Consider the following 72,089-nt stretch of genomic DNA (forward strand, 5'->3'; position numbering starts at 1 on the left):
GATACTCTCACTTTCTGGGAGGGGCATTAACAGACTTTGTGTCTTCAGGTGTGCTGCCCCTTAGAGCTGCTCAGGTCAGAGAATGGATAGGGAGAACCTGGGGAGTATAGACACTCCTTGGAGCACCACTGCCAGAACATGTTTCCCAAGCCAGTGGGGAAGAAAGGAAAGAATGGGGGAGTCTGGCAGTAGTGCAGCAGGTTAAGCACAGGTGGTACAAAGCTCAAGGATTAGTGTCAGGATCCCTGTTCCAGCCCCCAGCTCCCCACCTGCTGGGGAGTCCCTTCCCAGGTGGTGAAGCAGGTCTGCAGGAGTCTATCTTTCCCTCCCCCTCTGTCTTCCCCTCCTCTCTCCATTTCTCTCTGTCCTATCTAACAACGATGATATCAACAACAATAGTAACTACACCAATAAAAAACAAGGACAACAAAAGGGAAAATAAATGAATAAATAAAATTGTTAAAAAAGTAAAGAATGCACAGGAAATGGGAGTGGCAACAGGTATGGGCATGGCTTAGAAAGAGGGTGGAGGCGGGGCTTGGGAGTTGATAAGGCTCTGTTACAGGCCCTTTCTAGCTCTGCTAACAAGGGGCCCTCAACGTATCAGTAACTTACTCCCACACTCATTTCTCGATCTCTCTCTCTCTCTCTTTCTTTCTCTCTCTCTCTTTCTCTCCACACATGTACTCTAAAATGTCTGTTCTCAATTTTCCTGAATAAAGCTTGAAATTTCAGGAGTTGGGCAGTAGCACAGTGGGTTAAGGACACGTGACGCCAACTGCAAGGTCCAGCGTAAGGATCTCAGTTCCAGTCCCGGTTCCCCATCTGCACGGGAGTCACTTCACAAGCAGTGAAGCAGGTCTGCAGGTGTCTCTCCCCCCCCCTGTCTTCCCCTCCTCTCCCCATTTCTCTCTGTCCTATCCAACAATAATTACATCAATAAAAAATACAACAATAAAACAACAAGGGCAATAAAAGGGAATAAAAATATAAATATTTTTTTAAAAAAGCTTGAAATTTCTAATTCTTGGTTGAGTTTATGTGTGACAAATCTACACTCATGTAGGTAACAAACTTGGCTATACTCCACCATCACTGAGTAGCAGTGGAAAGGCCAGAAGTGATTAATTGTTTGAAATAGGTGAAAAAAAAACCAGTGATAAGGAGTATGTCATGGACCTACATATTGTAATCTTAATAGATTGTAACCACCATTAATCACAAATGAAAAGGGGAAATAAAGCCTGCAGTATTGATAACACAGTGAACCAAGCTACTCAGTGAGGTCTGTGCTACATCTTATTATTATTAAGCATAAAACAGAGTGGATAGTACATTCTACTTATGGAAGAATAACTGAGTCACATTTAATAATCATTGCTTTTGCACTGCAAGTTCCAGAGGCAGAGTGTGGTTGGATGTATGTGCTATACACAGATTGTTCCTATAGCCACTGGAGTGAGGAGGGTAGGGGCTGAGAACAGGACTGGAGACTAGACAGCCTAAGCTTCAGTCCTCATTAAACCTAAAAATATTATTTCTCGAGAATTCCATTTGAAAGAGGGGGGAAACTAAAGAGCATGTATCACAAGGGTTAGGGTAAAAATAAACTTGTTATGTAGATGAATTATCTGCAAGCATTTAAAATAATTTCATTGTAATGTTGGGTTAAATAAGAACAACTAGCACAATTCTAAATAATATATTGATAAATTAAAAGACCAGAACCTGATGAGCCAGGTCGTGGTGCACCTGGTTGAGCACACATATTACAGTGCTCCAAGACCCAGGTTCAAACCTTTAGTCCATAACTACAGTAGGGAAGCTTCACGAGTGGTGAAGAAGAACTGCAGGTGTCTGTCTCTCTCCTCTATGGCCCTCTCCCATCTCAATTTCTTTCTGTTTCTAATAATGAAATTTAAAAAAAAGACTAAACAGAACATGATGTATAAATGATGAATATATGATGACCTGACTTAGACTATGAAAGCTTCATTATTTTAAGAAGACTCAGGAAGCCATTAACAGCTCAAAATGGCCTGAAAATACCTAATAGAGAATGTAAAGGAAAAAAAGACGTTTGTATATACTGTGTGTAGGCTTACCTGCTGGAGCTGTGTCAGCAGAGGATCCCTGAGGAAAAACTCTTGTGGTTGTGACAATGCCCACCGAGGAAGCAGTAGTGCCCAGCAGGGTAGAAGAGAATCCAGTGGTGCCCATGGGTACACCAAGGAGGTTGAAGTGGAATCAGATCCTATGACAGATGAGCCTGTGGATTCAGATCCTTCCTTAGACTGGCTTGAAGTCTGAGAGACAACAGAAGATGGTCCAGTGGTGCCAGAGCCCTGGGATGATGGAGCCGTGGTCTGGCGCCCTGCTCCTTCTGTTCCAGCCCCACTGCTACTGCCTGCTGAGCCAGGCCGGGTGGTCCTGGAGTCTTGCACGGATTACCCTGTGGTTCCTGCCTCCATGACAGATAGCCCAGTGGTTCCAGTCTGCACTGCAGCTGGTTGAGAGGTGCCAGGTCGATGGATAGATGAGCTTGTGGACTGACATCCTTACTGAGGCTTGCCTGAGGTCCCAGAGCTTTCTGCAGGTGGCCCTGTTTTTCCAGAGTCATTAGGTGCTGGTCCAGTGGTGCCAGAGCCCTGGGATGATGGAGCCTTGGTGTGTTGCCCTGCCATAGATGATCCAGACACAGTGGAGCCACTGGCACTGCCTGGAGAGCCTGGTCAAGTGGTCCTAGAGCCCTGATTGGACTCTCCTGCTGTGGTGCCCTCTTCTGTGCCTGTGGTCTCTTTCTCAGTTGGTGGAATGGGTGCTGTGGGAGCCCCTGTTCCTCCTGGTTAAGAAACAATGATGTCAATGCATTGGAATCCTCTGAGCAGGTAATATTCCCACTCCTGGTCAGTACCAATGGCTGGGGGTACTGACACAGGTGTCACAATAAGTTCCATGAAGCTTTCTTTTCTTTGTCACGAGGCCAGGTGGTGGTGCACCTGGTTGGGCACATGTATAACAATGTGCAAGGACCCAGTTTGAGCCCCCAGTCCCCACCTGCAGGGGGAGAGCTTTGGGAGTGGTGAAGCAGTGCTGCAGGTGTCTCTCTGTCTCTCTCCCTCTCTATCACCCCCTTCCCTCTTGACTTCTGGTTGTCTCTACCCAATAAATAAAGATTAAAAGGGCAAAGGGTAGATAGCATAACGGTTATGCAATCACTCTCATGCCTGAGGCTCCAATGACCCAAGTTCAATCCCCCGCCCCACTGTAAGCAAGAGCTGAATAATGCTCTGGTAAAAATTACATTAAAGAAATAAAATAAAAGGAAGAAAATTCACTATTAATAAATAAACGCATTTTTAAATTAAAAAAAAATATTAACTATCTGTAACTCTGATGTTTGACTCCTTCCATGAGGGCTTTGGGGTTTGTGCAGAAAATGACCTAAGAATAAACAAATATTTCTTGGAGCATCAAAAAAGTGCATAGTAAGAGAAGACTATCATAAGTAAGGCCAACACATTCTTGGTGTCTCTCCTACCTTGAAAGTAATTTGTACCTTGACAATTGTTCCTGATGTATGTTCAACTAAAAACATCTTTGATCTTCTTGTTCCTTTACATGTGGTTTTATCCATAAAATCTTTGCTGGAGTTCTGATCAGTGATACACTGGATAGTCTCCCATCTCGAGGTATCTGGGAACATCCCTCCAGACTTCCTCAGGCTAGCTATTTGTATGGGTGGGAACTCAGGGTCCTGGCATATGGCTAAGGTTCTCCATCTGAGTAGTAGCCATTGCTTCTTGCATTTAATAAGCAAAGTAAAACTTTGAAAGTCTGTGTTTGCATGGGACTACCTAGTTCGTTTCCAGATGGCACATATTCTAACAAAATTACAGATATTAAATACAGGCAAGGGCCTACATGTACCTAGTATAAGCAAGGGACAATTATATACCTCAAAGTAAAAGTGCTTAATAAATAGCCCTTTATGATAGACTTAGATAGCATAAGCCTGGTATTCTAGTAGAATGTCCTAAAGAAGGCATCATAAATTCTCCAATCACATATTTATTATTTAGGCTTATTATTATTTACACCATCCTCTCCTACCCCTTACTTCACTTCTCTCAATCACTTTATGTAGTTGAGTATCAAATAACTCAAAAAGAATTTAAGTACGATATAGTCTTCCATCTTTTTAAATCTCTTCTGACAGAGCATCAGCATTATTGTTACCCTTAGGTTAATTTTAGAAGAGACACTATACAACTGGCCAAGAGATATACAGGCAAAAATTACACATCAAGTAAAGGACAAGTACTGTCCCTATGACAACCATTATTAGAATCATTAAAAAACGAGGGGGAGATAGCATAATGGTTACGTAATCAGACTCTATGCCTGAGGCTCCAATGACCAAAGATCAACCCCCCATACCACCATAAGCCAAAACTGAGCACTGCTCTGGTATTAAAAAAAAAATCATTAATCAAGTAACTGAAGAAAAACTTGAGGCTAACTAACACCTCACTAAAATCCTAGGTCTATTTCCTCCCCAAAATGAGGCCCTATTCCATAAATCCAATACTGGTTTGGATACAACAAATTACACTCAACATGGGGAGAAAGTCTAATCTTATCAGATAAAGGGACTACAAATAAGGGCAAGAGACTAGCTCACTTATCTATGACCTTTTTGGCCACCATTAGGCCATGTTATCATCACCTGGAGTCCTAGACAGGGAATCCTTGAATACCCCATAGATTCTCCCCTAGACCTCTCTCTATTATCACTGGTCATATCTATTAGGAACAACATCATAAGCCCTTCTGTGGGCTTCTCAGGACCATACCTTCACTATGAACTACTCTCCAAAGGGAGGCTGGATTATCCTATTCTGCCACTCAAAGAAGACTGATTCTGAAGTGAGTGTATCCTAGAATGTTCTCAGATGTGATTATCAACTGTGAGCTAAGCCTGACAGGGACTTGGAGGTTGCAGAGGCTCTAGTGCTAAACATGAATAGATATGAGCCCCAGGTTAGCTCACTGAGGTAAACAGTTAATTGCATTTATATATTTTTTGTTAAATTTGCAAGCAACTCTCTACCCTAATCCTGATTTCTAGTACTACTCTCAACTCTGACACCATCTTTTCAGACAATATTGTTAGTCCACCTCCATGTTAGCTAATAAGCTCAAGCAAAGATTACTAAGACATAAGTTCCTAGGAACACTCCTAAAATAGACTTCCTAGCTCCCTTCTATCCTAAGCTCTGTACTTTCATCTGCATTATATTTACTTTAGGGTTCCTGTTAACTAAACATTTTGTCCTGTTTTCCATCTTACTGCCTTTCAGCCACCAAATTGCAGGTGCTACTGTGATTCCATCCTGACATCCCTGGGAAGATGATCTCACCAATGCTTCCCAGAACTTCACCTCTCCAGAGCCCTACTCTACTAGAACAGTCCAGGGGTAGAGACTGACCAACCAACACCTGCCGAGATAGCCTGAGGGTGCTTCTTCCGGAGCTATTGCTCTCTGGCTTGGAGAGATCTCAACTGGAGCCGATCTAGGCTGCTGCGTGGGAGAGGGATCAGGAACTCTTGCCACACTAACTTCGCAGGAGATACACTCTGGAACTCTCGGAGCCGGAAAACAATTTCCAAGTATCTTTAATCAGAAGAGCAGCTGTTTTTATACTCTCCAAGTAGGGTGGAAACAGGATATGACATAGAGAGGGTGGAGCGAAAAGTGACTGGTGGAAGATCAGGGTGTGACAAGGAGAGACCTTCTAAGTGGTAATAGGTGTAGGGCTGACCTAGAAAGGAAGTGAAGGTAGGACCACAAAAATAATGGAGAAAAATATATATACATAGATAAAGATAGATCTTAGATAGACAGACAGACAGGCAGATGGTAAGGAGTAGAATCAGCCCATATCGGTAACTTTGGGAGACTGCAGTTTTCATTGCAGGGAATGGGACACAGACCTCTGGTGGTTGAAACAGTATGAAATTATACCCCTATTATCATACAATTTTGTAAATAAGTATTAAGATGACAATAAAAAAAAGTCAGGATTTGGCGGTGGTGCACCTAGTTTAGCGCACATATTACTAAGCACAAGGCCCACGCAAGAATCAATGTCCTGGCAGTCGGGCTGTAGCGCAGTGGGTTAAACACAGGTGGTGCAAAGCCCAAGGACCTGCATAAGGATTCCAGTTCAAGCCCCCAGTTCCCTACCTTCAGGGGAGTCACTTCAAGGCAGTAAAACAGGTCTGCAGGTATCTCTCTCTCTCCCTCTCTGTCTTCCCCTCCTCTCTCCATTTCTCTCTGTCCTATCCAACAAGAATGACAATAATAATAACTACAACAATAAAACAACAAGGGCAACAAAAGGGAATAAATAAATTAATTAAACTAAATTAAAGAATCCAGTTTCTAGCCCCCACTCTCCACCTGCAGGGGGGAATGCTTCACAAGTGGCAAGGCAGGTCTACAGGTGTCAATCTTTCTCCCTTTCTATATCCCCTAACCTCTCAATTTTTCTCACTCCTATTAAATAAAATGGGGGAGGGAATCTGTGTTTAGGGAAAAGGAGCTTTCCCATGTGTCTGTATCATCTCTTTGTCATAAATGACACGTTTACTGCTGGGATTCAGTGCCTGTACCACAAATCCCCACTGTGGATGTGCCTTGGTGAGAAAGGAGTAAGAGGACCAGAGGTAGTCTGAGCACTAACTACTGTGCCAGGGCTGTGGGGCTGTTCACCCATTCACCATGGAATTAAGTGCCTTATGTATCTTGGGACTGAAAGTCTGGAGCTTTAATTCTAGTTCCATCTCTCTCTCCAGCCTGACACACTCTCTATTCTTTTGCAATTATCTTCTGGATATTTCTGAATGAATCCTGTTATGGTTGGCTTTTCTACCACAGCCTCTGTTTAGATGCTTAAAATAACTAGGTTCAACACTCAAAGTGATCTGATACAGTGCTAAACCCATCCACATGGAGGTCTAAAGATACAACTTACTATCCACAGGCACTACTATATGTATCATTTCATTAAAAAAAAAATACACACACCATGACGCCAACCTCACTTCCCTGGGCAGACAACTCTACCAATGTGTCCTGGAGCCCCAAATCCCCATATCCCTGTTCCACCAGGGAAAGAGAGAGACAGGCTGGGAGTATGGATCCACCTGTCAATGCCCATGTCCAGCAGACAAGCAATTACAGAAGCCAGACGTTCCACCTTCTGCACCCCAAAATGATCCTGGGCCCATACTCCAAGAGGAATAAAGAATAGGAAAACTTCCAAGAGAGGGGGTAGTTTGGAGATATCTGGTGTTGGGAATTGTGTGTGGAATTGTACCCCTCTTATCCAATGGACTTGACCTTCATAATTAAATCATTTTAAAAGGGAGAAAAATACACATAACATTGAGATTCACAGCTACAACATCCTTCTTATCTTACACACCTTCCAATGGCCATAGGCTCCCTGAATTACAGTTCATTTAAAAAACTCTGTTTTCCAGTTTTAAGCACTTACTTAAGGAGAAAGACATCCTCTGGCAAAGCAACTCATCTCTCACACAAGCAGTGCTGGATTAGAAGACCTCACACATCCAAGTTCAGTGTCACAAAGGCAAGCCTGAGGCTCTTCTTGCTGAGTTACTGCCAAGGCACAAGGACAACCCCACCCTAACCCCCTTTCAGCTGACCCCTTCACACTGTCCTCAGGATGTCAGTTGTCTCTTCTCACACCATCCAGTTGCATGCCTTGCTGCCTCTGCATTTGCTGCCTATGACTTCTGAGGGATAGCTCTTGCCCAAATGCCCAAATCCACCTCAGTCCTCAACCATCCACCTCAGTGTTCTTGTCGCCAAAAAGGAACCCACTGCCAGCAGCTTCTCTCCTCAAGGTGTAAGCTTTCTACTTTTCACAACACCTCAGTGCACATCTGCCACACGGCTGAGAGGTTTCCTCCCCTAGCAGACTAAGGTCCTGCTTTCATGGGGTCAAATCTGGGAAAACAGCAGTCCCTGCAGGGTTCTGGCAGGTTCACTGACCTCGCCAGTCACTGGAACGAATACTTAGGAGACAGCATTTCAAGTGCATGAATGAGCACCACCACATCTGCAAACTGGACAAAGCCAGGTTGTCTCTACCAGGCAGGGAGAAGCCTGTCTGCCTACCTTGTCTGCAGCATCTTCTCTGGGCTTGCTTCTCCCCAGCGCTGAGCTGGCCTGGCTAAGGATGCACTTCTGTCTCGAGGCCCTGCTGAACATGGTCACTGCGGGCTGTGGATTGAGGGAAAAGTTGTCTCTGGGTGAGGATGAGCATGAGATGGGAGTGTGACCCACGCCAAGGGCAGTGGCAAATCTGCTCTGAGCCCGAGGGGCAGGACAGGGACAGGGGCTGCAGTTCTCCATTACCCTCACGTGGAGAAGGGCCCATTTCCACCCAGCGCCCTGAATTTTATTAGGTGCGCTCTTCCTGCATAGTAGGAATAATGATGTTTAAGTGCAAGGACTCCAGGATTTTCTCTAAAGGCATTTATTTATTTTAACACCAGGATTACCACTAGGACTTGGTAACTGCATGAATGACGAATCCACAGCTGCTAGTGGTCTTATTTAAAAAAAATTATATTTACTTATTTATTTTCAATTTTGTTGCCCTACTAGTGGTCATTTTTGTTTTATTTTTGATATATATAGAGAGAAATTGAAAAAGGTGAGATGAAAACTCAACAAAAAGAACACAATAAAATGTGGTCAGAATATACAAGTAGGTGACTCTCTAGAGATACCCCTGGCCCACAGACATAGGCAGAAATGCTCCAGTTCACTCATCATCAGAAATGTGCAAATCAAAACCACTTTGAGATACCCCATCACACCTTTGATATGGACTCCATAAGTAAAACAACAGAAGGTAAGTGTTAGAGAGGATGTGGAGAGAGGGGAACTCTACTGCACTGCCTGTGGGATGCAAACTGGTGAACTAAGTATGGAGAATCCTTAAACAAATAAAAAAGGAAATACCACATGACACAGCAATTCCACTCTTAGGTATATACCCCAAAGACAGAAAAGCACTGGTTCAGAGGGATATGTGCACCCCCATGTTCACAGCTGCTTTAGTCACAATAGCAAAGACCTGGAAACAACCAAAATGTCCTTTTGACAGATGCCTAGATTAAAAAAAAGAGTATCATGCAGTAATCAAAAAGGATATCCTTGTGTCCCTTGGGATAAAGTGGCTGAAACTGGAGAAGATGATGCTAAGTGAAGCAAGTTAGGAGTAAGGACAACTACAGAATGGTTTCACTCATACATGGGATATTGAGTCTAAATGTGTGGGGAAAAAACAAACTGTAAACCTATTTCTAAGACTGTGTGAGCACTCTAGTGGTTTATCTATGGGTGTGGGGATGGGGACACAGACTGAATGTTTGCTAAGAAGAGGCTTCAATAACCCCACTAACTCCTGCCCAACTAGACACCCTCCCCCACCACCAGTGGATTCTCTCTTGTGGAGGCTAAACTTTCTTTCCCAGGCACAGCTCTGCTGAAAGACAATAATAACTAAGGCAAACAGACCTTGAGCAGTGGGTCCAAGTCCCACCCCTTAACCTTGCAGCCTCTGCTTCTGGGATGACTCCTTTTGTTCTCCAGCCTGTGCCCTGATATAAGGCTGTACCGCCCCTTTGTCTTGTGCCAGACTTATGAGAAAGACCTGAGACCCTGGTTCAAGCATAAATAAAAGGCTCCTTTCCTCCTCCACCCACCTCGACTTCAGTTATCTTGATTATTAATAGTGTTCCTCAGAAACCTCACTCTAGTTCAATCCACAGACCTACAGCACAACTCTACTTTCATGGGGGACATGGCCCAGGGAGGGGCTGGGCTCCGGGATGGGTGGCCGTGATGGCACCCTTGATGCAGCCCACAGAGCTGCAGCCTCACGGCTAATGATGTCTCTGCCTGTGTGCACTGTAACAAGGACCACTTGAGAAACCTCAGACATGGCCACACTGAGCATGTTCTGCTCTTTCCTCTCCTTCCCTGCTGCTGGACAACTCTGTCCTCAGACAGCCTCCCACTGGGTCCTGAAGTGTCCAGGCATAACACCCATGGGAGGAGAGGTAGGAGCCCAGCAATGCCCAGGGGGACTGATGGCCACATGCCTCTGAAGCTCCAGTTACCATTCCTTCTACAAGGAACATATCTGAGCCAGAAACTAACTAGGACAGAACTGTCTGTGGGATTGAAAGTTGTTGGCCTGTTGGTCTCAGTGTTCAGAAGCAAGGGTGAGCCGCCACAGAAGACCTACTATGAGATTCCGGCCTCTGGATTTGGGAAACAGGATTAAGGCTGGTGTTTTAATTCAAACACTAGGGTGCAGCCCTCTTCATATTTGCCAGGGCCTGGAAGAATGGGTTCAATCTCTGTGAAGGGCTTTGCCTTTATAAAGCTGGAGGCCTATAGAGGAACTGGTCTGACACCAGGACAGCAAGACATGAATCCAACTTGGCTAGTCTAGAGCCAGGTTTGCAACCTCTCTGGGGACAGGGTCATCAGGCATCATTATTAGAGCTGATTATGACTCAGGAATCTCACAGGCCTTCTCCATGTTTCTCTCCCTCTCTCTATTACACCACACACACACACACACACACACACACACACACACACACACCATGCATAAAAATATTGACTTTTCTGTCCAGATACTATGTATTCATTTTCTCATTACTATATTTGTGATAACCAAGAGTACATTTTGCTTAAAGGAAAATATTTCTTTGAAAGGAAAGAGAAGAAAGAAATAATGAAGGCAAAGGGGTATAAACTAGTCCTTTCAGTTCCTTTGACACTCAGATACTTAATGCACACACAAAAAAAGCGGTGTCTAGAATTTAAATAATAGTACCAGATAAACAAAAAGATAATATACCTGAGATACCTTTCCTTCCTAGAAAAACTGAAATAACCCGTTTTAGTGAATCTAATATATTGTCTTGATAATGACTTATAATATTACTTATTTCTAAATGTATAGAGATTGTTCATGCAGTACAAGCACAAGTGTGTTATATAGAGGGATATAAGTAGATCTGTAAATTTTTGTACATCTGTTTTCATTCACTTCTATTATTACTGTCTTAGAATATATTGAGGAAGACTGAGAGCCTAAGGGAAGGAAAAAGAGAGTGGTAATAAAAAGGAGAGAAAATGCTGGAAGACTGACCTTAAAAGAAGACTCAAACTGTGTACAATGATGCTGGATATGTTGCTGGATGGATCGGGGATGTTTTTAGATTTCTCTATTGTCTCAGGCAATCCAGGAAGTGATGCAGTAAGTGTATGTATTAGGCATGGACCCTATTCTGAGACTGGGATGAGGTAGGATTCAAATTCCCATTTGAAAGAAACTCTCTGTTTCATCCCACAGTGCCTAACCATGAATACCTGCTTCAGAACCAGGTTATTTTGAAAGAAGACAGGGATTTTTTTCCCTCCTCCTGGGTTATTGCTGGGCTCGGTGCCTGCAGCATGAATCCAGCGCTCCTGGAGGCCATTTATTTTTTCCCCCTTTCTTACACTTGTTGTAGCTATTATTATTGCCCTTGTTGACGCAATTTGTTGTTGGATAGGACAGAGAGAAATGGAGAGAGGAGGGGAAGACAGAGAAGGGGAGAGAAAGATAGACACCTGCAGACCTGCTTCACCGCCTGTGAAGCGACTCCCCTGCAGGTGGGGAGCCGGGGGCTCGAACCGGGATCCTTACGCCGGTCCCTGCGCTTGCGCCACCTGCGCTTAACCCACTGCACCACCGCCCGACTCCCGACAGGGATGTTTTTGACCAGTTTCTTTTTGTTTTTAATTTCTTAGTAGCCATTTTCTCCATACCATTCTAATACTCTCCCATCAATAATTATATATTGAGAAACTGTATTAGCTTGCTTTGTAGTATGACCAGACTAGGATGTCTAGTTAAATAATTTTATTATTCTGACTTTTTTTATTTTTTAACCACCAGTGTTATTGCTGGGGCTCATGCTTGCACTATGATTCCATTGTTCTCCGCAGTCACTTTTTCCTTTTCTAATTTGCCACGCCAGAGAGATACAGACATGGGGAGAGAAGGATAAAGGCAGACATCAGCAGCACTGCTCCACCACTTGGGAGGTGTTCTCCACTCCCTTCCCCACCCAGGAATAGGGTCCAGGGACTTAAAACAAGGTCCTGCCCCTGGCTCCTTGTGTGTGCTACCAGGTGCACCACTGCCAGGCCCCTGGTGACTCTTAAAACAAATACTGTCCATTAAAAGGCAGAAGTCTGGCAGACAGTATGTGACAAGACTCAGTGCCCTCTCTGCTTTCTGTCTTTGCTCATAGAGGCATCCTTGATGTAGGACTGTATGTAAAGGAAACATTTCCATGGTGAGGTACATCATTCGCCTCCTGGACGTAAGACTGGTTGGGCTTTCTTCCTTCTCTCCTTCTATAATGCTCTCAACTAGAAAGTGGGCCTGGTGGCCTCCTGGCTCTCCACCTCCTCTCAGCACACAGGTCATCAAAGAATGTCCACAACTCATTTGCCAATGAATTCATTCTTTCAAAAATGGTTTTATGAGGATAACATTGCCTTTGTGTATGTACACACACACACACACACACACACACACACACACACACTTAGGCTCCTGGAAATAGTGTGTCTGTGACAGCATCCATGTGGATATCCTACAGTGATATTTACTGTTTAGAATTATATAATTAGATGACGATGACCACTGCATGAAATAGGGGCAAGGCTTGTGCAATCTCTATTATTTCCAATAACAGCCTGGAAGTCTATAGTCATCTCTAAAGAAAAAGATTAAAAGACTCAAAGCTGTAGGTGCGACTGGCTTCAGAGGGTAACTCTGTCAACTCTCAGTTATGACACTGACCTTTGACCACTGACATCACAGCCCAGGTTCCTTGGCTACAGCGGAATCTTCAGTCTCGGAGACTGAGCTGAACAGTGCGCACAGTGCTGTGCCCAGCTTTCTCTTTCGCATCAAGGAGTGAAGAGTAGAGGATGTCTGTGTCTATCAGAAAGTCTTCGAGGCTTTCAGGGTGTCTGGGCTGGCTGCCCTGCTTAAGGTATAGTCTGTTCACATGGCCTGTGTGACCAGCAGAGGAGGAGGAGGGTGGTCCCAGGACGTGCTCTGTGTGATGCCCACGGACAGAATACTCAGCTTCAGCCATAGTTATCAACAGTTAATTGTGCTCATGAGATTCCCTTCTGCTGATGCCAGAGAGCAGGCTTGAACTGTTAGCATCTGAGTCCTGTGGGCTTACTATGGGCACAGTCAAGGAATAGCTTAGTACTTCCTTGAGTTGAGAAACATTTGAATGTTTGGTTTATTCTCGGCTGATCATGGGATTCCTGCTCCCCTCAACCCCAAAGTGATGACTGACTTAAAGAAGATTAGAGTCAGTTTTCCAGAATCCTGTTATCTAAGTGTGTATGTTAACCTGAGACCACAATGGAATGACTTCTTCACACTCTTGGATCTATGCAATCTGACCCCTATAGGTCACACATAGATCTGTTTAAAATTATTTTTATTAGAAAGGAATAGAGAGAGAACAAAAAATAAGAAAAAAGAAGCAGAGAGAAATGCAAAGGGGGAGAGGAATGGGTAGAGAGAGAGGCAGAGTCACTGAGGCAAAAACTGCAAATGATACTTGGGGTTGATTATGCTCCACAACACTCTAGACACTGTGCTGCCTTCAGGCCTTGGCCCTGTGTCCCTGAATTGGTTCTTTGAAACATTTCTCATCCTCTCTCCTTTGACCTCTTAGTGTCCCCTTACATTTTTTTATCCTTATATTTTGGGGTCAGTGTTAATTCACTACAGTGTGATTTGTTGACATGGGGTGTCTGCACAATACTCTCACCCCAACTCAGGTCCTCTCCCGGCACCAAGCACCAGGGCCCCTATACCCTCACTCCCCCTCACTCCCTCTCAGTGTCTCCTTTCTACCAGGTCCTGAGACTCTGCTACTTCCTTGTCCCCTGACACTGAAATGACAGGCCCTGTGCCCTGTCCTTTAAGCTTCCCTCCATTACCACCAAGCCCTGAGTGACCTCAACTCTCACAGGAGCTCTGTCTAGCTCAAGACTCCTGAATTGGGTTGCTGAGCCCTTCTTGGGAACTAGACTCCTCTGTAATGCTCTGTGAGTGCTGACATCAGCAGGAGCCCCTGTGTTCCACCTGCCAGTGACAAACTGCCTTGTGGGTCTGCTGTGTTGCAGCTCTTCTGTGGAGGAGGGAAGTCCAGAAGAGAAGAACCTAGTGTTGCCTCATAGCCATATCCAGTTCTTCGGCTCCGGCAAATTCCAGAAGGGTCGGAGGTGGCAGAAAAGGCAACTGATCTTATATTCCAAGGTTTTGCTCATCTCCAACACAAAGTATGTACCTGCTCAACCTGAAGTTGGTGTAATGCACCAAAGTAAAAAACTCTGGGGTGGAGGAGTGGGGGGGAATACAGGTCCTGGAAAAGGATGGCAGAGGACCTAGTGGGGGTTGTATTATTATGGGGAACTCTCAGGGAAAACTGAGAAATATTATATATGTACAAACTATTGTAGTTACTGTTGACTATACAGCATTAATCCCCCAATAAAAAATGACTAAAAGCAAGAAACACACCCACCATCTCCTTAGGAGAAACCCAGATGCTCGCAGATCGCTGGGATAGAAGCTTACAGTGCTGTGCTCTATTCCCTCTCCAGGTACAAGAGTCACTTCAGAATCAAGTACTTGGTGCCCCTGATGGACATGAGGGTGGAACCAGCATGAAGAAAGCCGCGAGAGCCCACACATCACTGGTCCTGGGCTGGGCTGAGCGCAGCTTCGTGGTCTCTTTTCAGTAAGACTGCAGCCAGGCCCTGCCTGTCTCCTCATGACTCTTAGGGGTAGCACAGCTCCATCTGGGGGTCTATTAGCCACATGTGCTCTGACCCCCACAAGGACAGCTCTGTGCTCTCCATTGTCCTCCAATGGCTCTGATTCAGGCAAACACATGTAGCTGCTAAGATCTCTGCAAGTAGGGACCCGGGGATTGAAACCAGGTCCTTGTGCATGGTAGCATGTGCAGTTAACCATCCGCACCACCAACTGATCCCAAACCCAATTTCTCCTCCATTTAGAAGATTTCCTCGTCATCCCAGCAAACTGTTAAAGAGCAGGGCCCCTCAGCACCCAGTGACCAGGACAGGCCTCCTGGATCACACAGTCCCACCAATAACAATCAATGATGCTGTTTATATTGGCCGGCATTATAATATGTTTGTTTGAATTTTGTGCATTTTAACTTTTTTTCTCCCCTTCTCTTTGATTTCAGGTCAGTTGAGAAGATGGAGCAATGGTACAACAAGCTTTATGAGTATGTCCTTATTTCATGTATTTCAAATCTTAAAGTTCTCAGAATTCAGAGTCCTAGCAGTCAATGCCCATCGCTCTTGTCCCCCTTCTCTCCACGCTGTGATGGGAGCTAACATCACCCTGCACCATGTATTAAATGGCCCTGACTTAAGGGCAGATTTCTTCATGGGCTGGTTCTCAAAGGAAATATACCTGCCAGCCCTACAGCCCAGGGAGGTTCTGGCCTGGACGCCAGGCAGGAAAGCTGCCAGGAGGATGGGATCTGCAGCCCTGGTCTCAGAGACCTGACACCATAGACATGTTTTCTTGGATCTGTCTCATTCTCTGGAAATACATTTGCATACTGTTTCTCTCATTAGATCTTGCATATATCTTCAAAAAGTTGCTATGTTGAAAAAGCATTGAAAAATTCTGAAATGATTAGCCAAAACACAAGTTCATTTGAAAATAGTTTAACAGATCATTTTTCCTTCTCTCTTTTGGGTCACTGTGGAATCCATTAGAAAAATTTACACTGCCGTTCTTGACTACCTGGACACCATCCTAGAGGAGGCAGAAGGCAACTGTGTGAGTGTTTCTAACACTGGAACTCACATCCCATGTTCCTGCTTTACATAGAAAGTGCTCTAGAGATGACGGAAGAATCCAACACTTACCATCCAGAAAGATGTGTTTTCCTACTTACAGACATCTCTATAGACACAAAAAAAGGGAGTCGAAACTGTATGCAACATTCTCTTGCATATACAGAGTGGTTTGCATTGCTCCTTGTGGATTATTTCCCCCTGGAATGGGTGACTCTACTAATTAAAGAGAAAATAACAAGCTCAGTTTTCTTTATGCTACTGGATCAAAAGAAAGCTAGGAGGGACCAGGCAGTGGTGTATCTGGTAGAGTGCACATGTTACCATGCAAGATGACCTGGGTTCAAGTCTCTGAGTCCTACTTGTGGCAGGGGGAGCTTCATGAGTGGTGAGGCAGTACTGCAGGTGTCTCTCTACGTCTATGCCCCTTTCTCCCCCTTCTGCTTCCCCTTTATCAAATAATATGAAAAAAGAAGACAATGACAGCCAGGAGCTGTGGAGTCATGATGCAGCCACCAAGCCCAGTGGCAAAAGAAAGTACACTGAGTATCATTTGTTTTCTGGAATTGCAGTACAATAGCTAAGATATTTACTATGGGGAAACTAAGACACTCTCTTACCCACAATTTCAGTAGTGACTGAATAATGGTTAATAAGCTTATACAACTATAGGGGTAGAGTTCCATGCTCATCATCTCCAATTTGTAAATGTACTTCTTTCATTAAGTTAGAATCTTTCAGTCATGTGACCTTGGATATTTTTTCTTTCCCATCTTAAATCTTTCCCCATTTTCAGGTATGGACACCATCTTCTTCCCTTGGAGTTCTTTTGTTTGTTTTACTATTGATAAATACAGAAAGAAATTGAGTGGGATGGGGAGATAGAAAAGGAAAGACACAGAGTCACCTAGAGCACTGCTTAACTACTCATGAAGTTTTCCCCTTACAGGTGGGGCCTAAGTGTTGAATGTGGGTCCTTGTCCATGGTAATGTGTGTGCTTAATTAGGTATACTGCCTTGCCTGGCCCTGAGGAGGGTTCTTTCTTCCTTTCTCTCTTTCTTTCTTTTTTCTAGAGCACTGATCAGCTTTGACTTATGGCTTATAGTGGTCTGGGGGATTGAACCAGGGACTTTGGAGCCTCAGGCATGACAGTCTCTTTGCAAAAACATTATGCTAAGAGGTCCCACTATGTTATTCTCATGAGATCCCACTTACAGATATACTACACCTATGGATTCTGTCTGCATGTCCCTTGGATACATGTCCCTTGTGTGCTCTTTTTACAATTCTTTATTGCATTAGGATGGGATCATTTTTAATGATCTATCACAAACCAATTCCTCCTTAATTTCTCATCTTCATTAACAGCTTAGTATGTCAATAAGGCTTTCTGGCAGGGCAGTGGCACCCAATCCTGGCTTCTGAACTTGGTAAGGCGTGTGCCGAACTAGCAGCACAACTGCCTAACCCTCTTTTTTTTATTTCTTCTTTTGCATAATTTGAAAACTGCATCATATCAGGGTTGGCCTTTACTCTGCAGCATTGACGCCATTTTCCTGCTTCTTCATACACCAGCCAATGCTTCTCACGTGGAGGGGGCAGTTCAAAGCATTTGATTAGATAGTTGACATTTTAAATTAAAAAGTATTTAATCAGCTGGGAGTTCCCTGTGTGTATATACCGAGTCTAGAAAGCAAGCAGGAAGAAATCCACATATCCTTGTCAACACACTTCTAAACATGCACTGAAAATCCAAGGATTCACTAAAATCTACAGTGTTGACTCAAAACTGTTGTTTTTGACGGGTTATGTTGTTTTCGCCGGGCTGGCTTCACGGGCCGGTAACAGACGACCTGGGACTCGTGGCTGGGTTGTAGGCAGTATCTCTTTATTCATGCAGGACGCAGCACAATCTAAGACGAGCTAAGTTAAACTCAAAGTACAGTACTCTAAAACTCACAATGCTGTCTTTATATATACTTGCCAAGTAGGGTGGAAACAGGATGTGACATAAAGAGGGGGGAGAGAAAAGTGACTGGTGAAAATCAGAGTGTGACAAAGAGGGGATCAGGGTGTGACAAGGAGGGGGGTGGAGCAAAAACCTATCATGAAACAGTGGGGATTGAACCAATGCCCTGGAGGGAGGTGCTTGTTAACAGCAGTTATGTAAATAGAATGAAGTGGTTATGTAAATAGAATAGTGTTAAGCAGGGGGGATTTAAGCCAAATGAATCAGAAGGGGTCTCATGCATACCAACACAAAACCACAGTCACTCCCAGGGGTCAAGTAGCTTTGTTACTGGACACAGGGCTCTATCTCTCTCTAGGGAAACAGAGCTGCTGGGAAATATGTTGTTCCACTGCTCACTCCATAGGCTTATTGTGACCCTGACTTCTTTCTCTCCCAGGAGTTTGAGGAACCTGATCAGGGGTCTGTGAGTTCCAGGATGGAAGAAACCACAGAGCCACCTGCAGGTGAGTGTCAGGGCAATCTACAAAGAGGCTGACTGGAGTGAGACATTAACTGCAAAGGCTCAGGGAAAATGGTTTCCAGCTTAGCTTCAATACCTTCTGACAGGGAAAAGTGCAGGCAATAGGCCTCCATGCATTCAGCAGACACTGACCAACTCACTGCTCTGTAACAGGCTCTAATGACAGCCCTTGCTTCTTTACTTCTCTGTGGCAGACAGGGCTGCTCTATAGAGGTCTTCCTCATGAGGAATTCATTGCATTCTAGGCATAGGAATGTATAAGAGAATCTTCCTCTTTACTTTGTCAACTCTTCTCTTGGGCACATGCTAGGGCAGGGTCTCCTGTCAGACTCATGGACACAGAAACACAGCCTTCTTTGCACAGATGGTCCAAAGAAGGCCCTTCTGTCATCTTCTACAGTGAGGTGAATCTCTTCATGGTCATCCTGGACCTAGATTCAGTTTCTCTCCATGTAGGTGGCAAACATCTGAATGAACACGAAGTGGGCCAAATGCCAGCCACGGAGGGGCTTCCATTAGAAGCACATGACTCCTGCAGCCTCGAATGTGGAGACCAGCAGGGGAGAGGGGACCTGCTGGGTTCCTGCATATGCCTCCTGCCATGTCATATCTCCTTCATGAAACAAGCTCATGACACTGAAAATCAATCTCAAGGAGGGAGTGGGGGGCAGGATTGGCAAGGACCCAGTAGCCCCAGAGAAAGCCATGCACGTCTCCCCGGAAGACACTGCTTCCTTGCCATACTCTAGCTAAATCCTGTGGTCATGATGGGCTCATCCCAACCACCTCAGCCTAAACATATGCTTGGATTTCTCTCCATACAGATGGTGAATACCACCATGACAATGGAATGGCTCCACTGCCTGTAACTGAGGACCAGTCAAAGGAACAGGAAGTCTCTGGCTTGGATTCCAGCTGCCAGGAGTCCTTCCTGTTGGAGCAGCTATTTGAAGACACCCCAGGTTAGTTCCTCCTCAAGCCCAGATCCCAGGTCAGGACCAGCAAAGGAGAGGGAAATTGAACACTTTGCTGCAAGTGCCACCTCTCTGGAAATTTCTCCCCTCCTGAAAACAAGCTCATGACACTGAAAACCAGCCTAACGGGGGAAATGGGACCAGAATATACATCAGAATAGTGACCTAGCATAAATTCTACTTCCAAGTTTCTAGAAACATCTTATTTCTCAAAAAAAAAAAAAAAAAAAAAAAAGACAAGGCCAGTTAACACACCTTCAAATCAATAAAAAGTAGGGAGTCCAGGTCTCCTTTCTCAAATCCTCAAAGATTTTCCTGCTGATATGCAGGAATCATCTCCTACACTAAAGACTCGATTTGCTTTCTTCATCCGTCCCTCTACAAAGGTTTCAGTTAGGAAGTAGACCCTCTGCCCCTTGGTTCTCTATGTCCTTCATCCTCTCACTGACTCAGCTCCCTAGGGCCCCTCCTTTGTCCATTGCTAATCCCACTACTATGTTCACAGGTCTCTGCACTGGGGGTGACTCTACCAGGACCCTGGGCATCTCTGTTGACAGATGCCACCACAAGAGCATCTTGGTGGCTGTGGACCAGAGGGATGACACTGTCTCCACCCTCCATGATGTGGAAAGCATCAGGCAGAGCTCCGTGTTCAATTATCTGCACGGGGGCCCCTCATGGCCACCTTTGCTGGACCTCACTGCCTCTGAGCTCATAATTGAATACTTGATGGGTTGTGGGGACAGGGCCACCCACAAGCTGTCACTCTACAACTATGCCCTGAGCCACCCCATCATCCCTGTGAACCTGGCAGTGGAGGACATCATGGACTGTGCCACTGCTCCAACAGAAAGAGAAGGCCACCAGCACTCAGTTCTCCTGCATCATGTCCGTGCTTTGTACTGGCAACCACAAAGAGCTTAACAAGGAAGACACGGAGAAGTGAGGCCCTCCATCCTGGTCCCCTTCCTGCTAGATGTAGGTGCCTCCTTCCTGACTGATGCCAGTGGTTAAAAGGTGACCAGGCTCCTGGACACACCTCATCTACACCATGAGTCTGGATGAACCTAGGCCATGTGAGATTAATTCGAGCAACTAGTCTGTGTGAGACACAAGGTGTTCTGGCTGATTAAAACAGGAGAAGAGAATCACATCCCAACAATGGCAGGACTTTACTCATTCTCCTGGTGGCAGCACAGTCTGGGTGGAGACTGCAGATTTTTGCTGTATAGAGAGGAAAGGTTTCTACTATATGCTGACTAGGCTTTAATATATTTAATTCTTTTCATAATAATTCAATTTACCTAATTGCTAGACACAGAAATTAAGACAGGAGGGAGAGACAGAGGGGGAGAGACACCTACAGCTCTGCTTTTCAGCTCCTGAAGCCTCCCCCTTGAAGGTGGGAACTGGGGCGAGAACCCATGTCCTTGCTCACTGTGGCATGTGTGCTCACCAGGTGGGCACCACTTAGACCCTTCATGTATTTATCTCCTTGGAGAAATTCACTCTTTGGCTTACTTCTTCAGGAATCAAGAGGTAGCTAGTATATGAGATTCTGATTTGACTAAAACAGTTCTCTGTGTTTCATTTCAGGCATGAAAAGAAGACAGCCTCCTAATTCCAAGCCAGGAGAGTGACCCCTACAGAAAGGCTCACTGATGGACCATCTCAGGCCTCTCTGAGCAGGATCCAGACAGCCCCCTGTCTACACCCTGCTCAGCTGATAAGGGCTCAGGGCTCCTCTCAGCACCTTGCTGGGGGCTCCCCTGGGAAGTCTGCAATCAGTGAGGCCACCTGGGTGTCTGCTGGAATGCCTACAGCCAGCCTTCCCCTTTGAAGAACTGACCCTTTCTTTTCCCTGTCAGTTTATGATATCCAACTGACAACAATTATTTTCCTAATCCTTTGCAGGATTTTGACTTAGTTCTCAGTCCTGGCATCTATGTGTAAACTTCCTGGTGGAAGACATGAAGCCCTCTGACTAGGCAGTTCTTTTAAACTTTTTGTCTAGTGGGGTCAATATGAAAAATGTCAACATTCCACATCCAGCTCATTTCATTTGAGTCATCTTCCCTGATGCCTTCTTACATCCTAGTTTGAGAGTCTTTTCACAGAAATCTCTCTCTTATTCCTTTCACTGTATGTATGTAGTTATAGAATCTTTTAATGTATCTTCTTGTTGATTGTATTGCTATAATAAATATCAATCCCTGACTCTGTGCCTTATATGACCCCTCTCTTTGCTCAGGGCTCAGATGAAACCTTGGTGGCCTCCTCTGGGCAGCTCTACATTAGCTAAGGTCCCATGTGTCTGCAGGCAGCTAACAGCTCAACTGGATCTACTTTCTGTGTGTTGCCTGTTCCCCAAGCCTCTACAGGGTGGCACTGAGCTTCTTCAATGCTGGAAGAAGAGTTCCCACAGCCAGACAGCCACTGAGGTCTCTACCTCCTTCCCATTTGTCCATGTTCCATGGGCCAGAGCAAGGACATGGCTGAGTCTGCTGTCAGCCCAGGAGGAGACAGTAGCAGAGACTAAAGATGGCGCATTTCCGATTTCTGGATGGCTATTACTGTGATCAGCACATTTCACTGCAAAATTCAAGGTGACACCTCTACTACCATAGGACCTCAGCTACTAGCCTTTTACTCCTTAGCCCAGCACTTCCCAGACAGATGCCAAGTGTGGGGACAAATGGTCATGGAATAGCCACTCATTATGCTGACACTGGTATCTGTGCAACATGTGCACGTCAGAAGGTCACAGGTCAAAACTGGCCTCCTGGGGAAATGAAGGTCACTGTTCAACCTGACTGCCCTTTCTCTTTTTAGGATGATTTAGTGCTACACTGTCTACTAAGAACTTCAGAAAATATAACATTCAATGAATGGTCTTTCAAAGAGAAGTGACATTTTTAAGCAAGCAAGTGCACATTTTCCAAAATAAAAAGTACAAAATTTCTAAAATGTCAGAATATGCTTTTATCATAGTTAAAAAATGAAAACCTGTGTACACTACTACCACACCTGAAAATTATACAAGTTTAAGGTCGGGAGTCGGGCGGTAGCACAGTGGGTAAAGCACAGGTGGCACAAAGCAGAAGGACGAGTGTAAGGATCCCAGCTCCCCACGTGCAGTGGAGTCTATTCACAAGTGGTGAAGCAGGTCTGCAGATGTCTATCTCTCCCTCCTCATCTCTGTCTTCCCCTCTTCTCTCCATTTCTCTCTGTCCTATCCAACATCAACAAGAATACCAACTACAACTAAACATGGGCACAAAAGAATAAATAAATAAAAAGTTAAAAAGCTCAGAAAGGCAATAAAAAAGATAGAAACAGGGAGATGGGTAGTAGAGCAGTGGGTTAAGGGCATGTGGCTGAAATGCAAGGAGTGGCGTAATGATCTGGGTTCTAGACCCCAGCTCCCCACCTGCAGGGGAATCACTTCACAGGCGGTGAAGCAAGTCTGCAGGTGTCTTTCTGTCCCCCTCTCTGTCTTCCCCTTCTCTGTCCATTTCTCTCTAACCTATCTAACAAGGACAACAACAACAATAACTACAAAAATAAACACAACAAAGGCAACAAAAGGGAAAATAAATAAAATTTTTTTAAATGCACCTTAAAAAATCTTCTTTAAAAAAAGATGGAAACAATTATTTCAGTCCCAAATCACTGAGCATGGGAGTTTTTTTTTTTAATATTTTTCAATAGTGACGCACATTTTTATGCTACTTATAAATACAATCAACATTAGAGTTTCTTTTGCACCTCCTAGATAGTAAATGAAAAAGTGTAATATTTTTATGTATTTATTGACTACCTGTACTTTTTCTGTACCCTATTCATAATATTTGAAATCCTCTAGAGGCCAATGTGTCATATTCTTCTTGATGTTTCATTGTTGTTGTTAATGCTATGGCTTCTGCTCATTAGCTATAGGACTCTATCATCATTATCAGCTGTCTTCATTTAATTTTATTTATTTTATTCATATATAATTTATATATCATTTATGTCATTTTTTTATTAGCTACAGACTCTAACATCATAATCAGCTGTCTTTACTTTATTTATTCATTTTGAATGTATGTAGAGACAAAGATGAAGAACCGAGGTGCAGAACTGTTCTACTATTTCTAAAACTTTCCCCCCTCCCCGCCTCGCGGGTGGAGACTGGGGTTGGAACCAAAGTTACCAACATGGCAACTTAAGTGCTCTACTGGGTGACACACAAACTGCCCACTTTTCTCAATTTTTAAGAACTTCCCATAGTCTTGAATACTCAGATTGTCTCCAGGCATGTCACTCATCTGACTTCCTTATCTTTCACTGTCCCTGCTGGGGAGCCAGCATAATGGTTCTGCATGTCACAGGCTTTCATGCCTGAGGCTCTGAAGTCCCTGGTTCAATTATCAGCACCACCATAACCTGGAGCTGAGCAGTACTCTGTTTTTTCTTTTTCTTTCTCTCTCATTAAAAATATAAATTACATATTTATATTTTTAGGGTGCAGGCAGTGGCACACCTGGTTGAGCGCATATGTTACAGTGCACAATGACCCAGGTGCAAGCCTCTGGTCTCTGCCTGAGGTGGGGAAAGCTTCAAGAGCAGTGAAGCGGGGCTGCAGGTGCCTCTCTGTCTCTCGCCTTCTCCATCTCCCCCACCCCTCTAGATTTCTCTCTGCCCTGTCCAATAATAAGTAAATAGTCTGTTAAAAACATATATATGCACTTTAATTTCTAATATTAAATTGTATGCTAATCTCAAGACACACAGCTATGCTTATATAGCTATATAGTTGGTAAGTCAAAATATGGAACCAACCTAAAACAGACAACTAGATAACTACGTTAGAATGGGGCATGGCTGGTGATGCACACAGCTGACACTGCCCTTACCATACACAGGGACCTGGGTTTGAGCCCCTGCTCCCCACCAGCAAGAAGAATGTTTAATGAGTGGTGAAGTACGTTTAAAAGTCCATCTCTCTCTTTTTTCTCTTTTTATTTAATTACCCCCCCAAGATAATTGCTGGGGCTCAGTGCCTGTACTACAAATCCACTGTTCCTGGAGGCTATTTTTTCCTTTTGTTGCCCTTGTTGTTTATCTTTGTTGTAGTTAATATTATTGTTATTTCTGTCATTGTTTTTGGACAGGACAAAGAGAAATTGAGAGGAGAAGACAGAGAGGGGGAGAGAAACACAGACACATGCAGACCTGCTTCATCCCCATGTAAAGTGACCCTTCTGTAGGTTGGGAGTGGGTGGCACCAACGTAGATTCCTAAACTGGTCCATGAACTTCCTACCATGGGCTCTTAACCCACTACACCTGTCCCCTTCCTTTTTTTCTTCCCAATCACCTCTTAATTTCTCTCTGTTCTAACCCATAAAACAGAAAAATAATGACCATTACTCATTCTACCACACCACTGATAAACTTGGTGATAATAAATAATAATAATAATTTCAGGTATATAGTTAATAGAAAATATTTTCTAATTTAAAAAAAGAGATAGAACCATGTCCTTTTGGACAAGGAATATAGAAAACTGAAACAAATGAACTTGGAAAAAAGTGAAAGAAACAGCAGCAGCCAAGCTAACTTCTAAGATTTTGTGAAAACTATGGTTGTTCCTCTTGTGGACAGCAGTACAGAACTTTGGCAATAGGTTTGGTGTCACATCATGGCTGTGCATCTTATAATCTTATAAAGCATTACTAAATCCCTAATACAAATGTTAAAAAAGATATTTAGTTATAACTATCATTTTCCTCCTTTATACCTCTGGTCTTTTTAAAACAGTTTTTGCAGTTTTAACTCAGGAAGACTAAGTGCCATTGCAAAGCAGAATAAATTTAAACCTGTAAGTTATAAAAATGAAAACAACAGAAAATAACTACATATCATACTCAATCAGAAAATACCTTGGGAAGGAAAAAAGACATGCCCAGAGCCAGAGCAATCTCTACTTATACTAATATGAAAACAGAAAAGAGAAGCATGAAAAGTTGTTTGTGGCTACTAGTGATTTTACAACTGCGTAGTATCAGACACGACTTTTTCCTCTGAGAGAGGAAAGAAAGCACACATCTTCTGCCCACCAGAAGCCACAATTCAAGTGTAAACAAGCATAATGTTAGCAACATTCAAGCAGCAGTGATTCTAAAGAGTTATTGATGAGCTTCAAACCAATGGCAGTCATGATGCTGAGAGTACCATGACGAAAGGAATTCTAGTGGGTCTGAAAAGAGAAGAGTACCAAGCCTCCTTTAAAGAACACTTAGACTTTGATGAAAGCATCATAAAGGGAGGAAAAGCACAGGTGTCACAATGAGTTCCTTGAAGCTTTCCTGACATGGTAAACTAACCTCCAAACCCAGCTTCAGCTCACAACAGCTACATGGCAGCACTCAGGGCTGCTCCTTGCTCCTTCAGGTCCCTGCACCAAACCTTGGTGCTACAAGTCCATTTTGCAAACACAACTGCAGCGACTGGGAGGCATCATAGTAGTTATACAAAAGGTTTTCATGCCTGAGGCTCTGGAGTCCCAGTGGAACCTCTGGCATGACCACAAGCAAAGCTCAGAGGTGCTCTGGTTGTTTTTAAAAGCAGAATTACTGTGACCCAGGAGGGAGCTCAGAAGTCAGAAAGCAGGACCTGCAAGCAGAGGATCCTGAATTTGGTTCCAGCACTGAATGTGCCAGAATGATGCTCTGGTATGTTCTCTTGAGAAGAATTTGACACAAAGAAGTCACTGTTCCAGCAGGTGTAGAGAGCACATTGGTTCTGCAAAAATACTCTCACACCTGACACTCCAAAGTCCCAGGCTCAGCAGCTCATACCATCATAAAATGAGCCAGAGTTGAGCAGTGCTCTCGTAAAACAAACAAACAAACAAATAATACAGAGAGACAGAGAGAAGGAGTGAGGAATAATAAAGAAAAGGGAATTTATAATAAAGAAAAGTAATATCCATGATGTAGAAAACTGAATTTTCACTAATTTGTAAAGAGCAGCTATGCCTATAACTGGCATCTAAAGTCAACCTATCCTCATTCCAAGACACTGTTTTGCAAATGCTACCTGTGAAAAACAGTTTAAAATAATGTGGAAAATGAACCCTTTAACACACATAGTTCAACAAGTAGAGCAGGCTGCCCAGAATTGGGCCCTGGCCCTACATGGGAAGAGAATGGACCAGGAGAAGTTTGAATGTAGTCAGTACACCATCTGTCTCTCTTCACCTCTCTTGTCCCTCTGTCTGAATGAAAAAAGCAGCCTAGAAGTGGTGAAATCAAGCATACAGGAGGTCCTAGATCCACAAGGTTAATAATGCTTGAAGTATAAATGCAGTTCAATTCCACTTAACTAGAGAGGGACATTCACTGATGGAATGAAAAACCATAAATGTAAATAAAGCCCTCACACTTCAGGATTATGCAGTACATAAAACAATCTTAAATGTTTCTTAGAACACTGAGTTCCTTAGCAAAAACTTCTCATACAACTATGTGTATGTGTATATATACAGATACACACTTCCTTACAAGCTGAGATTCATTCATGATGCTACCTAATCAAGGATGTTTTTTGTATTGCTACAGCCTTTGAATATTTCCTATGACTAATAGCACTAAGTTAATACTTTAAATTCTTGGAGATAAAATAATTCTAGCAGAGACACCAGATGTACTGCAAAACCTTTCTAGAAGCGATTTCAGAAGAGTATTAATCCTTACTGTGTTAGGGCATTCATAGTCCAGAATAAATGGAGTTTTCTCATGTGTGCCTGGAATGGTATTCTAATCTTTTTTTTAAATTAATTTTATTTATTTTTGAGAGCAATGCAGAGAGAGACACACACACACACACACACACACAGAGAAACACCAAAGCACTGCTCAGTTCTGGCTTATGGTGGCATGGGGGATTGAACCTGGGACTTAGGAGCCTCAGACATGAGATTCTGTTTGCATAACCATTATGCTCTCTCCCCCACCCAGTATTATTAACTTTAAGAGAAAGGAAACAACAGTAACTCACTCCCTGGCCCATTTTGGAAAAGGTTGTTACCCACTAGATGATGAGACAAGGACCAGCAGAGTAATTGAATTCCAGCCAAAGCCAAATGGGCAAAATCTAAAACACATGAGGTATTTGTAAAATTAAGAACAATACATTTGGGGAAATAAAAATAAACGACTGAGAGGCTATTACTATGCACTATATACTGATCTAAAAACTGTATTCTACATAACTTCAGTTTAATCCTAACAATACATAAGTGAGCCACCTGAATTAGGAAAGTAACATCTGTCCATAAAATCTAGTTTAAATTAAGGACAGTAGAAGTTCTTTGTGTGGAAAACTAGAGTTTAGTGCTTAGTCCCCAGAGTCTGCAGATGGGGTGCAGGGAGTTCAGTGGACTCTGGTGGAAGATAAGGTGTTGCAACACATTTTGAAAAAGGGAAGATATCAATTTCTGAAACACTGGTTTATGAATCTACCTCAACTCAAAACAGCCTATTGTTAATCTTCAAAATTCCTTTCAGTTTTTTTTTCTACTTGGGAAAGAATGATTTAAAAATAGTAGTTATCAAGTGGGCACAATTTCTCCCCGTCTCTGACAGTCACCTGCACACTGACTCCACAGCCATCTTAGCCTTTCTGCCACCCTTGGGCAGAGTGGGTATCTCCAGCACCCACTCTTCCTCTTCCTGTTACAGCACAAGGCCTGGTCTTGTTGCAACAGGCCAAGCCCAGTCTAAATTCTGCCATGTATCTGGCTTTTTTCTTGCTAATTTTTTTTAAATGAAGGGAAAGGGCATTTAAAAAATATAATTATTGGTTTATTCCCTTTTGTTGCCCTTTTTGTTTTATTGTTGTAGTTAATGTTGATGTTGTTGTGGGATACAACAGAGAGAAATGGAGAGAGGAGGGGAAGACAGAGAGGGGGAGAGAAAGATAGACACTGGCAGAATTGCTTCACTGACTGTGAAGAGACTCCCCTGCAGGTGGGGAGCCAGGGCCTTGAACCTCTTCCTTATTTCTTAAGTTCCATCTATAAGTGAGATTGCCAAATACTCATCTTTCTCCTTCCAACAAATGGTACTACACATGGCCACCTGAAGTTCCATACAGCAGGACGCAAGAGGATGATTTCTCCATCTTCAATGGGTGAGTAGACTTCCCTTGTGTATATGGACCACAAGCATTTAAAACACTCCCCTCTGTTAACCTTCGGGGTTGCTCCCGGATTTGGACCCACCTGTGCACTCATCACTTTGGAGACCTATTTGTCTCCTTTTGCATGGCAGTTTTTTAATTCCTCTGCTTATTTCCTTTCTGTGTGTGCCTAAGTTGGGCGCACGCACGCGCACGTGCGTGTGTGATGTTTATTTCCCACAACTAGAAGGCATTGCTGTCTCAACTTACCTGACACCAACATTTCATTCAAATGCTTCTAATGTAACACTGACTCTGACTGGCCCGCTCTGGGCTTCCAATGTGGGAAAGGGCCCACAGTCCCTCTGTGACACAGTGTCTATCTGTCTGCAATCACAAGGCCAGCACTGCCACCTGGTCTCTCTTTAGTGGGGATCAGTCAGATTCCTCTCTTTGACATCAAATGGGCCAGATTGTTCCTTAGTTCTCATTTATTTTGTTTTTTTTATACTTTCCTTCTCTTCCCTCCTTCATGTCTCTCTCCCTCTCCCTCTCTCTCTTCCTCTCTCTCTCTATATATATTTGTATACTGCCACATGTATTTATGACCAGAAAGCACCTCATCAATACCCTTTGCTACCTTGTGTGAGTTGAGTAACTGTTGCAAAGTCACCAGTCACCAGCAGACTCTAGCAAGTGTTCAGACTGGTCAGGACAGGCAATGCAGACAGGTTGTTTATAGTGACTTCTCAACTGAAATTGAACAGCCAAGGTTTTAACACAATGGCTCCCTTAATATTCTGTGATGTCTGAACTTAATCCACTGTGGGAGCCTGGACTTGTCGGTCCTCTAGCTACAGCCTGAGCCTTTCACGAACAGGAGGTGATGAACACCTTGCTGCTTTCAGAAATTCCAAAAGGGACCAGGGTGAATCTGGGATAACAGAGAGTACATGTTCCCCAGCATGAAGACTGAGTACAAATCCCTGGGCCCTTTACAAGGGGAAATGCGAGGATTTATGATATGTATACATTTCACTTTCTTGCACTCTGGTCTGGTAAGAGACACAGTGCACAGAGACAGAGTCCTGTGTGAGAGAGGCTCCAGAGACAAAGAGGAGGAGCCACTATCTACCTACAGCCACTGAAAAATAAACACCCTCCCTAGCAGTGAGCTGGGTCTGATTTCACAACAGGAATGTCCCCATGTTGGACTGTGGGTGGGTCTTGGTCCCTGCCTGTACCACCCCCTCACCCCTACAGGTGGCTTTCAATGTCAGGAGCCACATCAGGATGGCAGTCATGGGCCCAGAGGGGACACTTGCAGAATGGCTGGGGTTCACCGGTGCTCCCTGCTGGTTCCTACTCAGTGTCTGGGCCTGAGGACACACTGACCTGAGTTCTCCTCAGAGGTCTGCTCCAGATGGCAGGGCTCTGCGATGATGGGGACAGAAGTGGAGTCTTGTGGTCTCCGGCTCAGCAGCTCAATAGTTGGCAGCTCACTCATTTCCTATCCACAGTCTTGTTGATGCCCTACAGCGAGAACAGTCAACATGCAGACTCAGGCTGAAGAATGGTACCAATCAGGCCAACTCACCTTAAGCTAGTGCCCACATGGTGCCTTAGGTCCTCCCACTGGGCCTCAGGATGGAGCCACTGTGTCTGTGGGAGGATCACTGCACTCAGCCAGGGAAACCCTACAGAAAGCAGGTGCCCAGGCATAGAAATTGCTGAGTCCATGGGAGCAGGCTTCCCAGGTTCCCTTGCTTAGAATGCAGACATCCCTTGGTACAGGGTGCAATAGGAACTTTATATTACGTGATATCTGGGGTGACATTGCACTGGGTTTGTCTTTCTTCCAGTAGAGGAGGGAGATAGATAAAAAATAACAACAAGAGGCTGGGAGGTGGGGCACCAGGCTGAGTGCACACATGACCATGTGCAAGGATCTGGGTTTGAGTCCAAGTTCCCAACATGCTTAGAGATGAAACACGCTGCAGGTGTCTATCATTCTCTATTCTCTTTTTTCCCCTCCAATATATCTTTATTCAATAAAATAGACAAAAAAAAAGGAAAATGACTGACAGGACCAGTGAATTCATGGTGCCAGTAACCAGCTCCACTGAGTTACAGGATAGCAGAGAGAGAGGGAGAAAGATAAAGATAGGGAGAGGGAGAGGGAGAGAGAGAAAAGCAGCAACACAACACTGACAATTATTTCCATCATGTGATGAGGATTAAGCTTGAACCTGGATCTGGCACAGGAAAAGCAGGTGACTGTGCAGTACGAGGGCTCTTCTCCTGGGCCCATTAGTAACTTCTGATAGGATCCTGCCTGAGAACACTCCTGCTCATCCATGCCCAATACCATTGAGAGGTTTATATCTATGGCAGATTATTGTCAGTTCTGACACTAAATGTGTCCTTCTTTAGAAAAGATTTGATTTATTATTTCTTGTGAATAAAGATAAGAGATATTGAGAGGAGAGATAGGGGGGTAGAGAGATAGACTGGAGCCTGTAGTTCTGTTTCACTGTCCATCAAGGTTCCCTGTTGCAGGTGGGGGCTAGGGACTTGAACCTGGATGCTTGTGCACTGTAATCTGTGCGCTCTACCAGATATGCCACTGCCTGTAAACTTACATTGCCCTTCTAAACTGTTCCTTTACAGAGATCTGTTAAGGAGTCAAACAAATGAAGGTAGGAACACTGATGGCTGCTGTGATTAAATAACTGCAATGCACTGTGTGGAATTGCTCTGCTCACTATACTGACACATGAGGTCAGTCTAAGAGACTTTAAATGTTTCTTTTCTTTTATTATTTACTTAACTGCTATGTCTTGTGACCCACTATTCCAGAAGATCTTTTCTTTTGAATCCTTTAAAAAGAGACAAGGTGGCCGGGCGCTAGTGCAGCAGGTTAAGTGCACATGGTGTGAAGCTCTAGGACTGGCCTAAGGATCCCGGTTCGAGCCCCTGGCCCATAAGTGGAGAAGCGGGTCTGAAGGTGTATGTCTTTCTCTGCCCTCTCTCTCTTCCTCTCCTCACTAGATTTCTCTCTGTCCTGTCTAACAACAATGATAGTAATAACAAAAACTATTATAATAACAATAAAGAACAAGAGCAACAAAAGAGGAAAATAGCCTCTAGGAGCAGTGGATTCATAGTGCAGAGCACAGAGCCCCAGCAATAGCCCTGGAGGCAGAGAAAGAGAGAGAGAGACAGAGGTTTTGAGATAAGAGATCCAGGCTCACTGCAAGCCTCCACTGATCATGGAGTCTCCCCTCTGTGCTGTTTGAGCTGATCTGATGTGCACCTAGGGTGTGAACCTGGGGCTACCTACACAATAAAATGAACTTTGCTGTGGGAACTCTGTGCCAGTCCTAGAGTGTCCTTCTCCTTGTCAGGGCTACAAAAGAACAGCAGGCACCTTGCTCTATGCTCCCATCCCACTGCTCCTCCCAGCCCATGAAGTCACCAAAGAGAGAACACAGGGGACTGAAAACCCAGAAGCCAAGTACAAAGCCAGAGCTGACACAGGGAGTAACTGTGCATAAAAACAGTGGCTAGTACTTCATGCTTAGGATTGCTTTCCCTTGCCCTTCCCAAATTAGAGAAAGACAGTTTGCTGTGGTGTGGATTTGAGTTTTAAAAATGTGGTACATTTCTTTTTCTTTTTTTTTCCTAAAATGTTTTCTTAAAGACATTTTAAATTATTTATTTATTTATTTCCTTTTTCTTGCCCTTGTTGTTTTTATTGTTGTAGTAGTTATTATTGTTGATGTCATTGTTGGATAGGATAGAGAAATGGAGAGAGGAGGGGAAGACAGAGAGGGGGAGAGAAGGACAGACACCTGCAGACCTGCTTTACTACCTTAGAAGTGACTCCTTTGTAAGTGGGACGGTTCATTTCTTAATGAGAGAAAGAGAAAGAGTAGAGAAAGGAGGAGGGGGAGAAGGAAAGAAAGTTGCAGAACGTCATTCTGGATGGGTGCCCCGACCAGCAGGGCGGTGAACAGGGGCTAGGAACCTAAAAAACCTGCAATTAAAGGGACACAAGACACGAACAACTAAGCAAGACAGGTTTCTGATCAAGCTGCAAAATTTGATTGTGTTCACAGGCATTATAAGGCTTTAGGGAAGGAGAGGGAATGCTGGAGGAGGGGGAGGGGGAGCAAACTTCAAAGCAGAATGTTCCTTGCAACAAATGGCAGAAACCAAACTGTGTGTTGACTCACTTGATTACTGATAAATGGTTTACCTGAGGGAAAATGGCCTGCCCATGGGGGAATTAACACTTGTCTCCAGGGATTCCATTGTCTCAAAGCTTATCATCTATTAAGCAGAGAAATGGCTCCTGGCAGATGGGCACTGAGGATGCTGCACTAAGCAGCCCACAGTCCTCTGACATTGCTCTAGCTTGCAGTCTGGGAAATGGAGCTCATTTCTGAGGTATAGAGAGGAAAGTATCTTTCAACTCTGATCTTCTTGAGAATTTAACTTGGACTGTAAATGCACATCACTAAGAGGGCTGGGAACTCAGTCTGAGAAACACCAAGTGCAGAGGTGTTCAAATGCTGAGGACAATTTGCCATGGAACCGGGGTTCAAGAAATACTTCTGTGTAGACTCAGAGGTGTGACCTCATTTGAAAGGAGTCTCAGAAATACAAGGGCCTTTTTTGTAAAGAAATATACTAGCAAGGGCAACCAAAAGGAATAAACAAATAAATAGACTAGCGGAATCCCATACTGAAAATAAAAAGCTGTGAGGAATAGAGAGTGTAATCTGTATTTCTTTAAACATCAAGAAAGAAAGACATGATTAGTGAAGTAAATGAATAAATCGATTAACATTTTTTTTCTTTTCCTGTTTTGTTTTTTTTGCCTCCAGGGTTATTTATTCCTTGGGCTTAATAAGAATCCACAATTTCTGGCGGCCTATTTTTTAATTTTATTGGATAATACAGAAATTGAGAGTGGAGAGAGAGGGAGAAAGATGGACACAACTGCAGACCAGCTTCCACTATTGTGAAGCAACCCCCCTGAGGTGGGGAGTGGGATAAACCTTGATTCTTGCATAGGTCCTTGTGCTGACTACTATGTGTGCTTAACAGGGTACAGCGCCAGCCCCCTCAACATATATGTTTTTTAAATTTTTATTATCTTTATTTATTTATTGATGGGATAAAGACAGCCAAAAATTGAGAGGGAAAGGGGTGATATGCAGGAAGATACCTGCAGCACAGCTTCGCCACTCATGAAGCTTTCCCCCTGTAGGTGGGGAACAGGGGCTTGAACCTGAGTCCTTTAGCATTGTAACATGTGCTCTCAAATGGGTGTGCCACCACCCAGCCTCTCTCTCAAAACATTTTTTCAAGACAGCACTTCTTGGTGAAAAAAAATAGAGAGAAGACTTCACCTCTCTGGCTAGCAACCATCAAGCATGGCTAGAGGTGCAGAGGTGCAGGTCTGAGGTTTTTTTTTTTTTTTTTTTTTCTGAGAACATGTAGCCGAAAATGTGGAAAGGGGATGAAAAAGACACTGGGAACAGGTGAATTTGGGACAGGGGTATTGATGCCTTTACATTGTACAATGCCTGTTTTCTATTTTCATTATTTTAATAAAGCATTTTACCTAAAACAAATTACACTGTGATGACAAAATGAATAGAAAGACCCAACAACTATATTGTTCCCAAGATTTACAAATTGGTATATTCTTCAGTGTATTAAAGAAAACTTTTAGGAAGTCAGGTTTGACTTTTGTGCCACAGTAAGGGCTGGTCAGGATGGATGAAATGTGTGAAGACAATTAAGCTTAATACTAAACAGCAGCTATTGAGAGAGTTTTGAACTGCTATTTTAAATCTAACCATCCTAACTTAGAATATCTTGACACTTACCCATCAATGTGTCTGGAGTCTCATTTTCCTTAGAAGTCAGACACATCTAATGCTGTGCAGGAACCTTGAATTAAAAAAAAAAAAACTGGAGTTACAACCCACCTTTCACAAGATCTACTTGAAGAAAACTTGTTTTTAGCTTCCCTAAGGTTCACAAAGAATGAATCAACTAAAAATATAAATTCTTTTAGCTCCACAGACTTCACTATGGTTGGAGAGTAAACATTGCTGATTTCAGTAACTCTTTAACTGAATGCATAAGAACAATATATGTTTAAAAGACTAATGTCAACACTTGTATTTCTTCTTGCAGTGTGACTGTTTCCTTGTAAATGAGAGATATATATTCTAGCAAATTCAGCTCTTTGCAAATCAAGTTTAAATATGGATCATAGTTTAAAATATTTTCTTGCAAGGAAATATATTGTATCCACATAGCAGTCAAAGTGCTCCTTATTGTAGGGGCGAGGAGTAAATGCCTTGAAAGTGTGAGCAACTTTCAAGAGTAGAGACCATGTCTCAAATGATCTAGAATTCATGTTAACTAGGCAAAAACCTGAGGTGGTAATTACTAGGCAGAGGGTCCCAGGACAGGCAGGGAGTAGGGATGAGGACATCTCCTTGGTTGGAGAGAGGGGAGAGAGTTTAGGGAATCATTCCAGCCAGATGGGTGCTGGGTATGCCGTCTCTCTGTTTCTCTGTCCTTGCCTTTGCCTCTGTCTCCATATATATAAAATCAGGCATCTCATAAAAAATATTTTAAAAGATAAATATAGCTCTGAGCATGATCTAAAGAAATGCATTTCTGAAAAAAACTGATCAAATTATTAATCTGAGTCTATATGAGAAATAGTCTCATTATTAGTAAGGTACACCAAAGTCATTAAAGGCAAATACTGGGGGCTGGTGGTACACAGTAGGTAAAACACATATGGCTCAAAGCACAAGGACTGGCATAAAGATCCCAGTTTGAGGCCCCAGAACCTCACCTGTTGTTGGTATGTTTCTAATTCTACTTCTAAAAATCTTTTCTGTTTCATTTGGTTTAAATACCCCCTGCTTAACACTGCATTCTATTTACATAACACTGTATTCTATTTACATAACCTCTCTTAGCATGCACCACCCTCCCTCCAGGGCATTGGTGGTTCAGTGGTAGAATTCTTGCCTGCTCCGCCCCCTCTCCTTGTCATACCCTGATTTTCACCAGTCACTTTTCTCTCCACCCTCTGTATGTCACATCTTGTTTACACCCTACTTGGAAAGTATATAAAGACAACATTGTTCGTTTTAGTGAGTTGTGAGTTGGTAGTTGTGTTAGTTTAGCTTAGCTTGGTATAGATTGCGCTGCATCCTGCATGAATAAAGAGATACTGCATACAGCTCAACCATGAGTCCCTTGTCATCTGTTACCCGCCCGTGAAGCCAGCCCTTCGAAAACAACAACCTGAGTATGTGGGAGGTCACTTCACAAACAGTGAAGCAGGTCTGCAGGTGTCTTTCTCTCCCCCTTTCTGCTTCCTGTCCTCTTTGAGATTCTCTTGTCTTATCCAACAACAACAGCTATAACAATAACAACAACAACAACAAGGGCAATGAAATGTGAAAAACAGCTTCCAGGAGCAGTGGATTTGTAACAGATGACAAGGGACTCATGGTTGAGCTGTATGCAGTATCTCTTTATTCATGCAGGATGCAGCGCAATCTATACCAATGAGGCGCAAAATGCAAGGACCTGCTGAAGGATCCCAGTTTGAGCCCCCAGCTCCCTGCCTGTAGGGGAGTCGCTTCACAGGCGGTGAAGCAGATCTCCAGGTGTCTTTCCCCGTCTGTTCCCCTCCTCTATTTCTCTCTGTCCTGTGTAACAATGACGACATCAATACTAATAACTACAACAACAATAAAAAAGGGCAACCAAAGGGAAAATATAAAAAAAATAATAATAAAAACAAATGGGAAAAGATACACTGAAATGCCCAGCAGCATATGGCTAGCGGGCATCTCTAGGGGATACTGACACATATTATGAGGCCAGTCACCGCAATGAAGATGTAACTGGGGCGATGCAGGGCCATCCCGCTGTACTGTGGTGCACTGCGGCACCCAGGCTACTACAGACCCGCACGGATGGGGGACACTGAGCTGCACCCAGGGCCAGCATGGACGGGCACCGCAGTATCACCAGGGCCACGCGCATCTGCATGAACAGGGATTGCTGTCAGGTGGCTTCTTGCTGATACAAGGGGAGAAGTTCTGCTCATCCAACAGGGTTCCCAGGGCCTGGGAGTTCCTGGTAATGCCATGGAATCCCAACCAGGGGACTCGCCCATCAGCAAGGACACCTGTGAACAAGACACTGAGCTCTGGGAGGAGCAGAGGAGGAGGTTCCTGTCTGCTCAGTAGAGGCTTGGAGAGAATGGAGGACAGCTAAATATGGGGCCTGGGGCAGGTCCACTTCCTACTGAGGCTCAGTAGGACAGACAGGAGGGGACAGCAAACTCCTATTTAATACATCCGGGGATTCTCCTACATCATCATGGGAATATTTGTTTATAGATGAGTTGATACACGCATCCTGGTTTTCCTACCTGAGACCCAAGACTTCTAAAATGGAACCCAAATATAGTCTCTTACAAAGGCTTTCGGCAAGAACACTCTATTCCTTGATGGAACAGAGCCTTTGTGCAATCTTACAATAGTGACTCCAGAACACAGACAGTCAGAAAAGGAGTCTCATCCCGAGAAGGACTGTCAGGCTCAGCTGTATTGTTAATTACAGATAGACATGCCCTGGTGTAGACTCTGATTTTCTGTGACTGATGACAATAGATGGTCTATTTTATTTTTGCGGGGGCAGGGCAAATGGAGATGATTAAACAAGTTAATTTAATGCAACTTCATCCTTCATCATCTGTTAAGGCAAGATTCAAGTACAGTTTCCTCAGGTTTCAGTGAAGTAAGAATGTTATTGACAACAACAACAAGAACAAAAAGCTGAACTATATGTTAATAAAGTAAGAGTCATCTTAATAAAAGGTATGTTATACGATTTTCATTCTTGGTGTAAGATCTTTTTTCTCAAGATAGAGACAGAAAAACAGAGGGGCGAAGAGACAGACAAATAGACAGACAGAGAGACAGAGAGAGAGATGGTGCCAAAGCTTTTTTCAACATGGACGGTCTAGGCTTGAGGCTTTGTCATACAAAAGCAAGGTAGTGCTTTATCTAAGAGAGCCTTTTGCCCTTCCACTGATGCAAAAGCTTATCGAATCTTTTTTTTTTCTGTAGTAGGAATATTAGAAGCATAACATGGAATCATGGGGGAATATGAAGCTGTTGAATTAAAAACAAATAGTCCTGACAATCAACATCCAGTCAATATGTGAGAAGTAAGTCAGTGGAGTGAGGTCAGAGCCACATTCTAGCTGAGTCAAGGCCACTTCAGCCCAGGCTGTGCTCAGTCCATTTCACCCCCCCCCAATACTCTCTGTGCATGGGAGTTCCCCACTACAAGTATGGATTGACAGGCCTGGCAGTGCATCTGCTCCCAGGGTGGCCAGGATACTGGACACACACTGGGGTGGGGAAGGTGTCTTCCCAGGCCCTAAAGGTCCTGCTCTAATGACAGAACAATGCACCTACAGAGAAGCCCATGGAGGACAGGATCTGGGCATCTGGAATAAAAGCCACCTCTAGCCTGTGGACAACACGAGACCCAGGGAGTCATTTCATCTGGGAATCAAAGTCAGCACATAGCATCCAATGCTCATGTTCAAGCTGATAATTGTAGGGCCTGTAAATTATCTCTTAAATATCCATGTCACCCCTGGCAGAAAAAGGGTTGGCCACACTGACCTAGAGCAATTCCCAAAATAAAATACCTTTCTAGAAATGACTTGGGATGAGAATTGGGTCCCTGCCTGTAACCTTCCCTGAACCCCCGCACCCCCCACATGCGAATGGTCCTGTGTCATGATCCTGCTTCAGAAAGGGAGACATCCCAGAGGAGGCACTTTGGGAAGGCTGTGGCTCACCTCTCCCCTGCTGGCTCCTTCTCTACTGCCTGGCCTTGCAGACCTGCTGCCCTGGGGTCTCTGAAGTCATCTGCTCCAGATGGAAGGGTTCCTTAAGGGTGGGAAAAGACCATGAAATGGTGAGTCCAGATACAGTACCTGAGGGGATTCTGAATGATCCTTTTACATTTACCATTTTTTCTAGGTTACCTCAGTAAATCATAAGGGACAGGGACCTGTGAAAACACCATTTGTAAGGATGACAATTAACTGAGGGAAACTGTTATTTGTTTATGCTGAGGAACTTTTTATTTTTCCCCCAAGGGCTGTTGCTGGGGCTTGGTGCCTGCACTATGAATCCATTGTTCCTAGAGGCCATTTTTCCCATTGTTGTAGTTGTTATAGTTGCTGTTGTTGGATAGGACATAGAGAAATCGAGAGAGGAGGGGAAGACAGAGGGGGAGAGAAAGAAAGACAGACACCTGCAGACCTGCTTCACTGCCTGTGAAGCGTGGCCCCTGCAGATGGGGAGCCTGCAACTAGAACCTGGATCCTTAACCTGGTCCTTGCACTTCTTACCATGTGCGCTTAACCTGCTGTGCTACCTCTTGGCCCCCAGGAATGATGTTTTGCAAGACTGTAGTCATCTGATGGGTTCACATTCATATCTCCCTAAACTACATGTAGAAACTCTCACCCTGAGCCATATGCTATCTCCCTTGAACACAGGGCTTTGGGCCTCTCCCGTGCTTTTAGAAAATTTCTTTGATTCTTTTAGGAATTTCCAGTTAGTAAACTTCACTCCCTTTTTTAAAAAAATATGTATCATTGGATAGAGACAGAGATAAATTGAGAGAGGAGGGGATACAGAGAAGGAGAGAGCCAGAGACATTTGCAGGCCTGCTTCACTACTCCAGAAGCTTCAACAGGGGCTTGAACCTGTGTGCTTGTGCACTGTAATGTGTGTGCTTTTTCAGGACATGGCCACCTGGCCCTCAAACTCACTTCCTTACAAGGAGTATGATGACTGACATCAGGAAGAGCCTGATCAACATTATGGAATTTAATAAGCAACATTATTTCTATATTTATGCTGTAGAGCCACTAAGAATTCCTTTTGCTTCCTATGCCTTTACAGTTTCCCATAAACATAAATATCTGTAGTTTCCCTAGTAAACCAACTGCACAACATGCAGGTGGTATACCCATTAGAGTACAAATGTTATCAAGAGCAAGGACCTGGGTTCCGTTCCCTGCTTCCACCTGCTCTGGAGAAGCTTCATGGGCTATGACGCGGTGCTATAGGTGTCTGACTCTCTTCCTCTCCACCCTCTCCAGACAGGAATGCCACTCTTGTTTTGCTGCACAGACCTGCAGTGCAAGAAACTGGGAAGAAATAAGTTCAACTCCACAAAATACTGATGTCCATATTTCCTTTTTTTATCTGTGGGCCTCCTGTGCATGATTACACTGTGCCAGATGACCCGTGTTTTCTTTTGTTTTTCCCTTTTAATGTTCAGAAGAGAACGAGAGAGAATAACAAAGACTAAAGCTTCATGCTTGAGCCATTGGCTTTACAGACAAGTAGATGAAAAGGTTTTAAATGTAAAAGTCACGACCACATGGAAAACCAAGATGGAGGTCTTAGGAGAAAGTAACCACGAAGCTGTTCCTGGGCCAGCCTAGAACCAGTGACTTCTTGTCTCTGCTGGTGGCTCTCCTGGATCTTTGCAAGTAGGCAGACACCCACAGGCTAAGCAGAGGCACTGAGTGCTTGATCCTGAAGCTCCTTTCAAACTCGGAGAGACAGAGAGAAGCACTCTGTCATTCTCCCCTCTGCTCTTAGCCCAACCCATGAGCTTCTGCAGCTCTGTCCTCATCTGGCAGCTCAGCAAGGGTGGGGAGAGGGGCCTGAGCACTGTGTGTGCTGACTGACCCTGGAAACACCACACCACAGGCAGGAAGGTCCTGCCCTCAGAGCTGAGGCTCAAGTGTGGCTGCACTCTTCACTTCTGGGTTTACAAATGCCATTCAGAGAATGCTGAGCGTTCCTTTCTGTTGCTGAATTTCTGATATTTATACTTTGTTACACTTAATGTATATACTACATTACTAAACCTCATACATTAGTAGAAATGATGAACTTTTTAATTTGGGCCTTCTAAATTATTTCAGGCCTTCACAGAAAAGAACATATGATTGAAAAAAAGATTTCAATAGCTTTTTCATAAAAGAATGAAATAAATAAATTTATTTAGAGTTTCTTTCAAGTATTTATTTAGGATGAGAGGAATAGATCACCAGGTAGCCTACTTCAAAGCTCCATTTGTTGATTGATGAGAGAGACAAGAGATAGAATGACACATGACACAAGTGTATGCAGTGCCACAGACCAGACCTGAGATTTATGTTGCTGAGTTGTTTCTACCCAGTGCCAAAAACCATTCTGTAGCTGTCACTTACCTCTTTACTTATCCACCAAGCATAATCCTATTTATCCCAAAGGATACAACATCATCTTTACTTTCCTAGGGGATACTTCATTGAGTATATGTCCCATAACTTTTTTTTCCCCTCCTCCAGGGTTATTGCTGGGCTCGGTGCCTGCACCATGAATCCACCGCTCCTGGAGGCCATTTTTTCCCCCTTTTGTTGCCCTTGTTGTAGCTTCGTTGTGGTTATTATTATTGCCCTTGTTGACGCAATTCGTTGTTGGATAGGACAGAGAGAAATGGAGAGAGGAGGGGAAGACAGAGAAGGGGAGAGAAAGATAGACACCTGCAGACCTGCTTCACCGCCTGTGAAGCAACTCCCCTGCAGGTGGGGAGCCGGGGGCTCGAACTCGGATCCTTGCGCCGGTTCCTGCGCTTTGCGCCACCCGCGCTTAACCCACTGCGCCACCGCCCGACCCCCGTCCCATAACTTTTTTATCCAGTCATCTGTCAAAGGGCATTTGGGTTGCTTCCAAATGGGGGCTATATAGGTCCTAAACTGGAGAAATGTGGGCTGTGGTTTTTCTAGTTGTTCAGGAAGCTTGATGGACGCCTGTCTTTTATTTACCACTAGACACACAACCACCTCAACATTATGCCTCTGCCAGGCATCATTCAGTTTTGGATGAGACCTTGGTTTGCAAGACTATATGTTTCAGACATGTCCATGCAGCTTCCAGGGGAAGTTTCCAACACTGTCCAGGTCCCGGACCCCTAGGTGCTAATGACCGTCCACCACAAGTCGCTACTAAAGAATTCTTATCTGCATCTTCAGATTGGCCTACATATTTAAGTTATTTTTCTGAGGAAATGAAATAGTGTCCTATAGTAAGAACTAAAAAAAAAAGAAAAGAAAGAAAAAAGGCCCAATTCTCATGCAACCAACTTTTGAATGGGGAAGACAGAAATTCAACAGAAGAGACTACCAATCACGATGTGATTCTAGACTCCTGGAAATATTACCCAGAAAAAAACAAAGAGGGAAGTGAGGGAGTAAAGGTGAAAGATGAAACCTGACTGACACTGTGGAGAGGACAAACAAGGAAGGCTCCTTGGAAGAGCTCATTTGAAAGGAGACTTATTTGAATTTAATTTCTTTTTTTTGTTCAGAGCTCTGCTCAGATCTGGCTTATGGTGGTAGCAGGGTTTTAACCTGGGACCCTGAAGCTTCTGACATAAATGTCATTTGCATAGCCATTATGCTTTCTCCCTGGCTCTTGATTTATTTTAATCACTGCAGGGAATAATCCTGGCCCTGCCACCTGCACAGTGCCATTGAATGGCCCTAATGCCCAACTGTATAATATTTAAAATAATTTTTTAGAGAGAGAGAGAGAGAGAGCAGTTGGAGAAAGAGAGACAGAATCATCACAGCACCTGTCACCACCCATGACGAGACTGAGGCCATGTATGGTGCTGATGCTCAAATGCAGGGATTCAAACATGGGAGGCATGCACTCTTAAGAGATGAGCTATCTCCAGTCACCAAAATGTAAACACACTTTGAATTCATCTAAAATGCCACTGTGAATAACTGCAGGAACGATATAAAATTGAGGGGGAAAATTACACTTCTCACTGATATTTTTAGCTAAAATTGGTGTTACGTCCTGGACCCAGACATGAACATGTTTATGTCCACAGTGTCAGTGAGACAAGCCCCACTCCTTCATTTAGACATGGTTAAAGTCAGTCACATCAGGTTCTGTTTTTAAAGGAAAAATGGAAAGACTCTAAGTTACAGAACAGCCTGACATGTGCTTCCAAAGAACATGAGCTGCTCAGAAGGGTCCCCAGAACAACAATCCACATACTGTTACTGTGGTGCCGATCTCCACATCTCAGCTTCCTCACCAGCCTGGCCACCACCACAGGCAATGCTCTGTCTTAATCTTATCTTCATATTCACTGAGCATGCTCTTACCAAACCAGATGTGTGTGGGCACTCACAGGACTAACTGACCCTACTTCTCTAAGTTGATGTCAATGTCCCTGAAGCCCCGAGGCTGTCCCTCCAAATAAATGTGCAGCACAGGGAGTTTCACCTGGAGCTATTCAGCACTGAGCTCGGCCCCCCAGAGGAAGTCCATCCGGTGACAGAACAGAATCTCTGGGGTCTAAAAACTCCTCAGATGGTGCCCACCTGCAGCCAGGCTTCATCTCTGCACACTGATGTGCTAAGAACGCTGTGCTCTGCACTAATCTCTGCTCCCTCACCTCAATAATAGTAACTCTGAGCTTCCTTCAGAAGTATGTTTAAATTCTAATATGCAGTTCATTCTGACGGAAGAGAACTTCTAACAGCTGCTGGGAAAATGCAAGTGCATCTGCGTGTATCTTGGATGCTGAATCCCAGGCCCCAGACTGTTCAGTTATTTCCCTAACGTGTTCAGTCCTGGCTATGCTGTGTCATGTTCATAGGTAAGGCCTGTAGGACTCCAACATCAGAAGCTAACTCAGTAGGAATCAAAAGGTTTGGGCTCTGTGTGTGCGTATGTGTGTGTCTTCATCCACACATCACTACCCCTGGCATGTGTGATGAGAGGGCTCAGGGCAAAAGCCATGGCTCAGGTGCTAGCTCATCTGGTAGAGAGCACATGATACCATAGTAGAGGACCTGGGTTCAAGTCCCTGGTTCCCTCTTGAAGGGGTAAGAACTCAGGAGCAGGTGACCAGTGTTGCATGCGATCATCTTCTCTCTTTATTTTGAATAGAGAGAGAAACTGAAAGTGGAAAGAGAGATTATAGAAAGGGAGAGACACCTGCTGCTCTGCTTAACTGCTCTGTGAAGCCTCCTTTCCCCCCGGGTGAGGACCGGAGGCTTAAACCTGGGTCCTTGTACATTATCTTAGCTGAGCTCTATAGTGTGTGACACTGTTTTCCCCATCCATCTGGGTGCTCCATCGAATGAAAAATGGGAAAAGAAGAAGATAAAGAACGGCCTCTAGGAATGGTGGAGTTGGGCAGGTGTGGAGTCCCAGCCCTGGAGGGACAAAATGAAGCACAGAGTAAAGGCCGTCTCACACTAAACATTTCCGTGAACTTTCAAAGGTTCAGTGTTCACCTCACTGTTGCCTTCCTTCTAGCTTTTGCTGTTTGTCTGTTTTCCTTTTGCCATCATCTTAATGGGGGCCTCCAGGTTTATGGGAGAGTTGACATAAGGGCACAATCCCAATCACTGTCTCTGTAACCTATGGAGACACCCGGTCTCCTGCCCTCAGTAAGCAGAAGCGCCTTTGAAGAAGCTTCTGGAAGCTCCAGGTGGGAAGCAGTGACGTCAAGGTCATAGGCATGTGGCTGAGGTCTCAGACCCACATCACTGAGTGCACCCCTTCTTACCATCCAGCAGGACGGGATCCCCCTGTGCACTGTGACTCCTGGTGGACTTGGGGTGTGGTCTCCAACCCGGGTCCTGGTGCCTCCTCTCAGAGCAGAAGTGCAGACCCATGTGGAACCATGAAATCAGGCAGGAGCAGGAGTGGGAGCAGGAGCAGGAGGCAGAGGCTCAGGGCATAGAGAGAGCAGGGGTGAGTCTTTCCTGGATGAGTCATGGTGTTGAGGGAGAGAAGGCACAACCCAGAAATGGGAGTGGTTACAGCTGTAGGTGGGGCCTTTGGCTTTAAAAGTGGTGAACCTTGTGGGGTTTGCTCTCTTTCTGGGGAATACCATGTGATCAAGGAGAAAGTGAGTGAGTTCATTCCTCTCCCTCTCCCTCTCTTGTACACTAACATGTTTCGTTTTCTCTACAGTTTAGTTTACTTGGATAATCATGCTCTCTTTTTAATTCATTTTTGAGATTGGCGTGAGACACTTTCAGAATGGGGGCAGATGCCCCCCCATTATCTCTTTAACAATTGTGTGGGATGGAGGGGCTGTGAGTCAGTGTTGGGATCCCCAATAAAGGCCAAGCAGTGTCACTTCACTCAGGTGACCTGGACTGTGTCCTCCTGGCCACCATCACAGGGAAGACTGAGGGGCTGCTGCAAGCAGGGGCAGGTCTTGTGTCAAAGCCCAGCAGCTCCCCCAAGAGCTCCTGTGAAGGGGAGACCCAGGTCCCCAACCAGCACTGGCCCAAGTCAAGGGCCAGGAAGACACCAAGGTCATGACCTCAGAGGTTACAGGGGCCTTTGATTTTTTTTTCTCAGCTGCTCACTCCCTGCTCAGCTCTGGCTGATTCTGGTGCTGAAACAGGATTTGGGATCTCAGAGCCCCAGGCTTTCAAGTCATTTGCACAACAATTCTGCTGACTGGCCAACCCATTACAGGGACATTGGCAATGCAGATTGGGATCACAGTGAGACTCCCAGCTCATACATCAACATACCTTTAAGATCTGGGGTCTGGGAAGGTGTGGGCAAAGGGAGCCCTGAGAAGTGACACTGCTGTTGGGAATGCAAACTGGTGCAGCCCCTTTGGAAAGCTGCAGGGAGAGTCCTCAAACAAACAAAAAGGGCAGTGCCTTAAGATCCAGCAATACCATCCCTAGGCTTCTATCCAAAGACATGGAAGCACTGGTTCTCAAAGATATCTGAGCCTGGGGGCCAGGTGGTATTGCAGCAGCTTAACTGCACATGGCAGCACAAGGATCCTGGCTTGAGCCCCAAGCCCCCTGCTCCACACATGCAGGGAGGGGTCGCTTCACTGGGGGTGAAGCTGGTCTGCTGGTGTCTGTCTTTCTCTCTCCACTCTCTCTTCCCCCTCCTCTCTCAATTTCTCTTTGTCCTTTCCAACAACAGCAATGCAACAATGGCATCAAAGTTGGAAAAATGTCCTCCAGGAGCAGTGGATTTGTAGTGCAGGCACCCAGCCCCACAGATAACCCTGGAGGCAAACACATTGAAAAAAAAAAGGTATCTGAGCCCCATGTTCTCAGCTGCACTGCTTACAGTAGCCAAACAGGAAAGCAAATAGCCAATAACAGATCACTGAATAAGAAGTTATGGGAATAGGTATTAATCATTCTTGAAAGTTCTGTAGAATTAAATGAATCTTTTTTTAACTGGAAACAATGAATAGTGTTGTTTCCAGTCATTAATGTAGGAACACAAGCAGAATGACTTCTGGTCCACTGGGTTATCAAGCAAACTTACCAACATTGATCATGGATGTTTAATAGTGAAATCTGGCCTAATAGTGAAAATATCTAATAATGAGACCTGGTATCAAGTGCTTTTTTCTTTTTTTTCTTCAATTTTTAAAATTTATTTATGTTTATTTTATATTTTCCCTTTTTATTTATTTTTCCCTTTTTATTGCCCTTGTTCTAGTTGTTGTTGTTATTGATGTTGTCATTGTTGGATAAGATAGAAATGGAGAGATGAGTGGAAGACAGAGAGTGGCAGAGAAAGATACACACCTGCAGACCTGCTTCAAAGCTTGTGAAGGGACTCCCCTGCAGGTGGGGAACCTGGCAGGCGGTGGTGGTCAAAGCAGGATCCTTACGCAGGTCCTCATGCTTCATGCCACCTGTACTTAACCCACTACACTATACCACCCAAGTCCCATCCATTGCTTTTTTTTCCAGTCCTCTTTTATGATTAAATTCATGAATAACTCCAAATAAACAGTGTGACACGTAACTTTTTAGTATATTCTTGTGAGAGTTTGCTTCCTACCTTGATGTTCATTACTCAATTTCTCTCTTGTAGTACACAAATGGGCAGAGAGGTAGAGAAATAACTGCATTTGTATGTATAGAGACATGTAGAAATAGGGAACGTTAAAGCAATACTATGTCTTATTTATCTACTAGGGAAACATATTTCAGAATCTTTATGTCTTGTACTTCTGATACATTTTTGAACTAGAAGTTTAGACACTTCTGCTTTATTCTAAGGAATCTGAGGATCAGCAGAATTGCTGTGACTTGAACTGCAGCTCTTTCCCATCTACATTTTTTCCCTCTTTATTTTCATGGAGGTTAAGGGAGCCTTCCTGTGGCTATCAAAGAAAGAACATGCAGAGAAAAAGTCAATCGACTGTGAGAGATGGTTAGGTCTTCTCTTCAAAAGAACACGAATAGAACAACTGTTTAGTACAAACATTCTTTTTATAAATTGTTATCTGTGACCACCTGTGGCCAGTAGTTTTGTATTCTTTAGGTCAGCTCCCTGCAGTGCCTCCCAATCCTCCAGCAGAGACCCTCATACTCCCTTCCTCCTTTAGACAATGGAGAGATTGTGAGCTCTGAAGCCCAGCCCAGGGTGGGGAGATAGTTCTGCTTCAGATATAAAAGATGGGAGAAGGCTGAGGGGGACATGCTGCTGCCTGTAGGCCACTGTGGGTGGCACGCCCTTTTGCAAAAGAATAAATAAATGCCTTGCTTCAATTCCTTTTTTTTGCCTTGACAACTATTTTTAATTGGACATCATTTCAAACACTAGGAACCCAGGGATGCTGATGGCTCACCCCACTCCTGCCACCTAACAACATCCCATTTGTTCTTTCTCTCTGAATTTAAAGTCGACTGAGAAATTGAGAGGAAGGGGAGAGATAGAGATGTGGAGAGATAGAGACCCCCACAGACCTGCCTCACCTCTCCTCCCCATGCAGGTGGGGAACCACCAGGCCTCCAACCCTGGTCCTTGTGCAGGGAAGTCTGGGAACTCCAGCAGGTTCCTCACAGCCCAGCAGCCCAGCACAGGTGTTCAGATCATTTTTCCAGGAAGGGGTTGGAGCAGTGCAAGAAATGGAAGGGGATACACCCATGACACAAACACAGGGGGAGCAAAGGCAGAGCTCCAAGACCCTTCTGTCTCTGTGGCCACCTCACCAGGACAGGGAACTTGGCGCCTCAGCCTCGTAAACCTGGTGCCATGCCCAGTGAACCGTCTTTTACCTCTCTCTAGCTCCTGGGAAGGAAGCTCCCAGGAACAGATCCTGGGAACAGACTGCAAACACCCTGCCCAAAGTAACAACTATTCCAGACCAAGGGGCAGTGCAATGAGAGCAAGGCCAGCCCAGGAGGGGCCCTGCTATGTTATGTTGCCACCTTGTGGTCACAGAGCAGAATGCACCTTACAGCCAACTAAAGGGCTCCCATATTTCTCCCAAATTTCTCTTCACTTTCTTTTCCAGACACAGATCCAGGGAGAAAAACATACAGAGAAACACCAGAACACTGTCAGCTCAAGCTCAAGGGGTGCGGGGGAACTGAAACTGGGCTCTTAAAGCCACAGGTATGACAGGCTTCAGCAGAACTCCTAAGCACAAGTTCTTCTTATTTTATTTTATTTAAAGAACTCACAAAGTTTTATACCACATTCAAATATGGGTCACACAAGGTATGTTGCTTCTCCTCCTCCTCTTCCTCCTTCCTCCTCCTCCTCCTTCCTCCTCCTCCTCCTCCTCCTCCTTCCTCCTCCTCCTCCTCCTCCTCCTCCTCCTCCTCTTCTTCTTCTTCTTTTTAACCAGGACACTGATCAGCTCTGGACTATGGTAGTCTTAGGGATTGAAAATGGGACCTTGGAACTTCAGGCATGAAAGTATTTTTGCATAACCACTATGCTCTCTACCCCCACTCTCTTTTATTTTAAATAGTTGTATTTTATTGTATTATTATATTTAGTTATGGGGAGAGAGAAAGATGTCAATGCTCTCCCAGTCGAAGGGCTTCTTTGAAAAATATTTTTATTTTCCATTACTTTCTTAAATAGCTTTACTAATGATAGATAGGTATAAAGACAGAAAGATGATAACTAGGCAGTCACTTCTGCCCAAGCCCTACTTATTTATTTACTACTTTATCACATTTTATTTTATTGTTATGTTTAGTAATGAAAGCTAGAGAAATGGAATGATACAAAAAGTGTGAGAATGGGCAGGGTTAAATAACATAATGCTGATGGAAAGAGACTCATACTGGAAGCTCTAGGGTTCCTGCCTCACCATGATGCAGAGCTGAGCAAGGCTCTGGTAAAAAAATAAATACTTAATAAATAAGTGTGTGTGTGTGTGTGTGTGTGTGTGTGTGTGTGTGTGTGTGTGTGTGTGTGTATCAGAGTGAAAGCACAGCACTGCTCAGCTCAGACTTATGCTGGAGAGCTGGGGATTCAACCTGAAGCCTTGGAACCTGAAGCATGAAAGCTTTCTATGTAAACTTTAAGTTAGCTCCCCAGCCTCCAAGTTTAGATATTATTAACTGGCAAAGATCCTGAACACAATATTAAGAAGAAAAAAAAGTAAAATCGATTATAGTGGTAACGCCATTATGTTAAGAAAAGACATCTGGGGAGTCAGCGGTAGCACAGTGGGTTAAGCACACATGGCACAAAGCACAAGTACCAGCATAAGGATCCTGGTCCAAGCCCCTAACTCCCCACCTGCAGGGGAGGTCACTTCACAGGCAGTGAAGCAGGTTAACAGTTGTCTATCTTTCTATCCCCCCCTCTGCCATCCCCTCCTCTATGCATTTCTCTCTGTCCTATCCAACAACAATAACAACAACAGAGAAAATAGTTTTTTTTCCAAAAAAAATAGGAGTAGGAAAGAACAGACAAACTGTGAGAGACAGAGTACGATTATTGTTTATATTTGGAGGGTGGATTTGTGGTTTTTTCTAATTTGGTCTATAAGTGGTAAAAAAAAAACTGAAAAAAAAGACTGAGGAGATAGCATAATGGTCATACAAAAGCACCACTATACTCCATATATCTCTCCTTCTCCTTCCTCTCCTTTTCTGTATTTCCCTTCCCTTCCTTTTCCTTCTTTAGCTGACCACTGCTTAACTCTGGCTTATGCTGTTGGAGACTGAATCTGGAATCTTTGGTGCCTCAAGCACTAAAGTCTTCTGCATGAACTACTAAGTAGTCCCCCCAATTTCACTCAGAGAGACAGGCACTCCCCCTTGGTGCTGTGACTCTCATTTTTTAATAAATGAATTTGATTTAATAGCACAGAGAGAAATTAAGAAGGAAGGAGAAATAGAGAGGGGAGAGACAGAAACACACCTATAGCACTGCTTCACCACTCCTAAAGCTTTAACCCCTGCAGGTAGGGGCTGAGGGCTTGAACTAGGGTCCTTGCACATGGTAACATATACACTCTACTGGGTGTACCTCTGCCCAGCCCCTGGTTCTATGGTACTCCTATGTGGTACCAGGGTTCATCTGGGCCAGGAGCACCCTACTAGGTATGCATCCGACCTCTCTCAGCCCCTAACAAAGATATTTAAATATTATATGGAGCAGAGCATGGTGGGTGGTGCAGCCAGTTGAGCACACAGGTTACCATGTACAGTGACCTGGGTTCAAGGCCCAGGTCCCCACCTCTGGGGGGAGGTTTCATGAGAGGAGAAGCAGTGTAGCAGGTATATTTCTCTCCCTATATCCCCTTTCATTTTCAATTTCTCTCTGTCTCTACAAAGAAGAAAGTAAATAAATATTTTTTTTAGATTTTTATTTATTTCCCCTTCTGTTGCCCTTGTTGTTTTTTATTGTTTGTGTACTTATTATTGTTGTTATTGACGCCAGCATTGTTAGATAGGGCAGAGAGAAATGGAAAGAGGATGGGAAGACAGAGATGGGGAGAGAAAGACACCTGCAGACCTGCTTTACCACCTGTGAAGTGACTCCCCTACAGGTGAGGAGCCAGGGGCTCAAACCGATATCTTTATGCTGGTCCTAGTGCTTTGTCCCACATGCAATTAACCCACTGCAGTACTGCCAACTCCCATAAATAAATATTTTTAAAAAACTTTTAAAAAGACTAAGAAACAATGATTTTGCTAGGCAGGTGAAATAGCTCACTTGAATAGTGCATTGGCTTTTCCATGTGTCTAATGCAGGTTTGAACCCTGCCCCCACTTCACTGAAGCAAGCTTTAGTGCTGTAATCTATCTATCTATCTATCTATCTATCTATCTATCAATCAATCTACCTATGTATCATCTATCTCTATCACAACAAAGAATTATTATGGTTATTCTGGGAAATGGCATAATTCAGAAATAGGATTGACTCATTGCTCAGAATCCTTCAAAGCAGATGCCAGGATCTAACTCCTGAAACGAGTCAGAGATGGGTGAGCTTATAGCAGTAGCGGAGTGGACTCTCTCTATGATTCTATCTCTCTCCCTGTGCCTCTTTCCCCTTCCTTCACTCTCCCTTCCCACTATCTCAGAATTTATAGTTGATGGCTTATTTTTGTAATTGTCTATTCTTGCCTTTCCATTTTTCATTTCTCTTCTTTTCATAATGTCTGTTGTTGTTTTTACAGTGGTGGTGTTGTCTGGCTAACTGGTTTTGATTGAACTGCATCAATCTCTGCTTCAGCTGCTATTATACACTCTGGGGTTTGTGACTTCATCTGAGAAAAGACTCTAGTGTGCCCTTATACTCACACACACAACAACTTAAGAATGATAGGACAGAAAACTACAAACAACGTCAATGAAAAAATAAAGAAGGTAAAATTGAGAGCAAATAAAACTGTTAGCACAATGAATCAGGACAAGACCCCAGAACAGAGTCCAGATAAATCAGAAGGAATTCTAGATTAGAAAGGTATGCAAACACTAATAGACATGATGATCACAGAAATGAAGACAACTATGGAGGAAAGGACAATCAGAAATAGGGAAACAACAGAGGAGACCCTCAAGGAAAATACCAGCTACCTCAAGGTAATTAGAGAACTGATAGCTGAGCTAAAAGGCCAACTAGCAGAACAAGTTACTGAGCTGAAGAAGGAAGGTAAAGGAAGGGAACGAAGATTAACAGAAGCAGAAGAAAGAATTACCAGACAGAGAGGATGAGCTAGAGAAATATAAGAAGGATGTAAAAGAGCTAAAAGAGAGATTGAGAGACACTGAAAACAATAACAGAGACATATGGGATGATCTCAAAAAGTAACACTTCATAATTGGCCTACCAGAGGAAAAAAGAGAGGAAGGGGAAGAAAATATCCTAGAGGAATTAAGAGAGAAAAACTTCCCAGCTCTCAACAACAGAAAGGACATTAAGATTTCAGAGGCCAGGAGAGTCCCAAACAGGATAAACCCAAACCTGAAGACACCATGACACATCATAGTTACAATGAAAAAAAGTAAGGATAAAGAAAGGATCCTGGGTTCTGAGCAGCAGCACAGCCAGTTAAGTGCACATGACCTGAAGTGCAAGGACCAGCATAAGGATCTGGGTTTGCGCCCCTACAGGGGGTCACTTCACAGATGGTAAAACAGGTCTGCAGGTGTCTATCTTGATCTCCCCCTCTATCTTCCCCTCCTTTCTCCATTTCTGGCTGTCCTATCCAACAACAATACTACTAACAACAATAATGATAATATTGCATTTGCCAGTCCCAACCTAATCAATGTAACGAGTACCACCTCAGCATGCTTCACTTCAGACTGTGTCAAGAGACTTCAGGTGTGGAATGACAACCTTCAGCTTCATTACTTGGGTGAGACCTTTCCTTCCATAGTATTCTCTAATTCCATCCCAGGAGGTTCACTCCCAACAAAGTCCCAAAACCTAGATATAGATCAGGTCCCATGAGATAGAGCATATGTTCACACCATCCTTAAACTAGGGCAAAATATATACCTGAAAGCATAAGTACACAACAGTCTGCAGTGAGTCAGTATAAAGTTCCTAATGAAATAGTATCTAATTAGATTTAGATACCCTCCTCACCTCCTTCCTATTACAGTTCTCTTACTCACTCCAAAGCTAACCTTAACAAAGCAAGGACTGCAAACCTGAATAAGGGCAAGAGACTGGCTTACGTTAATGATGACTCTTTAGTCACTATCAGGCCACCCCATCAGCTGGGGCCCTATTCGGGGAGTCCTGAGTTTCTCAAACAGACATGATGGGCCTAGGCATCAAATAATTCCCTCTCTCCATTGTTACCAGTCATCTCTATCAAAAACAACCCTATGTGGGCCCCCCATTGGACCTTGTCCTCACCTTGGATCAACAATGGTAGAGAATGTTCTATCCTCCCTTTGGAGGATGGACAACATAAGCTATGCTACACCTAAGGAAGATCGGTCCTGATATTGGGGCAGCTTGGAATGCTCCTACTCGTGACCACAGAATGTGAGCTCAGATCTACAGGGATGCAGAATTCACATAGGCTCCTAAGTTGAATATTGGCCCCAGTCCATATCAAATTGATGGGGTTTACAGTCAACAATATTTATACCCCTTTCCCATATTAGGGAACTACTCTCTTCCCTGATCCAGCTTTCTGTCCCTTTTCCAGCCATGACATCACCTCCCCAGACAATACTGGGATCCACTTGCATATCAGATTTCAGGCTCAGAGGAAAAATTAAAAACAAACTAGTATAGCTACAGGACCTTTGAAATATTACTAAAATATGCCTATTAGCTATCTCCAAAATGGAGGGCCCGCCTCCCCAACACGCCATCTGCACTATTCCAGCCTTTCACATGTATCCATAAACTAGGGAAAATATATACCTGAAAGCAGAAGTACACAAGAGTCTGCAGTGAGTACCCCCCAACACTTCATCTGCACTATTCCAGCCTTTAGGTCCATGACTGTCAACAATTTGTTTGGCTTTGTATGTTAGTTCTCTTTTCTGCCACCAGGTTCCAGATGTCAGCATGATGCTGACCAGACTTCCCTGGACAGACAACCCCACCAATGTGTCCTGGATCTCTGCTTCCCCAGAGCTCCACCCTAATAGGGAAAGAGAGAAGCTGGCTGGGAGTATGGATCTGGATCGACCATTCAACTCCCATGTTCAGCGGGGAAGCAATTACAGAAAACAGACCTTCCACCTTCTGCATCCCACAGTGATCTTTGGTCCATACTCCCAGAGGGATAAGGAATAGGAAAGCTGGCAGGGGAGGGGATGGGATATGGAGTACTGGTGGTAGGAATTGTGTGGAGTTGTACCCCTCTTATCCTATGATTTTGTGAATATTTCCTTTTTTAAATAAATTAAGAACGTGAAGAATTTTTTTAAAATTAAACATTTTGAAAATTGCCTCCCTGCAGAGATTTTTTTTTTTGGCTTCCAGGGTAACTTCTAGGGCTCAGTGCCTGCACTACAAATCCACACTGTGGATGTGCCTAGGTGAGAAAGGATTAAGAGGCCCAGAGGTAGTCTGAGCACTAACTACTGTGCCAGGACTGTGGGGCTGCTCACCCTTTCACCATGAAATTTAAACAATACATTGCATGGCCCGGCTGCCACATACAAATACATACACTACAGTGCCTAAGGATACCAGGGAGTAAGCCCCGTGACCTTGCCTGCAGGGGGGAAAGCTTCACAGATTCTAAAGCAGGGATATGGGAGTCTCTGTCTCCTTCTTCTCAATTTCCTTCTCTAGAAAAATAAATATTGAATTAACAAAATAAGCACTAAGGTGCAGAGCTTACCCTGCAGTCCTTAGAGCCTGGCTTCTGGTAATTGAAATATGGGAATAGGAGAAGGAGATTCCAGGGTTTAGAAGAAGCCTTTCCAACTATAACTGACTTCTAGAGAAAGTATTCTGTAAAACTTTGGAGGATTGAGTTAATGCAATGACAGAAAGGCAAAAATATAAGTCAAGGGAAGGTTAGAATGTCCCCAGTAGTCACAAGCAAGGTCCCATCAGTGTAAATCAAAAGAGCTTTGAAGAATAGACTCTGCGGGGTTGTAGGCCTCAAAAATATTTTTATTCTATCTCTTTGAGTAAAAAACAATTAAGAAACCCGTGATTTTACGATTTAGCTTTCATGGATGCAGGCCTACCGACCAGTTTAGAGAAACAAATACATTAACTGGGTATTTTGAAAGGAGGCACTGGTGATCTGTTTATATATCCTCTGTGCAGCTCTACTTGCAGGCCAGTATCTGAAGAGAGAAAATCATGCCGGCAAAGAGCTGCAAGGAGGTGGCAGGTGCCGGCACTGGTAGTGACAGAGAACCATTAGCTGTAGGAGATTTGATTTCACTTTGTTTAAAGCCCCCTCATGGCTACCTCTACAGAGTATTATTTAATTTAGTTTTTGTTTGCTTGCTTGCTTTTTTGTTGGTTTTGTTTCAAACAGAGCACTGATCAGCCATGGCTTATTGGGAATTAAACTTAGGGCTTCATGTATCTTGGGACTGAATGTTTGGAGCTTTAATGCTAGTACCATCTCCCCAGCCCAACACACTCTCTATTCTTTTGAAATTACCTTCTGAATATTTCTGAATGAATCCTGTTATGGCTGGCTTTTATACCACAGCCTCTGTTCAGGTGCTTAAAATATCTATGTTCAACATCTTCTCACACCATCCAGTTCCATGCTGTGCTACCTCTGCAACTGCTGCCTGTGACTTCTGAAGAATAGTTCTTGCCCAACTGCCCAAATCCACCTCAGTCCTCAACCATCCAGCTCAGTGTTCCTGTCGCCAAAAAGAAACCTGCTGACAGCAGCTTCTCTCCTCATGAACTAAGCTTTCTACTTTTCACAACACCTCAGTCAGTGCCCATCTGCCACACAGCTGAGCAGCTTCTTCCCCTAGCAGACTGAGGTCCTGCATTCCTGGGGTCACCTCTGGAAAAACACCAGTCCCCGCAGGTTCCAGCAGGTTCACTAAACTCAATGGTCACAGGCAGAAATACTTAGGAGACAGCATTTCAAATGCATGAATGAGCACCACAACATCTGCAAACTGGACACAGCCAGGTGGGCTCTCTAGGGCAGGGAGAAGCCTGTCTGCCTGCCTTGTCTGCAGCATCTACACTAGGCTCCCTTCTCACCAGCGCTGAGCTGGCCTGGCTGAGGCTTCACTTCTGTCCCGAGGCCCTGCTGGACATGGTCACTTCCCTGCTGCTGGACAACTCTGCCCCAGACAGCCTCCCACTGGATCCTAAAATATCCAGGCTTAACACCCATGGGAGGAGAGGCAGGAGCCCAGCAATGCCCAGGGGGGACTAATGGCCACATGCCTCTGAAGCTCCAGTCGCCATTCCTTGTACAGGAACATTTCTGAACCAGAAACTAACTAGGACAGAACTGTCTGTGGGATCAAAAGTTGTTGGCCTGTTGGCCTCTGTGTCCAGAAACAAGGATGAGCTGTCACAGTTGACCTACTAGGAGAAAATGGACTGAACTGATTTCGGCAAGAGCGGCAAGAAAAAGCAGAGAAGATCCTGGAAGACTGACCTAAAAGGAAGACTCAAATTGTTTACAGTGATGCTGTATCTGTGTTGATGGATGGATTGGGGATGTTTTTAGATTTCTCTAGTGTCTCAGACAATCCAGGAAGTGATGCAGTCAGTGTCTGGATTAGGCATGGAGTCTACTATGATAGTGGGAGGTGGTAGAACTGGGATTTCCATTAGAAAGAAACTCCATTTCATCCCACAGTGTCTTAGCATCCCTACCTGCCTCAGAGCCAGGTTATGCTGAAAGAAGACAGGAATGTTTTTGACCAGTATTTTTTTAAATTTCTATTTATTTATTTAAAAAAGGATATGTTAACAAAACCATAGGATAGGAGGGGTACAACTCCACACAATTTCCAACACCAGATCTCTATATCCCATTCCCTCCCCTTAAGGAAGACAGGAATGTTTTTTACTATTATTTTTAAATTTCTTAGGAGACATTTTATCCATACCATTCTAATACTCTCCCATCAATAATTATATGTTGAAAAAAGTGTATTGGCTTGCTTTGTAGCATAACCAGACTAAAATGTCTAATTAAATAATTTATTATTATGACTTTTTTTTTTACCACCAGGGTTATTGCTGGGGCTCTTGGCTGCACGATGACTCCATTGCTCTCCACAGTCATTTTTCCCTTTTCTAATTTGCTGCGCCAGAGAGATACAGAGACGGGGAGAGAAGGATAAAGGCAGACATCAGCAGCACTGCTCCACCACTTGGGAGGTTTCGGGGTGTCTCTCTCCTTCTCCGGCAGGATGTTCTCCAGGGGAAAGGTAACAGGCTGGTTCTTTCTCGCTCATGACAGGGGTGACACGAAGTAAAAGACACCAGGGGACTCTTAGCGTGAATCTAGAATCTGAGTCCTTAGAGTCCCAGAATCCTAGAGTCCGTTTATTAGCAAAACTGACATGAGTTAAATAGAAAAGCAATGGAGGTAATTATTGTTGCAATATGACAGCAATTACAGGTTTCTTAACAGTCAGCATGCCCCTAAGGTAGGGGGTTGGTATGACAGGAATTGATGAGATACAAGACAGTTATTTTCCATAACACAAGCAACTTAATTATCCAAAGGTATTTGAGAGAAGCATAGGGGTTAAACCCGTAGGGTGAGAGAGAGAGAAGATGGATATCAAAAGGCCATATAGTTTGGCATTTCTCTTGTCTGGGGTCTGAGGTGTGTGATGAAGTGTGTGATAAGATGTGTTCTTCTGTGATCAGAAGGTGACTTTGAATGAGTGAATCTGTGGCCATGTGGCCTGCAGTTAATGGAGGGAAGTACTGGGGTATCTGTGGGCCTGAGAGTCAAGAAGGAAAGAACCAAGTCTGAGTTTCCCCCCTTATGCTCACCTCGGTTGAGAGAGATTTACCAAGAGGTTATCTTCTCAGACCTCCATCCAAAGATGGGGGTGGTTCTCCCTAAGCTCTATCAGGCTCACACATGTTCCCAACAGGGAGGTGTTCTACACTCCCTCCCTCCACCCAGGATTAGGGTCCAGGGACTTAAAGCCAGGTAGTGCCTGGGCTCCAGGTGCACCACTGCTAGGCCCCTGGTGATTCTTGCAACAAATACTGTCCATTCAAAAGGCTGAAGCCTGACAGACAGTATGAGACAAGACTCAGTGCCCTCTCTGCTTTCTGTCTTTGCTCATAGAGGTGTCCTTGGAGGTAGGACTGTATGTCAAGGGACAGGGCGTTCTTTCTACAGGCATTCTGCCTGTGAAAGACGAATAACACAATATATCTGGATTCCACCTTCGAATTCTTAAATTCTGTTAAAAGTAGCAAAGGCAAAACTCATACATCAGCCCATGCACAGGTATTTCCATGGTGAGGTACATCATTCGCCTCCTGGACGTAAGACTGGTTGGGCTTTCTTCCTTCTCTCCTTCTATAATGCTCTCAACTAGCAAGTGGGCCAGGTGGCCTCCTGGCTCTCCACCTCCTCTCAGCACACAGAGTGGCCACTTGAGCTCATCATTACACACACTGCTATGTCACAGGTCTATTTGCTGGGAGAGGGTGGGTTATCCCCGGCCCTTGTACAATCTGTCATCAGACACCATCCATCACAGTTTCTTGGTGGCAGTGGACCAGAACAGTGACATCATCACCATCATCAATGATATGGAAACTTAGCTGCAAGCACTCCACCATATACCACACGCCCATGGTCCCAACTTGGCCAAATCTACTCCTCCTCAGTGCCTTGAGCTCACCCCTGAATCTGTGATGGCCTCTGGGGACAGGGCCGCCCCAAACTGCTCCTGTACAGTAGCTACTATCCAGGAGACCCCCTTCTTCCCTGAGAACATAGTGGTGGAGGACATAAGCTGTTTCATTCTGGTTCTAGAGAAGTTGAAGGCCACCAGTACATCCTTAACCTTCTATCAGGCCCTGTAGACTGTCTGCCTTCAAAGTTGGGGGAACATCACATCAGATGTCCAAGAGTTTAGGATTGCTATCTAAGGCAGTACCTGAAAGACTGTTTCCAGCAAGCTATCTGACTATTTCTCACACATAACTGTAAAAACCAGAGCCACAGGGAAGCCAGTGCTCCTGGACATTTACTGTCTTATTTTTTTATATTTACTTATTCCCTTCTTTTATTGTTGTAGTTACTATTGTTGTTGTTGTTGATGTCCTTGTTGTTGGATAGGACAGAAAGAAATGGAGAGAGAAGAAGACAGAGGGGGAAGACAAAGATAGACACGTGCAGACCTGCTTCACCAATGGTGAAGTGACTCCCCTGTCACTTCACGATGGGGAGCCGGGGGCTTGAACCAGGATTCTTATGCCAGTTCTTGTACTTCCTGCCACGTGTACTTAACCTGCTGCGCTACAGCCTAACTCCAGACTCCCGGATATTTACTGTCCTAACCTTTTATAGGTTCCTGGGCATGAAAACATGTGCTCTCATCAGGGTGAGCCACCACCCAGCACCCCTGTGGAGATTCTCTGGAGTTGGCTGTCAGGAGCTGACCAGCCCCTGGGGCTCAATCTTGAAACTTGAGGCCAGAAAAGGCTGCCTCCTGCTGGATCCTTTCCCTCTTTCTCATCTGCAGAATCTCCTTTGCAGACAACTATGTAAAGAAAAATGCATGTTCCAATCTTGGCCCCAAATGTATGAGACAAAGTTATTAATCAATGGCTATATGAATGACATATTAAGATGTGTAAGAGAGCACTTACTGGTGTTTCTCTAGGCTGTAGGGTAAAAAGCTGTGCATTTAATCACTTCATTATGGGGCTGGCGGTAGTGCACCCAGATAAGCACACACAGTACATGGTCAAGGTCCTTCCAGGTCCTGCTCATCCCTGCAGCAAGGAGGCTTCACAAGTGGAGAAGCATGTCTGTAGGTCTCTCTCTCTCTACATATACATATACATATACATATACATATACATATACATATACATATACATATACATATACATATACATATACATATACATCCTTCCTTTCTCTTCTGAATTTCTTTCTGTCCTATCCAAAAAAATAGGGAATTAGTAAAAAAAAATGTAAAAAAATGGCAACCAGCTGCAGTGGATTCCTGTGCCTGCAATAAGCCCCAGCGGTTATAACCCTGGACACAAGGAAGAGAACTGACCCCAAATGTCCTAAGGAAACTCAAACTATTATTGTGGTAGTTAATGCTGGACACATAAAAAGTGTGGTGTAGGGAGTCAGATGAGAGCACACTGGGTTCAGCTCATGTGGCACAAAGCGCAAAGACTGGCTAAGGATCCCAGTTCAAGCCCCAGCTCCTCACTGCTGGAGACACTTCACAGGCGGTGAAACAGGTCTGCAGGTGTCTATCTTTCTTCTCCCCTCTTTGTCTTCCTCTCCTCTATACATTCTCTCTGTCCTAACAACAACAATATCAATAACAACAATAATAATAACTATAACAACAACAAAAAACAAGGTCAAAACAAGAGAAAATAAATAAATAAATATAAAAAAACAAAAAAGTGTTGTGTAAATTTAGATCCAGATGTATCTCTAAAGTATGGAATGGAATCATTCCAAAGTTCTGAAAAACATAATCCATAGAAAAAATCATTTTACAAAATATTGCAGACTGCCTCCAGCTGACAGTTAATATCAATCTACATGTATGTTGTATTTCTGATTCTTATTCAACATTATGCACTGTTATAAGTTGATCATTCACAAATTATGTGAATGGATCTGTTAGAAGAATCTCCTTTCTAAGTAAGTACTTGAAGAAAAAAACTGAGTGAGTTTTGTTCATTTTGCTTCCCTGTGTAGGTGATGAGTGCCCTCAAGAGGCTGAATTCCAAAACTGCAGCTAAAGCCAATCTGCCTGAACCTTTTAGAGGTGAAGTGCCAATGAGACTCTGACAGACAAGGGAAGTGAATGACATCACGGCCACCTGACTGTACTTTACCAGTGTGCCAGCAGCATGAGGGAAATCTTGTGATCCATTGCTTCCTTAATCTTTTAATTGTTCCTTATGGCAAAGACAAACATCGGTCTCACTTTCCCTGGACTGAGTGAGGAAAAGCATTGTTCAACCATCACATCATTAGTAAGAATGTCATATTTTCCTTCAAACAGTTTATATTAAGGGAAGGTAAGAAAGAAAGAAAAGTCTGAGGAACCACTCAGCCTGGTCAAGCACTCAGATGATGCAGCAGGACAGTGAGAACAGGCTTCTCCCCACCTCTCTCTCCACACAAGCAGACACAGACACAAGCACACTGTCTGGTGCTCAACACCCTGTTTTTTCTGAACAGTGATTCTCTCACTGATGTTAATCTGGGTATTTCTTGTCTGTGATCAGATGGAGTGCATCCTACAGAGCTGTTTAAGACAAGAAGTAATAGAAGGCTGGGATGCACCTAGCTCAGAGCACTAGTTACAACATGCTGGGTTCCAGACACGGGTCCACCCTAAAGAGGAAGAGCTTCACAAGCAGTTGAAGCAGGGCTGCAGATGTATCTCCTCTCTCCCTCCATCTCTGTCACTCTACTTTTTCTATCTCTGTTCAGTGAACTATGAATAAAATAATAAAAAAAGAAAGTGAAAGACTTTCATGTGTGAGGATCTGGGGTCCTTTCAGAGGTTCAATCCCATCGCTAAAGGCAAGAGCTAAGCATTGCACTTATCTTTCTCATTAAGATAAATAAATTAATTAATAAAAGAGAAAACATACCAAGAAGCTAAGGCATCTATTCTAGGCTACATCAAGTCCTCCAATGGTTCCTTGAATGTGGGTCTTTTACACTAGAGTTGAAGGACATCAAAGAATGTCCACAACTCATTTGCCAATGGATTCATTCTTTCAAAAATGGTTTTATGAGGATAACATTGCCTTTGTGTGTGTGTGTGTGTACACACACACACACACACACACACACACGCTCCTGGAAATAGTGTGTCTCTGACAGCATCCATGTGAATATCCTACAGTGATATTTACTCTGTTTAGAATTATATAATTAGATGACCACTGCATGAAATAGGGGCTAGGCTTGTAGCATCTCTATTATTTCCAATAAAAGCCTGGAAGTCTATAGTCATCTCAAAAGGAAAAGATTAAAAGACTCAAAGCTATAGGTGTAACTGGCTTTAGAGGGGCACTCTGTCAGCTGCCAGTTATGATGATGACCTTTGACCACTGATATCACAGGCCAGGGTCCCTGGCTACAGTGTAATCTTCAGTCTTGGAGACTGAGCTGAACAGTGCACAAAGTGCTGTGCCCAGCTCTCACTTTCGTGTCAAGGAGTGAAGAGTAGAGGATGTCTGCATCTACTGCGCTGGCTGCCCTGCTTAAGGTAGAGTCTGTTCACATGCCCTGTGTGACCAGCAGAAGAGGAGGAGGGTGGTCCCAGGAGGTGCTCTGTGTGATTCCCACTGAAAGAATCTCAGCTTCAGCCCTAGTCATCAACAGTTACTTGTGCTCATGAGATTCCCTTCTGCTGATGACAGAGAGCAGGCTTGACCCCTTAGCATCAGAGTCTTGTGGGCTTACTCCAGGCACAGCCAAGGAATAGCTTAGTACTTCCTTGAGTTGAGAAAAAATTGAATGCTTGGTTTATTCTCGGCTGATCATGGGATTCCTGCCCCCCTCCACCCCAAAGTGATGACTGACTTAAAGAAGATTAGAGTAAGTTTTCCAGAATCCTGTTATCTAAGTGTGTATGTTAACCTGAGACCACAATGGAATGACTTCTTCACACTCTTGGATCGATGCTATCTGACCCCTATAGGTCACACATAGATCTGTTTAAAATTATTTTTATGAGAGAGGAAGAGTGAATAAAAAGAAGAGAAAAGAAGAAAAGAGGAAAGAAAGGGGTAGAAGAATGGGTAGGGAAAGAAGCAGAGTCACAAAGGCTAAAACCGCAGATGATACTGTGGTTGATTATGCTCTGACAACGCTGTAGACACTGTGCTGCCTTCAGGCCTTGGCCCTGTGTCCCTGAGTTGGTTCTTTAAAACATTTTTCATCCTCTCTCCTTTGACCTCTTAGTGTCCCCTTACATTTTTTTTATCCTTATATTGGGGGTCAGTGTTAATTCACTACAGTGTGATTTGTTGACACAGGGTGTCTGCAGAATACTCTCACCCCCACTCAGGTCCTCTCCCAGCACCAAGCACCAGGGCCCCAATACCCTCACTCCCCATCACTCCCTTTAGTGTCTCCTTTCTACCAGGTCCTGAGACTCTGCTACTTTCTTGTCCCCTGACACTGAAGTGACAGGCCATGTGCCCTCTCCTTGAAGCAGACCTCCATTACCACCAGCCCTGAGTGACCTCAACTATCACAGGAGCTCTGTCTAGCTCAAGACTCCTGAATTTGGCTACTGAGCCCTTCTGGGGGACTGAGACTCCTCTGTAATGCTTTGTGAGGGCTGACATCAGAATGAGCCCGTGTCCTGCCTGCCAGAGACAAACTGCCCTGTGGGTCTGCTGTGTTGCAGCTCTTCTATGGAGGAGGGCAGTCTGGAAGATAACATCCTAGTGTTGCCTTATGGCCATATCCAGTTCATGGGCACTGGCAAATTCCAGAAGGGTCGGAAGTGGCAGAAAAGGCAGCTGATCCTATATTCCAATGTGCTGCTCATCTCCAACACAAAGTATGTACCTCCCTCCAAGGAGTTGGTATAATGCACCGAAGTCAAAGACTCTGGGGTGGAGGAGTGGGGGGAGTACACATCCTGGAAAAGGATAACAGAGGACCTAGTGGGGGTTGTATTGTTATGTGAAAAAATCTCAGGGTAAACTGAGAAATGTTATGCATGCACAAACTATTGTAGTTATTGTCAACTGTAAAACATTAATTCCCCAATAAAAAATTAAAGAAAGACACACACCCACCATCTCCTCAGGATAAACCCAGATACTCCCAGATTGCTGGGATGCAAGCTAACAATGCTGTGCTCTATTCCCTCTCCAGGTACAAGAGTCACTTCCGAATCAAGTACTTGGCACCCCTGATGGACATGTGGGTGGAACCCAACATGAGGAAAGCCACAAGAGCCCGCACATCACTGGTCTTAGGCTGGGCTGACCGCAGCTTCGTGGTCTCTTTTCAGTAAGACTGCAGCCAAGCCCTGCCTGTCTCCTCATGACTCTTAGGGGGAGCACAGCTCCATCTGGGGGTCTATTAGCCACAGGTGCTCTGACCCCCACAAGGACAGCTCTGTGCTCTCCATTGGCTCCCACTGGCTCTGATACAAGCAAACACATTTAGCTGCTAAGCCCTTTGCAGGTGGGGGCCAGGGGCTTGAACCCAGGTCCTTGTGCATGGTAGCATGTGCAGTTAACCACCAGCACCACCAAAGGGCCCTAAACCCAATTTCTCCTCCATTTAGAAGATTTCCTTGCCAACCCAGCAAACTGTCAAAGAGCAGGGCCCCTCAGCACCGTGACCAGGACAGGACTCCTGGATCACACAGTCCCACCAATAACAATCAATGATGCTGTTTACACTGGCCAACACTCATAATATGTTTGTGTGAATGTGCATTTTAACTGTTTTTCTCCCCTTCTCTTGGATTTCAGATCAGTTGAGAAGATGGAGCAATGGTATAACGAGCTTTCTGAGTATGTCCTTATTTCATGTATTTCAAATTTTCAAGTTCTCAGAATGCAGAGTCCAAGCAGTCAATGCCCCTCCCTCTTGTCCCCCTTCTCTTCATGCTGTGATGGGAGCTAACATCACCCTGCACCATGTATTAAATGGCCCTGACTTAAGGGCAGGTTTCTCCATGGGCTGGTTCTCAAAGCAAATGAACCTGCCAGAGCTACAGCCCAGGGAGGGTCTGGCCTGGACTCTGGATGGGGTGTTCAGCCCTGGTCTCAGAGACCTGACACCACAGACATGTTTTCTGGGATCTGTCTCATTCTCCAGAAATACATTTGCATACTGTTATTCTCATTAACTCTTGCACGTATCTTTAAAAACTTGATATCTTGAAAAACCATTGAAAAATGCTGAAATGATTAGCCAAAACACAAGTTCATTTGATAATAGTCTAACAGCTCATTTCTCCTTCTCTCTTTTGGGTCACTGTGGAATCTATTAGCAAAATTTATACCGCCATTCTGGACTACCTGGATATCAACCAAAAGGAGGCAGAACGCACCTGTGTGAGTGTTTCTAAGACTAGAACTTACATTCCAAGTTCCTGCGTTACACAGAAAGTGGTCTAGAGATGAGGGAAGAATTCAGCACATACCACCCAGAAGGATGTATTTTCCTATTTACACACACTTCTCTATAGACACAAAAAAGGGAGCTTAGACTGAATGCAACCCTGTCTTGCATATACAGAGTGGTCTGCATTGCTCCCTGTGGATGTTTTCCTCCTGGAATGGGTGACTCTACTAATTAAAGAAAAAATAACAACCTCACTTTTCTTTATGCTACTGGACCAAAAGCATGCTAGGAGGGACCAGGCAGTGGTGTACCCGGTAGAGTGCACATTACCATGCAAGAGGACCTGGGTTCAAGTCCCTGAGACCTACTTGTGGCAGGGGAGCTTCATGAGTGGTGAGGCAGTACTTCAGGTTTCTCTCTCTTTCTTTGCCCCTTTCTCCCCCGTTTCCCCACTATCAAAGAAAACGAAAAAGAAGAGAATGACAGCCAGGAGCTCTGCGTATCATTTGGTTTCTGGAATTGCAGTACAATAGCTAAGACATTTACTATGGAGAACTAAGACATTCTCTTAACCACATTTTCAGCAGTGACTGAATAATGGTTAATAGGCTTATCCAAGTATAGGGGTAGAGTTCCATGCTCACCCCACTCCAAATCCCTGTGTCTCCCATAAGAGATAACTTCATAGTTCTCACAAACCTTGAGATACATTGGAACTTCCATTTGGGGGCAGGGCCTGGAGCTGATTATGCTTAATGAATTGAGGAGGTGAGGGCTAAAGAACTGAGTCATGTGAATTTGAACAAAGTAATTCTGAGTATCTTCTCAAATTTGTAAATGCACTTTTCATTCAGTTAGAGTCTTTCCATCATGTGACTTCGGATATCTTTTCTTTCCCATCTTAAATCTTTCCCCATTTTCAGATGTGGGACACCATATTCTTCCCTTGGAGTTTTTTTGTTTCTTTGTTTTACTATGGATAGATACAGAAAGAAACTGAGAGGGGAGGGGAGATAGAGAAGGAAAGAGACAGAGTCACCTACAGCACTGCTTAACTACTCATGAAGCTGCCACCCTACAGGTGGGGCCCAGGGTTAGAACATGAGTCCTTGTCCATAGTAATGTGTGTACTTAACTAGGTGTACTGCCTTGCCTGGCCCTGAGGAGGATTCATTCGTTCTTTCTTTCTTTCTCTTTTTTTTTTCCCAGAGCACTGCTCAGCTTTGGCTTAATGCTTATGGTCATCCAGGGTGTTGTACCTGGGATTTTGGAGCCTCAGGCATGACAGTCTCTTTGCATGACCATTATGCTAGGAGATCCCACTATGATATTCTCATAAGATCCACTTACATATATACTTAATCTATGGATACTGTCTGCATTTCACTTGTACTCTGTGTGCTCTTTTTACAATTCTTTACTGCATTAGAATGGGATCATTTTTAATGACCTATCTCAAACCAATTCCTCCTTAATTTTCATCTTCATTATCAGCTTAGTATGTCAATAATAAGGCTTTCTGGCAGGGTAGTGGCACCCAATCCTTGGTTCTTGCACTTGGTAAGGTGAGTGCCAAAACAGCTGCAACACCGCCTAGCCCTCTCTCTTTTTTTATTTCTTCTTTTGCATAATTTGAAATCTGCATCATGTCAGGGTTGGCCTTCACTCTGCAGCATTGATACCAGTTTCCTGCCTCTTCAAACACCAGGAAATTCTTCTCCTCTAGTGGGGGGAAGATATATATTTTTAAAAGTATTTGATTAGATAGCTGACATTTTAAATTACAAATTACTCTCAACTGAGAGTTACCTGTGTGCGTATCCTGAGACTAGAGAGCATGCAGGAACGAATCCAAATACCCTTGTCATCACACTTCTAAACATGCACTGAAAATCCAAGTATTCATGTAAATCTACAGTGGCGATTCTAAACCACAGTCACCCCCAGGGGTCAAGTAGTTTGATACTGGACACAGGGTTCTCTCTCTCTCTCTCTCTCTCTCTCTCTCTCTGGGGGAAACAGAGCTGCTGGGAAATGTGTTCTTCCACTGCTCACTCCAAAAGCTTATTGTAACCCTAACTTCTTTCTCTCCCAGGACTCTGCAGAAACTGGTCAGGGGTCTGTGAGTTCTAGGATGGAAGAAACCACAGAGCCACCTGCAGGTGAGTGTCAGGGCAATCTACAAAGAGGCTGACTGGAGTGAGACATTAACTACAAAGGCTCAGGGAAAATGGGTTCCAGCTTAGCTTCAATACCTTCTGACAGGGAAAAGTGCAAGCAGTAGGCCTCCATGAATTCAACAGACACTGACCAACTACTACTCTGTAACAGGCTCTAATGACAGTCCTTGCTTCTCTACTTCTCTGTGGCAGACAGGACTGCTATATAAAACTCTTCCTCATGAGGAATTCATTGCATTCCAGGCACAGGGATGTATAAGAGCATCTTCCTCTTTACTTTGTCAACTCTTTTCTTGGGCACATGCTAGGGCAGGGTTTCCTGTCAGACTCTTGGACACAGAGACACAGCCTTCTTTGCAAAGAAGGTCCAAAGAAGGCCCATGTGTCATCTTCTACAGTGAGATGAGTCTCTTTATGGTCAGCCTGGATCTAGATTAAGATTTCTCTACATGTAGGTGTCAAACATCTGCATAAACATGAAGGGGGTCAAACGCCAGCCACTGAGGGGCTTCCACTTGAAGCAGATGACTCCCACAGCCTCACATGTGGAGACCAGCTGGGTTCCTGTACACGCCTCCTGCCGAGTCATACCTCCTTTTTGAAACAAGCTCATGACACTGAAAATCAATCCCAAGGGGGTGGGGAGATTGGCAGGGACCCAGTAGTCCCACAGTAAAACATGCACATCTCCAAGGAAGACACAGCTCCCTTGCCATGCTCTAGCTACATCCTGTGGTCACGATGGGCTCATCACGACCACTTCAGCCTGTAACTATTTTGGATTCCTCTCCATACAGACAGAGAATATCACTATGAAAATGGAATGGCTCCACTACAGGTGACCAAGGACCAGTCACAGGATCAGGAAATCTCTGGCTTGGCTTCCAGCCACCAGGAGTCCTTCCTTTTGGAGCAGCTATTTGAGGACACCCCAGGTTAGTTCCTCCACAAGCCCAGACCTCAGGTCAGAGCCAGAAGAGGAGAGGGAAATTGAACACTTTGCTGCCAGTGCCACCTCTCTGGACATTTCTCCCCTCTTGAAATCAAGCTCATGACACTGAAAACCAGCCTCACTATGGAAATGGGATCAGAATATACACCAGAACTAATAGTGACCCAGCATGATAACTTCTACTTCCAAGTTTCTAGAAACCTCTTAAGTTCTCCAATAAAAAGCCAAGGCCAGTTATATACACCTTCAAATTCAATCAAAAGTAGGGAGTCCAGGTCTCCTTTCTCAAATCCTCAAAGATTTTCCTGCTAATATGGAGGAATCATGTCATACTCTTATAACTGGGTTTGCTACCTCCATCTGTCCCTCTACAAAGGTTTCAGTTAGAAAGTGGACGCTCGACCCCTTGGTTTTCCACGTCCTTCATGCTCTCACTGCCTCTGCTCTGCTCCCTAGGGCCCCTACTTTGTCCACTGCTAATCCCACTGCTATGATCACAGGTCTCTGCACTGGGGGTGACTCTACGTGGACCCTGGGCAGCTCTGTTTACAGAGGCCACCACAAGAGCATCTTGGTGGCTGTGGACCAGAGGGATGACTCTGACGCCACCCTCCATGATGTGGAAAGCATCAGGCAGAGCTCTGTGTTCAACCTTCTGCACAGTGCCCCCTCATGGCTGCCTCTGCTAGAGCTCACTGCCTCTGAGCTCAGTAATGAATACCTGATGGGCTGTGGAGACAGGGCCACCCACAAGCTGTCACTCTACAGCTATGCCCTGAGCCACCCCATCATCCCCGTGAATCTGGCAGTGGAGGACATCATGGACTCTGTCTATCTGCTACACCAGAAGGAAAAGGCCACCATCACTCAGTTCTCCTGCATCATGTCTGTGTTGTGCACCAGCAGCCACACAGAGCTTAACAAGGAAGACAGGGAGGAGTGAGGCCCTACATCCAAGTCCCCTGATCCTGCTAGAGGTAGGCACCTCCTTCCTGACTGATGCCAGTGGTACAAAGGTGACCAGGCTCCTGGACACACCTCATCTACACCATGAGTCTGGGTGAGCTTATGCCATGTGAGATTAATTCGAGCAACTAGTCTGTGTGAGACAAAGGTTTCTGGCTGATTACAACAGGACAAGAGAATCACATCCCAACAATGGCAGGACCTGACTCATTCTCCTGGTGACAGCACATTCTGGGTGGAGGCTGCAGAATCTTGCTGTGTTGAGAGGAAATGTTGACTAGGTTTTAATATATTTAACTCTTCTGATAATAATTCAATTTACCTAATTGCTAGCGATAGAAATTCAGATGGGAGGGAGAGATAGTGGGGGAGAAATTGAGAGATACCTATAGCTTTGCTTTTCGGCTCCTGAAGCTTCCCCCCTGCAGGTGGGGATAGGGGCAAAAACCTAGGTCCTTGTTCACTGTGGCATGTGTGCTCACCAGGTGGGCACCACATAGCCCTTTCATATATTTATCTCCATGGAGAAATACTCTCTTTGGCTTAACTTATTTCTTCAGGAATCAAGAAGAAGCTAGTATATGACAATGTGATTTAACTAAGACAGCTCTCTGTTTTTCATTTCAGGCATGACAGTAAGACAGACTGCTAATTCCAATCCGGGAGAGTGATGCCTCCAGAAAGGCTCAGTGATGGAACATCTCAGGTCTCTCCAAATGGGATTCAGAGAGCCCCTACCTACAACCTACTCAGCTGATAATGGCTCAGGGCTCCCCTGGCAAATCTACAATCACTGAGGCCACCTGGGTGTCTGCTGAAATGCCAGCAGACAACTTCCCCTTTCTAGAACTGACCCTTTCTTTTCCCTGTTACTTTATGATATCCAACTGAGAACAATTATTTTCTTAATCCTTTGCAGGATTTTGAGTTAGTTCTCAGTCCTGGCATCTATGTGTAAACTTCCTGGTGGAAGACATGAAGCCCTCTGACTAAGGCAGTTCTTTTAAACTTTTTGTCTAGTGGGGTCACAATGAAAAATGTCAACATCTCACATCCAGCTCATTTCATTTGAGGCATCCTCCTTGATCCCTTCTTACATCCTGCTTTGAAGGTCTTTTCACAGAAATCTCTCTCTTATTCCTTTCACTGTATGTATGTAGTTATAGAGTCTTTTATTGTATTTTCTTGTTGATTGTATTACTATAATAAATATCACTCCCTGGCTCTGTACCTTATATGGCCCCTCTCTTTGCTCAGGGCTCAGATGAAACCTTGGTGGGCTCCTCTGGGCAGCTCTGCATTAGCTGACGTCCCATGTGTCTGCAGGCAGCTCATAGCTCAACTGGATCTATTTTCTGTGTGTTGCCTGTTCCCCAAATCTCCACAGGGTGGCACCTAGCTTCTTCAGTGCCAGAAGAAGGGCTCCCATACCATAGCCAGACAGCCACTGAGGTCTCTGCCTGCTTCCCATTTGTTCATGTTCCATGTGCCAGAGCAAGGACATGGCTGAGTCTACAGTCAGCCCAGGAGGAGACAGTAGCAGAGACTAAAGATGGCGCACTTCGGGCTTCTGGATGGCTGTTACTGTGATCAACACATTTCACTGCAAAGTTCAAGGTGACACCTCTACTGCCATAGGCCCTCAGCTACTAGCCTTTTAAAGACTCCTTAGCCCAGCACTTCCCAGACAGTCACCAATTGTGGGGACAAATGGTCATGGAATAGCCACTCATTATGCTGACACTGGCATCTGTACACCACATGTAGATCAGAAGGTCACAGGTCAAAACTGGCATCCTGGGGAAACGAAGGTCACTGTTCAACCTGACTGCCCTTTCTCTTTTTAGGAAAACTTAGTACTACACTGCCTACTAAGAACTTTAGAAAATATAACACCCAACATTATTTCAAGAGAAGTAACATTTTTAAACAAGCAAGTACGCATTTCCAAAATAAAAAGCACACATTTTCTAAAATATCAGAGTATGCTTTTGTCAAAATTTAAAAAATGAAAACCTGTGTACACTAGGACCACACCTGATAATTATAAAAGTTTAAGGTCAGGAGTTGGGCAGTAGCACAGCTGGTAAAGCACAGGTGGCACAAAGCAGAAGGACCGGGGTAAGGATCCCGGTTAGACCTGCCAGCTCCCCACCTGCAGGGGAGTTGATTCACAATTGGTGAAGCAGGTCTGCAGGTGTCTATCTTTCCCTTCACGTCTCTGTCTTCTCCTCCTCTCTCCATTTCTCTCTATCCTATCTGACAAGGTCAACAACAACAATAACTATAAAAAATTAAAAAGTGCAATAATGGGAATAAATGAATTTTTAAAAGTTTAAACTCTCTGAAAGGAAATAAAAAAGATAGAAACAGGGAGTTGGGCAATAGCGCAAGGGTTAAGGGCACATGGCGTGAAATGCAAGGAGTGGCGTAAGGATCCCCAGCTACCCACATGCAGGGGAGTCACTTCACAGGCGGTGAAGCAAGTCTGCAGGTGTCTATCTTTCTCTCCACCCGTCTTCCCCTCCTCTCTCCTTTTCTCTCTATTCTATCTAATAACGAAGACAACAATAATTGCAACAACAATAAAAACAGTAACTATTTTTCAATAGTGACCCACTTCTTTTAAGCTACTTATAAATACAATCAACATTATAGTTTCTTTTGCACCTCCCTAATAACAAGTGTAATATTTTTATGTATTTATTGACTACCTGTACTTTTTATGTATTTATTGACAACCTGTACTTTTTATTTATTTATTGACTACCTGTACTTTTTCTGTACCCTATTCATAATATTTGAAAAACTCTAAAGGCCCATGTGTCGTTTTCTTTTTGATGTTTCATTGTTGTTGCTAATGCTACGGCTCCTGCTCATTAGCTATAGGACTCTATCATCATTATCAGCTGTCTTCATTTAATTTATTTTATTCATATATAATAAATATATCATTTATCTTATTTTTATTATTACCTAAAGGACTCTAACATCATCATCAGCTGTCTTTATTTTATTTATTCATTTTGAATGTATGTAGAGACAAAGATGAAGAACCGAGGTGCGGAACTGTTCTACTATTTCTAAAACTTTCCGCCATCCCCACCTAGCGAGTGGGGACTGGAGCTGGAACC

The 72,089-nt window shown here is 44.2% G+C and overlaps 1 long non-coding RNA gene across 1 annotated transcript; it reads right to left on the reverse strand.

The window, feature by feature from the left end:
- Positions 1-2,764: 2,764 nt before the first annotated feature.
- Positions 2,765-38,669, reverse strand: LOC132536151 (uncharacterized). Its single transcript, XR_009547821.1, has 5 exons — positions 38,624-38,669; positions 34,590-34,653; positions 30,082-30,219; positions 8,214-8,318; positions 2,765-2,842 (listed from the first exon to the last, which is right to left on the reverse strand). It is a non-coding gene; the product is annotated as an uncharacterized LOC132536151 (long non-coding RNA).
- Between the last annotated feature and the right edge of the window lie 33,420 nt (positions 38,670-72,089).

This window comes from Erinaceus europaeus, assembly GCF_950295315.1.
Source record: "Erinaceus europaeus chromosome 6 unlocalized genomic scaffold, mEriEur2.1 SUPER_6_unloc_21, whole genome shotgun sequence".
NCBI classification, from domain to species: Eukaryota; Metazoa; Chordata; class Mammalia; order Eulipotyphla; family Erinaceidae; genus Erinaceus; species Erinaceus europaeus.